The 67,011-nt window shown below is 40.0% G+C and overlaps 1 protein-coding gene across 1 annotated transcript; it reads right to left on the bottom strand.

Moving 5' to 3' along the window:
- Positions 1-10,349: 10,349 nt before the first annotated feature.
- LEKR1 (leucine, glutamate and lysine rich 1) lies at positions 10,350-62,834 on the bottom strand. The gene is made up of 11 exons (XM_010584999.1): positions 62,620-62,834; positions 49,849-49,968; positions 49,019-49,131; positions 45,471-45,656; positions 25,219-25,300; positions 23,299-23,376; positions 22,837-23,040; positions 20,928-21,021; positions 14,779-14,931; positions 13,476-13,775; positions 10,350-10,763 (listed from the first exon to the last, which is right to left on the bottom strand). Exons 1-11 carry the CDS (start codon positions 62,832-62,834, stop codon positions 10,350-10,352), a joined length of 1,959 nt encoding a protein of 652 aa, XP_010583301.1.
- Between the last annotated feature and the right edge of the window lie 4,177 nt (positions 62,835-67,011).

Raw genomic sequence — 67,011 nt, 5'->3', positions numbered from 1 at the left:
CAAAGGAATGGTGAAAAAAAGGAAAAAAAAAAAAAAAAAAAAAAAAAAAAAAAAGGCAACGCCAGCAAAAGACACAAGCTTCCCAGTTTCACTACTCAGCCACAGATAACCTGGAGTCCTTCACCTCACAGATCCTCTTATCTCACTCCGGGTACATGAGATTTTTCACTACTCAGCCACATTTTTTCTCTAAAGGACTTCTTTATTATTTCCTAGATCAACCACGGAAAAGAATGCCAGGACTGCTAAAAGTGGGAGAAGGGGCCAACATAGTTTCATGGCTCTATTTGCTCTTTGTCCCCCCCGAGAGACCCAGAGAGCAGGTGGCCTGGGTCAGCTTATGAAGAAGGACAAATTTAGCCATTTCTGTGTGCAAAAATGCAGAACTGAGACTCTGTAGTTTCAGTGCATGTTGCATGATTGTACAGGCAACAAATGTGGCAGGTAGAGGACAGACACCCAGTTTTTAAAAATCTGGCTCCAAGAAATACTATTTTACACATGAAATCCATTGCTAAAGGTAATAATTAGATAATAATTAACTTTTGCCAATTGCATCAACTTTAGAAATGACTGCTAACTGAGCAGCCTGAAGTCACCAAACTGCCAGCGACAAGGTCAAATACTACAGTGACCCGCCGAAGTAAACTGAAGAACACAGGTATCTCCAGATTACTATTCTGCTTTATTACAGCAAAAAGCACTTCTTCAGATCCTTACACTTACACAGAGGCAGTGAAGGGCCTGGTAAGTGATGAGTTTTCCCCCTCCTGAGACGTGCAGAGAATTAATTTCACTAGCACTCCGTTAACGATTACTCAGGGATGCTTGGCTGAAGTGAGCAGGGATGACGCCCTTTTAGAGAAATGCCTTCAAGGTACCGACTGCTGACCTGGTGGAGCGTGACATAAATCCTGTATGGTTTGAATCTGATGCAGATTCCCACCCGTGCAGGGACAAGCACGTCCCGTCAGCTCAGCACAAGGTCCCCCCACCTGTGGCTCGAGAAAGAAACCTGGAATAAATCAGCTTCCACAGGCATTCCTGCCGAGCAAGGTCGCCCCGAGCCCTTGGCTGGGTCTCCTCTTCAGACTCTTAAAATTGTTGGGCTGCGTTGGCAAAATACTGTCCCGTTATAAAGGAGACATCATTTCTTGTCAGGCCCCCTCACCCCCTGCAGATGTGGCCTCGTGAGCAGTAACACTGCAAAGCAGAGCTTCATGCTGAGGTCTCACTCGAGGAGACCTACCTGTGGCTGGGTCAGGACGTCAGGTTTCACCTTAAATGATAATTAAGACCAGGCCTCTCCAAGCTGGTCACTAACCTCTAAGTTCCCTTTGAAACCCACGACTCCTCCACATCACCAGGGCTTTTCACCACGTCTACATTCAAAGTCGCCAGGGACGTTAGCATGGCACCCTGGCTAAATTCCAGCCTAAGCAAGAAGAATTACAAAGCGCAGCACTAATACCCCATTTATTCCCATTTTTGGTTTGGTTTTGGTTTTATAATGGGTATGAAAAAGCTCTGGACCTCACGGTGGCAGCATGTTTGTGTCTGTGCCTAGACCAAGCTCCTTCCACACCAGACCTGAAGGGACCTCCCACAAACGTACGCCCGCCGTGCCTCCTGGCCTAGCCGCTCAATTATCTTCTTTTGTACTTTGTCCAAAAGTTGTTTGCATCATTAAAGACCTTTTACACACTGCTGACTGCAGCTGGCTTGCTTCGTGTGCACAGCAATCAACTTCTTATTTATACCGAACTGTTCTTTAACTCTTACATCAATGAATTCAGAAGCTTTGAAGCATTTCCAGCGGTAGCCGGCGTACGCCGGAGCATCGGCATGAGGGCACGAGCCTGGGCTTTTAGCACCGAGTTGCACAAGGTATCGTGTTCCTGCCCTGGGAGGGTTTAAGATTTCCACAGATAAGAAAACGAAAAGTTAAACTTTCTGGGTTTGCTGAAGTGAAATCCTGTATGGTTTGACTTTCGGTTTGAACTCCAGCTTCTTTCATTTTTTACCATAATTCAGTCAGTCACTAATTGAATCCTGTATTTTTTTCCAAACAGAATAAAATATAAATTGAAAATAAAAATTTAACATTCAGTAGTGTCAAAGCAGGATATTCTATCAACTTGAAAAACATTAAATGTCTTTTTGGAAATAGGAGGCTCCCAAAACCAAACCATTCCCTGTAAATTTGTGCATTTGAGGAACCGGCAAAAACAGGTTTTATAGGCTAAAACAGCTCTGTGTCATCACTTGTGTGTTCCTGACATTTAGAAACCAATTGATTTTTCAAAGATATAAAAATCGACACAGCTTTCAGAGCAGCCAGCATCACTCCACACCCTATGAAATGAACAATCGCAGGTAACAGGAGAGTATGGGTGCACGCTGGCACCCGCAGCGTGATTCGGGACTGCTCTTTTATTCTCTGGTACATTAGGTTATGACTCACACAAAAAGATAATAGTTCAATCTGATTTTTGAAGAGGCTCAGACTGGAGACAGTGACATTTTTCTGGTGCAATTAGACAGGCTTCATGACTGAGACGGCTTCTGCATTAGCACATCCATTTTGTTCCTAATTTTGTTTAGTGTGTGACAGCGAATAGAGGATAGATTAAAAAAAAAAAAACCCTAAGGAGACTATCTGTTTATTCATGACCTGTGGCAATGGGGATGTGCTGACATTTCACAAGCAGACAAACCGTTGCGCAGGGATGACAACAAACCGCTTTCGTTTCTCCCCGCGTGCCGTATTTCAGAGCTGCCCTGCACGCAGCTCAGCGCCGCATTTCAAAACGTCCCTTGCCGTGGCCTGCAGTACAACGAGCAAGGCATTCGAATACGCAGCAGTTCCGTGGTGTGACGGGCCAACAGTGCAAAAAACTGCAATTTATGGACCGCGCAGAGGGCGGTCACGTCCAAACCCACAGGGAAAAGGCAAAGAATGAAGGCAATGTGCCCAGTGCACTCAATCCACACCCTCGTAACACGCGAGCCTGATATAATGACATAATTTTGCTATCCTGCCGGTCCTTTCTGCTCCACTTTGAGTTCTCGTATGTTTGTGTGGAGCGATGTCCCCACAGCCGCGGGCACAGCCCCACACATGGCTGGGGGGGGAAGGTGTTTCGGGGCTCATCCCACCGCAGCACGATGCTCCCTCCAAGCTCTTCTCCAGCTCAGCCTTGCCTCCCTGCCTTAGCTCCCACCCGCCCCAAATTCTGCTTTAATTCTCCAAAACCCTTGTTGTGCCAAGCCCTGAGAAGTTTGTTGCTCCAGAGCGAACCCTCCCTGCCACGGAGCCCAGCAGCCATGAGTCACTTTTTGGACACAGCAACTTAACATCGAGAAGCTCTTTAAAGCGTTCTTCAGAGATGTGAAACTGCCTTCCTATCAAAGGAATCGCTGAAGCCTACTTCAGCGGAGGACAAGAGCCGTGGAGCACACGAAAAGGGCTTTCCGTCTCACAAAAGGTATGGGGATAAGGTAGAATACGCATTGTAGACGATTTTTATCTTAATACTTTTTAAAAGCAGAATTTTTTTAAAGTTCTAAATGTTCTCTTGTGGACTTTTCCGTGGGAAGCACACTGTGAAGGACTGTCCATTTAAACTGGTGTAAAGCAAATCGTAACAGGCTGGTGTGATTGACGTTACCCAGTTAACCTCAAGGTAACACGGACTTGCTTTTGCCGGTGAAGCGCTGATGGAATTGTGCTTGGTTTTGCCGCACGGTTATAATGCGATGGGATCCACTTGGGTAGAACAGACGGTGTTACTCGGGTAGGCTGCTCGGAGATGGTCCTTTGGCTTACTGGGAAGAAATATAGTCACATCCTGGCACTGACCTTAATTCACCACTCATTCAAGGCTCCAGATGGAAAACTGCAAGGAGGGAATGTTTGTTGCGCGGTTGTTTCAGAAGACAGAGGGTATCTCTGGAGAGACAAGCAAAAATAATCTGCGGGAACTGGCCACGCTTGCTTGGAAGAATTTTTTTCATTATCTGGGAACAGTTCACAGTGCAATGCCAGATGCTCATATTTTCCATCACACAAATTATATTTCCGGTGTTAAAATTGCCTCGACATTAATCTTTTGCAGTACCCTTTTTATTATCCTATCAAAATTAATTTTGTACTATGCTTTGAGGATGAAAAAAACCCCCCACATAAGTGCTAAGCATGTCTGGTTACATTGTTTCACACCATTACAGTTGTATATAGAGTTTATTCTTTCTTCAGTAGACTACACTTAATCCCCTAGAACAATTAAAGATGAAATCGATTTTCATTATGTAAATAAGTCCCTGTTTTAGATAACTAAAAATAAAGACATGTGGGTTTTGTCTTAGAAAGGAAATTTCCCCAGTTTCATTCTTCTGCTCTTTCTTTCGAATTAAAAATGTACAGTGCTTCTGCAGCATACTGCAGGCTTTAAAGGAAACTAGTTATAAAACAGCAGGAGCCAAATCAAGAATTTAAAGCAAAGAATATCTGACAGCACAACTGTTTCTTTAAATGAAAAGAGAGTCTTTTTTTTTTTTTTTTCTTTTTCTGATTAGTACATTTTAATGATATATGGCATTGGGTCTGGCTCCAGTTTCTATTTTCATACACTTTTAATGCTGCTAAAATACTACGATGCTTTTTTCTGAAGTCTAATTTCTTCCTTCGTGGAAAAACTCCATATGCAAGCCACAGGCTGGGATCCCAGATCATACACACCAACTCAGTCAAAGATCTATTTATCATTTTTAATACATGAGGCACATCACTGCTTTATTTTGTAATATCCTATTAGGAATAAAAGTTTGATACATATGGCAAGCACTTATGGCTATGATACATATGGCAAGCAAGAATTTAATCTCCTGTCAGAAGGAGCTCCGTGTCACCAGACCCGAATTTGATTCTTTCTGTACTACTATCTCCGGAGAAGGCAGAAATTTTCGGCAACTTCCAGTGGAAAAGCAACGACCCACAATAAGGCATGGACCGACCGCTTTAAATTTGATTGCCGCTCCAGCGAGTGAACTGGGACAGGGAGTGTGTCTGGAGAAAGCCCAGGCTCTCCTGCCCGAGCTTCCCGCGGGCTGGATCTGAGCCATTTCTTGTCCAACAGCCATCGATTCGCAGTCGTGATGTGCTTGAAATGACATGCCTGGCTCTTGCTGTACCCACCGCGGGCTCTGACGCCTACCAACACTTGAGTTTTAGTTCGGTTTGGCTCTCCCGAGTCAGCCCATGGAGTCTACGTGCTGGGTCCTTCCAGTGCTGCCCAAGATCTCCCCAAGCTGCCGCGGGTCCCAGTCTCCTGAGAGTCCAGGCTACGTGTGGGTACTTTTTGAGTCTTCCCTGTTAGTTCCTGCTCCTCTTTCAGAGCGAACCAGCAAGTTCCTTCTGAGATGCAGCCAAGGCACGGCTCTGGGCACAGCTTGCGCCGAGGACCGTCCCCAGCAGCGCTCCTGTCCTGCAGGACGTTCCCTGATCAAACTTTCCCCCTCTGGACTACGTTGGCCATGTTCATCTGGTTTTACCTCCTGGGATGCAAGCCTTTTGCAACAAACCATTACTGCGGTTCTCTAAAAATTGCTCGCTCCTGCTATGGCAGCCAAGCATCACTGAGGATGCACGCTGCTTGGGTAAGGCCCGTGAGAAGCAGCTCCATCTTCTGCTTCTCTCATTTCCACCTTCTGCAGGGACATGGGCAGAGCAAAGGCCTGGCCTGAGGCTGGGGAGCTCTCCCCGGTGAACACAGACTGGCTATCTGGGACAGCAGCCTCAAAGGAGCGTTCAGAAAGTACATCCAGGAGTTTGAGGCATCCCAGAAGGACTCTGCTGCTGCTTTGTGTGCCAGAAACGCTGCCATGGCTCCACTTGCCCCGTCCCACCTTGGCTTTGGATAGTGTCCTGTACCTCCCCTTCCACCACACGCAGATATATACGCACTTTCCCCATCAATAACGACGGTTTTGCACTCGAAAAGAGACAGCTGGCCAAACCACAAACGATGTTTGATGCTCACACGAAGCCCTCTCTAAAGTATCAGACCTATGTTACTGGCTCTTATTTTCACGCCCAGAGGAATCGGGCTTGGCGGGGTGGGCAGGCTGGAGAGGGCAAGCACCGGCAGCGCCCGCTACGTCCAGCTCAGCATCGCCAGGACCTGGCAGGGGACCGATCCGGCCACTGTCTCCTTTTCCCATCCACAACCCCACGAGCGTGACGGCAGTTCCCTCGCAGCTCAAAGCCAGGCACTTCTGCCTCCTCCCAATAACACCGCGCTCAACCGTCGTACGTAGACTCTCTCCAACTAATAGTAAGACACTAAGTATTTGAAGCTTCTCTGGAAGTGAAGGCTACTGGATAAAAATACGTGGATACATGTGGTAGTAACACAGCAAGTTGGTGCATCGGATATCCTGGTTTGCAAACTGGCAGCGGGATTAATACTCTACGGAAAGATCTAGGACTGTACTAGCTACTATTCGTGAACAGGCAACAATAGCAGCTCTGTCGCGGAAGAAACAGAAGGCTTTGCATTAGGACAGAACAAGACAACCCGTTGCCACGGGATGTTTTCTTGTAACCTTGAGGAGTGAAAGGATGGCTTACTGCCTACAGCCAGCGGGTCAGGATCCCACAGAGGCAGATTTGTTTCAAGCTTGGAGATTTTTTTAGTATTCCCTTGTGCCATGAGTCCTAGAGTGCAAGGTCCAGCACACGAAAAACCCATTTGTAAATGACACTGCTTCTACAAGACGTATTGCCTCCAGGAAGTTTTATTTCCTGAAAATGTGGTGATATAATTAGGTGTCTACATTCTCCACGGTACTTTCTGCTGGTGCTTTTCATCCCATTACGAGAAATACTCTGTACACTTTCCTTGACTATGTAAAATTACTTTTAATTGTTTTTAAAAGCTGGTAAAAAAGGTTTCCTAACATTTATATATTTTGCTTATTGCTTAGCAGCAGGAGTTCTGGGTTTCTGTGAGGGAGGGGAAATAAGGGAAATTTTTGTTCTTGACCTGGTTTGGATCCATGATTTATACACTCCCTCATGCTAGAAATGTTATTTCTGTGACTGCTCTCGTTATTTTACGTGCTATTCCTCTCTTTACGATTTATGAACACGCAGTCTCTCTTTACTACTCCTGCTGCTAGAGGACAAAAACACCGAAGCAGCGGACAAGAGCCCAGATTTTAAATCTGACCTGTTTTCATGGCCCCAGCAGCACAAGGGGAGGAATGGCTGCTACAACACGGAATTAGGGATACTCTCTTACCAAAGGCAAGAATTAGAGGGGGACAGGCTGCTTTCTGCATCCGTGCTCTGGTTTTGCTTTGTGCACAGAGCCCTTACTGCGCAGTGGTGATCTCCAGCCAGCAGAATGGTCCACAGGTAAATGTCCCACCTTTGCTTCAATATAAACATTCCAATATTAAAATTCCAGATTACAACACCACCTACCACAGGGTTCACTGTGACGCCTGTTCCATAGCTATACAAGGGTGTAAAATTATGTAATAGCATTTACTGCATTCACATTATTTAAAAATTCTCATAAGACTGTAAAATACAACTGAAGTTCATCTAAAAATTTTATGAAAAATCTACATAACAGCTCTGGAGCCCATCATTTTAAGAACTGCCTCAGTGAAAATCTATTACTTCAGCACAGGAAGACTGTGGGCGGACAGTGGAATAACAATCTTCAAGCTTGAAGAAGTCAGGACTTTTCCTAAACAAACAAACAAAAAAATAAAATCAGCATCACCACTGACTAGAGAAGGGGACCATCCAGCCATACTCCAAACTACCTTTTGGGAGTGCTCCCCATCCCTTCTTTCTGCACATGCAGAATTGCTGAAAAACAAATTTCCTGAGGCTTGCATTTCAGTAGAATTGCTTTAACATCTTTGACATTTCCAATTTTCAACATCTTTAAGAAAAATACGAGTAACTGAGCAAAGTCAGCACGTCCCGGAAACAGTTCTCACTTTCCCAGGTATCTTGGTTGGGCTTAAGACTCACTGTTGCCATTGGCCAATTAATTAGTCAATCGGTATTGAGCATAATCCCATTTTAGTAAACTGGGCAAGCCTCCACTGAGCATAGGGAGGATAGAGCCTATCAGGACACGCTTGGGTTGGGAGCTACAGCCGGCCTCATTCCCAGCAGGCAGCGAGCCTCCTCTTGAGCCAAAGCTGAGGAAAGCCGAAAGGTGAATTTTCGGGCTCAGACCTCCACCAACCTGAGTCTACACTCTCCTGGGGACCTTATTTGTCTTTGGTTCTAACGCACCCCAACCAGCTGATTTTTGTTAACAGTTTCTCTGAGGTCAGTGCATAGAGGACCGTCAAGTTCAGGTCTGTGCAATCTGCCAGCTGACTGCAGAGTGTGTACGCTATCGCTATACAGCAGCAGCTACCAGAGTAATTGCTGTAATTCTGGTTTATTGTTGCTTTTGGAATTTGTGAATAGAGGATTTTTGAGCTTTTGGATAAACTCTGCTACCACTGAAGTCAGGTAAGGCTTACCGCTGGTTTCAGTAGGAACAGAAGCTGATTAAGACAAAGTGTGTTTTCAAATCTAGCTCCAGAGGCTAAATCTACAATGGTCACTTCTTCCACTGATGTTATTGAGTAAAATGCATTCCCTGCCATGCCATTGGACTCAGCAAAGCTTTTCTAATTTTCTCCAGCATTGAAGACATTGCTCTCATTTTGTCACATACAGGACTACCTCATCACTCAGAAATAATGAGAAGGTTGAGGTTCATGGTGCAATTATAAATGTATTTGCATTTACAAGTAAAGTGGCCTGTGAAGAAGCAACTCCATGACTCTGAGTGAAGAGCAAGCCCAGTCCCAAAACTGAAACAGGAGCAAGCAATTTCAGTCGTGCAGTTCTTCATATGCACGCTCCAAGTCTGCAAAATGCTCCCCTCTAACTTACCTCCCATGAAGTTTCCATCCAAGTCAGAGCTGATGGTCTCAGAAGATGCATGGTGGTCTTCCAAGAGAGTGACTCCTGGGGCACTAGGGGCACCAGCAGGTCTGAGCCCTCCCCGTGCTGGGGGCTCCCATGGGGCCAGGAGCTCAGCTTCAAGCTCCTGCCCTGGCCCCAGCCCTCGCCCGAGCTGGGTCTACATGGTAGATCTACCTTCTACATGGTATGGTAGGTCTACCTTCTACATGGTATGGTAGGTCTACCTCTGCCCAAGGGACTCGCCAGGCTGACCTGGGCCTGCTTCATCACCTCTCCTGGTCTGATGACCCCCAGGCTGTCGCCAGAACCAGTGACTATCACCAGACTGGCCCTCTTTGGGCTTATCTGACCAAAACACTTGAGTATCTGGTGACACAGTAAGTAAAATCTCAGACTGCGTCTGTGTTGCCCATTCCTGTTTCACTTAGCCCAGCCAGTGCTCTGCACTGACAAACTGCCCCAACAGCAGAGCTGCCTTGTTCGAAGAGCAGCTACTTCTGCAGCGTCTGCACGCTAACAATGACAACCAAGACTTGTCTGGGCTTTTCATGCCCCAAAACAAACCACAGCTCCATGCATCAAGCAGCACATAAAAATATTGATCCTCCTCTGTAACAATTTTACAGAGAACACCAGCATGTCTACTTTGAAGCTAAAAACTATGCTTGACAAAAAGACACTTTTCCGATGAAATTCAAGAGGCAACCATCTTTTGGACAAAATATATTAAGTCTTCGACTCCTTGTTAATTAGCACAGCTTGAAGACTTGCACACAGAGGAAGCTATGTCCCTGCCAGTGGCTAGTCTACTGAGCGCACAGATTTGCCACATTTTCATGCTGAGTGATATATACTCCACAACTAGCGAGTCTCACTGACCTAAGCATAAATATTTGCAAATATAACACTAGTTAATTAAATCATTGCAAAAATCTGATTCTAACCGAACAGATCACTTTTTTACACCAGAAACAAGCAATTAAGTTACATGGGAGAACACACAAAATAGGTAAATTCCAATAAAGTGGTTAGGGAAAACAGTATTTGGAACTGGCAGCTATTTTAATTACAGATATTGAACACGTGCTCCTCTTGGAGAGACAATATTTTTTCTTTTTTACTCTTCTAATCTTGAAATGTTGATAGCATTTAATTACATTGATATGCAATGGTCAAAGAAACATTATTGCATCAAAAATATATAAAACTTAAAATTAAGTTACAGTTGTAGAAATGCATGAATTGCATTGGCTAAGATTTGACCCTAGGGGTCCACAAGTAAATGGTCATTTGATGCACTGGAATGGTTTCTCATGTGCCATGCATGCGTACGTAGCTGTCAGAGCTGACTCAGTTGTCGTCTTATAACTGCAGCAATCCTGCTCCTGGGCTCATTCAGCGAAGCCGCCCTTCCTCTTGGAGGATGCGGTGGGGTTAGAGCCGGCAAGCCCACACTGCCGCTGCTGTTACGCTTACTGGAGGTGGGTGCCTTAGCAGCTCTTGAAATACCAAACTGTCTGGAGAGATTGATTTCCTTCCCAGCGCTGGGGCTCGCGCGGCTTTTCTGTCCGTAATCAGCGAGCAGGGCAGCAGAGGAGGTTAGGCTGCCCTGAGTCAGGGAACACGGCGATAACGGGAAGTTTCCACTGAGCTTTTTTAGTTCCAGTACTTGTTCCCTGGCCTGAGTCAAAGCTGCAGTCAGCTCATAGCGTTCCTCACACTCTCTGCGCACTGTTTCCTGGAGAAGAGTGTTCTGCAAACAGAAACAAACACCGGCTTTACAAAATGCCGTTGGTCAAAAAATGCGCCTGTTAAACTCCTCAGGCTTAAGGCAGGGTGGCTGGAGGTTACTGATGCCTACAAACCCTTCAATACTTCCCTGTGCTTTGGTTTCTCTGAAAGTCACTCAAAGGACATACATCACCATTCACACACCCTTCACTCCCTCAGGAGACAGTGGAAACATGAGGTAAGTCATCAGGAGTTACTTCTGATCTCCTGCCCATCCTCTAACTAGGGGGAAACTGGGAATGCTGCTCTTGGAAAGGAAAAAGCAACGGACAGAGGTTGAGTATTACTGCACCACTTCGTTATAAGTGTTCAAGAAGTCATCCTCCTCTGCAGTATAAATAATTGTGCACCGATTTTTTTTTTTGTGATGGAATTCCTTGTTGATTACTATTTCCCAAACAATTGGGATAAATGATTTCCAGCCTAGTGGTTTTCACAACCTTCGCACTGTGATTCCTGATACTTAAATGGTAAGTGACTGGTACTGGGCCTTGAGCAGACAACTGAAACTGTTTCCGTATTACAGAAGTCCCCAAGTCAGTATATTATGTAGAACTTATTTGTGATGCTAATTTTCCTGGCTCCCAGCTGAAACAAAAAGTAAAAAAACCACAACGGACAACATCACTAAATTGATTCATAGAAGTCTGAACTACTGAAAGTACTAAAACAAGCAGCAAATATCCACTTTTTTGTTCTTTTAAGCAAGTAATTGTTGCTGACACCAGGAGGTCCGAGAGAATGGAAGGGAAGCAGCCACCAAGGCAGTCTCCAACACAGAGAGCGATGATTCAGTCAAACAGAGAACACCACCCTCAGTTGTGCACAACCGCATTGCCCAGACACAAACTTTTCTGTGTAAACCTCTCCAGCGCTAAGAGTATGAGCTGTATGCTGGGTCAGGTCACGCATCACCCTGAAGTGAGGATAAACATTTGTATTTGAAATTCCGTATGTGATTATGACAGTGGGTGTATAACAGGGAAGAAAATGTGTAAGAAAGAATCTCAATAGCACTTTTTCGACGTTTTGAAGAGCGAATACCGGTGTCAGTAAATTCAGAGCACAGAAGCGTGTTCCCACTAAAGCGGAAGGTGGTAAGGTCTGTTTAGCCAAGAAGAGCTTACTAAAACTATTACATTTTTGCATGTGTGTTCCTGTCAAAACTTCAAAAATGATGGAGAAATGAAAAGTCCTTTGTTGATCAATTTTTTTAGATTTTAAAATTTTACTTTGGTCAAAGCACCTGTAGCAGATGTAGAGTAGAAACACAGAAGTTCTGCTCAGGCTATCTAACCTCAGTGCCAACTGCAAGTGAAGGAGCTGTTGGAGAAGGAACATAACTACATGCAGAAGTAGAAGCGGGAGAGACATAAATATTCAAAATAACTTACTCTCTGAATACCTAACTCTGCAGACAACTTAATGAAAGAAAGTTAGATGTTACTTTCCCTGCCACTCAGACGGTCACTGTTAGTCCGTGAAGTTATTTGGAAAGTGTTACCGGCAAATCTGAGGAAGTATCCTGATGCGAAGTTTATATTAAAACCAGTTTCAATTTTCAACCACTCTTATCCCTCCTTTTCCTAATATAATTGTATTAGAGGAGGAACTCTGCTTCAGACTGGGGAAAACTAAGCACATAAGCAGAGCTGGCAGAATCTCATGATTGAGGGTAACTGTGTTCCTTACCCTGCTGAAGTTCCTGACAAATACTTGAAGAGTACATGTCTTTCCAAGAGCCTTTTCCATAGGTACAGGACAGAATGACTGCCAACATCATTCTAATTTCACTAACACAGTGTTTCTGAACCTTTTTCAGGGGAGAAATAAATATCAACCCAAGCCCTAATTCATTTTGAAGAGTTTCATTTCCACTGTTTACCAATTTTTTCTGCCACTTAATTACTTTGGACATTCCGGCCTAATCTTATCTACAGTCCCTGACTTCACTGCTTTCACATTTCTCATAGAGCAGTACAGCGCTCTCTCTTCCCTTCCCATTATATTCCAAACATTCAGCAAATGCCTGTGCTAAGAATATCCATCAGTCAAATTTCTCTTCACATTTGATTAATTTTTATGTGTTTCTGTGTTACAGAAAGTGGCTTTACTGGTGGGAAGTGGGCTACATCCCCATTAGCACAGCAGGATGCACACGCGTACTCCCACGTTAAAAGATGCAATCTCTGCCCCAGAAGCCATTCAGAACAGGACTGTGTCCACTCTTTCCTATTGATAGCATGAAGTTTTATTCTTACAAATGATTTCCAAAATAAGTAAGATTACTGGGAGGATCGCTGCTGTCAGGTTCAAAGAATGAGAAATGTCCATGTCTTCTGCTTTAAAAACATGAGGAATGCTTTATTGTTTACTCATATTTATGTAGCATGATGTGACGCTAGAGACTAGGAAACAAAGGTCTTGCAGGACCTGAAAAATTTATATTTTTTAAAAATAAAAGACTAGTTTAAGTGCTTGCTGAATTAAAAATTTCACATATTTTGTGATACATTGTATTTATGAAATTATGATGGACTTGTTTTATAAATATTTTCATTTCAATGGCTTTTACACCAGTACCAGGGTCTGAAATATAGATGCTTTGAATGATTTTAGAAATCACATGTCTCTAAGTAAAAATAGCAAGGCATTTCCTCGGTCATGTTCCTACCTCCTCTTGAACTTGACTCAAATTGTGAATCAGCTGTGTCCTCTCCTGGGTTAATTTTTCCAGTTCATCTGACTTGTGTTTAATTTCTTTCCTCATATTATCCAGAAATGATTCATTATTGTTCTTTTCCATTGTCAGCTGAAATTCAAGTTCAGTAATTAGTCTTTTAAGGCTCTGAATTTCTTTTTCCTTATCTTCATCTTTCTCTGCAAGTTTGACCTGGGCATCTTGTAGCTTCTTTTCAAGAATTTCTGTCTCCTTCCTTAAGCTATTGGTGGCACTGGATATTAATCCTGGTATCTGCATTAGAGGAGACAAAAACTGCATTAGTCTACGTTCAGTGGATATTGTTAGGTAGGTAGAACTCAGTATCAGACAAAAGTTGACTTCAGGAAAAAAAACCAAACAAACATCCTCAGAGACAAAAAAAAAAAAAAGCTCTGACTTTACATAATACCCTCAAAGGATATCAGAGAGCTGTAAATTAATCAAAAGTAACTCAGAACAAAGAGATTAATTAGTATGTCCAAGATCAAACAAAGAAATAGAGGTAAAAATGGAAAAACTTAACTTCTTTACAGCAAGCTAGTATTTCTTCAGGGTTTTAAAATCATAGTCAAATATCTGTAAAGTGAACTAAGCCAAACTGCTATTTTCAGCTCTTTAAAACACTGTGTAATGTAACAAATTTTAAACAACAATGTAATTTCATCAAATTTCTTTGTTTTTTCCAGAATTCTCAATAAATGCGTCAAACCTTTTGAAAACTAAGGTTATAGGTACAGTTTTCAATTTCTATATAAAACTTCAAAAACCGTACATCTGGGTAGCTGGGAAGAGCCAACTGCATGTGATGCAACCACCAATATAGACAAGAAAGCAGTTAACTGGCCACTGGACCTTAGCCCATCCGTGCTGAACTAATTCGGGAAGGGAGAAAACAGTGCAGATGGTTTTGTGACAACCTGTCATAGTCTGAAACGGTCCAAAGCTTTTAAAAAATGATGATGTCAGTTTAAAAATAATTAACAGCTACAGTCAATGGACATAGATGAACTCTGGGCAGAGAAAATGTGAGTAAAGGAAGAACTTCCACACCATTTAACTAAGTGGAATAATTACTTATTAACCCATTCCATAAAAAAAATAGTAATAATTGAAACATATGCTAAGACTGGGGAAAAAAAATATTGTATCATCTAGACACAGGACTACACATAAAGAAGCTTTTAGTCCTTCACATACTGTTTCTCAGAAATTTACATTATCTACTGCCACAAAACTTTTCTCAAGTGTTACACACCTTCTTCTGGAGCTCTTCATGATCTCTCTGATATTTTGTGATTAATTCCTGCTGTTTTTGTCTTTCAATGTCTAGTTCCACCCTCGCTTCTTCCTTGACTTTAAGAATCGCTTCTTTGTGTCGTGCTTCACCTTTAGCCAGATCAATTTCCATCTAGGGAACAAGTGTTTTTTCACAATATGTAGCAACTCACCTTAAAATATTTTTCACATTCCACACTGCCATAAATGAAGTGATGTGAAATTTGGCAGACTGAAATTTTGGGCGCTGAACAAACACATCTGCATGATTGCAACCACTGGAGCCTGGCGAGGGAAAGCTCCCGCTTCCCGCTGGCTCGCGGCTGCACGGATGGCTCCTGCTCCACAGAGCATCAGGGCTGGCTCACAGCCGGCAGCCCCGGGAAGATGTCTTACAAGCCCCATGGTGTCTCAAGTGGTGCTAGATGCCTAAATTTAGGCAGCCGAACTTCACGCTAAATCCCTATGAAAACACTAAATTACAAAATCCTTAGCTGGTCCTTAAAATAGCTGATTACTTTGCTGGAAGCATCTGCCCTGGAGGTAAAACTCAGCCCGTTATTATTTTCAAATGCAGCAAAATGATACATTTCACAGTAAACAACATCTACTGCGCTAAAAATGGGCCATAAGCTCAATATTCAAAGATGTTAACTCTTTCTTATAAAACCATTTTTTATTCATGCTCTGCCGCTCAGCCTTGTCAGGGAATAGCAATTACCATATAAAATGTTTGCCTGTCTGCTCCCAGGGACCACACTCAGATGACACGTACTCCACGCGTGCCATCTTCCACTTTAGAAGCGCAGCGCGCGTTAGGACCGCATACCGATTTTATCACGTGTCCCCCTTCCACTAAATCCGTTGTAAACAGCAGAAATCTAGGGGAAGGAGCATACAGAGGAATCTCCGCAGAACCTCTCGGCGAGGCATCAGCGGGATGCCTGCCTCTCCAAGCATCGTCCGGTGCCAACGGCACGCGGCTCCATCACCAAGCCGAGGTTCGAGGGAGCAGCAAGGAGCAGCTCCAGCTCCTTTTAGGGTCCAGACAACACGGCACCGATGGTATGTATGTGGGACGAGCGCTGGACAAAAAAGCGGAGAAATGAAAAGTGAAAGCGTTGCAAATTCTGGGTAAAATATCCCAGTCCTGAAGGCATCTCATATATTTAATATTGCAAATTCAAATTCGAAAATTCAGCCATAATTTCCTGAAAATAAAAGCCTGGATTCTGGAGGAAATACTGAAGGCTATATTTTGAAAAATATTCTTCCTAAATCAGTATGCTAATATTATATTTCTGCAGGCTGAATTCTAATGGACTTAACTGTAGCACGCTGAAGGAATATGAAAGGCACATTAAACATGCACAACACTAGCCTAATTACTTTAAATTATTAAAAGAAGAAAAGCCCAGAATGAGCTTAATTACAATTATCTAATTTCACACACTAATTACGAGTGAAAGTATAACAAATCCCCCTAACACTTTTTGGGGAAAAGATAAACTGAAAATATTTTCATTATTTTTTAAATCAAAATATACCAAATTCTGGCCATGGAATAGGCACAAATCCCCCACTAAGGTTTAACTTAAAGCTGGTATATTTGTAAGATCCTCAAAATAGACTATTATTATTGTTGTTATTATTATTACAGATATATCTTCTACATTATTAGATATGGGAGTTAGGATTCTAATCGTAGAAAAACAAATTTATTAACTCTAAATATTATTATAGAAACAGATTGTATGTTGGACGCTACTTGATTAGAAAGACTAAAAAATAAAGGCAGTATAAAAAACTGAGCTCATTTTGAAGATTATACAAGCATTTTTCACATTTAACACTTGAAGCTAATAAAGCTGATAAGCAGAACAGGAAATAAAATGGCAGTTGATCTTCAAAGAAAGCACAATGGCTACTAATTGCTTTAAAACCACTTACATGCCCCTCATTAATTAATATTTTAAAAATCCATTTAAACAAGTGTTTACATCAATCTTAAAATCTTTTGTAAAAGAGATTTTTTTGTTGTTCCATTAAAACAATTTTAAGGTTTATCTGTATTTTAAATAGAAAACTGGAACACTTTATACTTATGTAATGGCACACTGACCCAAGAAAAAGATAACTTTGTCACTTTGTCACATTTCTGATTCTTTTGTCTGATGAGAACATTTTTAGAGCACTTGCCGTTCACTGCATTTTAATGGTTGTGATACCAAAACTGTAATTGCTCTCTCTTATTAGTAGCAGTCTTTATCTCGCTTTAATGTCAGGTTGAACAATACATTGTGATTATGTAGACAGTGTGACCTCGTTCTAAAATTATATCCTGTGACAGAGACATTAAGAAGTTTTAAAAGAAATGTAACTGATCTTAATTGCTAGTAGCCCAAAATTTTTCCTGAGACTAAATAAAGCTTTCAGACACTTATCACGTACTGAACCAGAGAAGACAGACAGTCATTTTAGTCAGCAATTATGTAAGGCTTAAATCAGAAAAGTCAGAGTTATTGTTCAACACTATTTTCAATTTTTCCTTCACAGATTTTTGTTGTTGTAATTTCTTATATTCAGTTTGAGGGTTTTTTTGGTGTTCATGTGAAAAAGTTGCAGATTAAAACAAAGTTTACACGCTCACAGCTGTTTATGGTAAACAGCTTTCCAAATCCCACTGGAAGACACTGGCAGCTGGACTCCAATCCCAGTCGGAGTCTCCAGCTCAGAACTTTACAGCGGCTGGAAAACTGCCCGGCGGAAAAGGACCCGGGGGTGCTGGTCGACAGCCTGCTGAACACAAGCCAGCAGTGTGCCCAGGTGGCCACAAAGGCCATTAGCATCCTGGCTTGTGTCAGAAATCCTGTGGCCAGCAGGAGCAGGGAAGGGATCGTTCCCCTGTACTCGGCACTGGCAAGGCTGCACCTCGAGTCCTGTGTTCAGTTTTGGGCCCCTCACGACAAGAAAGACATGGAGGTGCTGGAGCATGTCCAGAGAAGGGCAACCAAGCTGGTGAAGGGTCTAGAGAACAAGAAGTCTTATGAGGAGCGGCTGAGGGAACTGGGGCTGTTTAGTCTGGAGAAAAGGAGGCTGAGGGGAGACCTTATCGCTCTCTACAACTACCTGAAAGGAGGGTGTAGCGAGGTGGGTGCTGGTCTCTTCTATCAAGTAACTAGTGATAGGATGAAAGGAAACAGCCTCAAGTTGCACCAAGGGAGGTTTAGATTGGACGTCAGGAAAAATTTCTTCACCAAAAGGGCTGTCAGGCACTGGAAAAGGCTGCCCAAGGAAGCTGTGGAGTCACCATCCCTGGAGGGATTTAAAAGACATGTAATGTGACTTTTAGGGACATGGTTTAATGGTGTGCTTGGCAGTGTCAGGTTAACGGTTGGACTCAATGATCCTAAAGGTCTTTTCCAACCTAAACAATTTCATGATTCTATGACCCAAAACTCCAAGAAAAAGCGATCTGTCATGCAGAGCAGAACCAAAGGTCCTGATTCCTGAGATCGCTGTTACGCAGTGAGGCTGCTCAAAGCCCATAAACAAGGGGCTGTAGCATTGCCCCATTCCAACCAGCTGCACAATTAGCTAAGAAACCCATCCAATTAGCACATAGAGCGGGCATACACATGTATTTTTTAAATCAGCTGAAAATATTTTTCCACAGAAGACCCCAAACCCAAGTACATACTAACAGACGACTAACAAATTATAACCTAACATTGTAGAATGCAATAATACCAGTTCAAGATATGACTAGCGGCGGGAAACCCTTCTAACAAGAAAACACATGTTGACAGGAGTTTATGCTTGTGGAACAGACCTGTGCAACGCATACAGCACCGGCTCGGCTGTGGCGAGGTGCTTTGAGGGCGGGTGCGCAGCTGGGTGTGCTGCCCTGCATCTGAGCTATTTTCATAAGGGTGCATCCTACATCCATGGTCCAGGACTAGACCTAATCTCTTTCCCACTCTCTGTTCCCCAACCAAGCCAGTTACCCCCTAAATTCAGGGTGTCCTCCTGCTGTACTTTAACCATCCTTCTCATCTGTAGCCTTTATTTAATGGAGTGAAGGAAAAAAGAAATTAAGTAAAGGAAAAATGGGCATTTATAAAGGAGCGTGCATGTATGGAAGGTGTATCATTCTCCCTCCCACCTTCCCCTTCCCCCTCACTGTGAAAGGAACCATCATCCAATTACCAAAAGACCCCAGGTGGCACATGAAAGTGGCTTTAGAGACTTTTATAAGAGTCAATGAATAAAATAACAAAGGAGAAGCCAAGTTGTAGGAGCGTCAAGTCTTTTCAAATGAAATACAGAGGTATTTTCACAGTAAATTTCACTGACGTCTTTATCTCCATACTGCTCTGATTTGAAGGGAGGGCAAGTAAAAAAACCAGCAGAGTCATTAGCAGGAGCCTATTTGGCAGAGATGTGACTGCCTGAAAGGACCTGGTGATGCTAGAGGTCAGCAGAAAGAGCAGAAGCCGTTCGCACCCAAGAGGTCCGTCCTAGCTCCGGGACTTTCACTGCGCAACTCTTTAGCTCTTTTTTATTGTGAGGACCCCCAGCTCAAGTAAATGGACGAGCCACATGCCTTCTTTCTGCTACCATGTCTCCCTTCCCAATTCCCCAGTCTAACCACACTCCTCCACCTACCCACAGTGCTCCTTAGCCCCCTCTCCTAGCCCCCAGCTGCAGCTGACAGCCAGCACTACCTAACTTCTGCTGAGGTTCCCATGCTGTAATTAGCCACACGCTCACCAAGCTAATACCCATCTCACACTGAGCTGTTCGCTCAGTCGGTGGGCACGCACAGCCTGCCACGTCAGGCACAACCAGGTGACTCTCGAGCACTCGGCGGGGAGGCTGCTTGGAGGGGCACACGCACCCCGAACCCCAGGTTGCACAAGCTTCCCTGTGCCCCCAGGTTGAAAGCAACGCTTGCTCCAGGTACTTCAGGTCTTGAGCTAGGTGACACTGCTAATTTGGGAGTGTCGTTTTACTCTCCATACATGTGGGGACTTGTCCTGACACCAGTGGGAACTATGGGCTCATATCAAAATAACAACAAATTTCATGTTCACAGAGGACTTGGAAAGGATAAAACTATCATGTTACTTCTTACTTGCCTATTGCCATGAGTGACAGAATCATCCCAGGGATGGCACGAACATGTATCCTGTGTTCGTAGCTGCCGTAAGTACCAGGCAGGGTATCCACAGGCCTCTCGCCTTCCTTGTCAGCTGTACGGCTAACAGCTCTGCTGCCTTTTGCTATTCGACAACTCCAGAAAGCTCCAGAATCACTATGCTAAAACAGCTTTTTTGTTTAGCTCTGCTTTGGTTTGCAAATACCTGTCTTCTAAGAAAAGGACATTTTTGCTCATCTGTTTATTATTTATTTTATAGATTTGTTTTACAAATAGCAATCTTCAGTTTCAGTTCACCTAACCTACAAGCAGGAAGGCTCTGCGTTCTCTCTCTCGCGTGGCAACAATGCCCAACCTTGTTTTTACTGGGAAACTACTTCAATATTAAATATATGCTTTCCTATGCTTCTCTGCGAGACGCGTAGGGAAACAAATCCAGGCACTGATGCACTTCCCCATGCAGAATTGTGGTTCAGGGTTTATAACCTGGACAGTTGCACACAGAACAAGGTAGGCTCTGTACATTCACCTCCTTGGAGCTCACATAGGACAACAGCTGGTGAGACTGGGCTTTTCCTGCTGCAGAGCACACAGGGAAAGCACGGCGCTTGGAAGAACAGAGGTTCTGAGGAACAGGCTCAGTCTTGCTCCTCATACCCAGGCTTCCAAGGGACTGCACTCCTAACATAGGCGCTTTGCAAATACCCTGAAACCTGGGAAGTCTGGATCAGACCTGAACAGCTGCCAAGTCTGTAAACACTCATGCTAAACACCTTTTGCTTTCAGTTCCAACCTATGTAGAGAGATCACCCATTAAAACCTCTTGTGCAAAGAACACTATTGACATGTTTGCACTTGAGGAGACAGGTATCTGGCTTACTGTACTCACTCGTGACAGCTGACTACAAAAAAAAAAAAAAAAAAAAAAAAAGAAACCGAAAGGGTGCCAACTGCACATCCAGTATTACCTTCTCCCTCCAGTTATCTTCATTCCGCATCTTCTGTCTTAATGTTTCCTGCAGCTGCTCTGTTCTGTTCTGATGAGAAATCAGCATTAACTCCCTAGAAACCACAAAAACTCGTATGTAAATATGTGCTCTGCCCAGATTGGTGGTATGCCATTTTCTTGCAATTAAGTCCTTTGTGGCAAAGGCTCATCTTTTCCTCTTTGTTTAGTATTCTGTGCAATAAGCCCAGGAATCCTGCCTGGAGCCCAGAGGCACAGCAGTAATCACTACTTAGCATTTGCATAATGCCATCACATGCTTTATGAATTTTATGTTTTAAAGAAAATACTGTAGTTGATCTTTCTTCCACACACACATATTTAAACCTCAAATATTTTTAATATTTCTTAAGTTTTTAAGAACACTGAAAAACTGTTATAATATTCAAAACAGAAATTGTTGTATTTAATGAGCTCAGAATATTACTATCATTAATTAAAAAATTGTAATAGGTTTTGAATTAAAACCACCAAGTGCTTTCTATTGTTAGAGTTACTGTTTGTTATATGAAGCTTGTATAGCAAAAGCCCTGGAGAGTTTAAATTCTTGTAACTTAGATTATTAGCAAGGTACCGACTGGAACAACTCATGTATCTGGGGTTTAAGTAGAAGGGAAATATTATTAAATTAACATGTAGTATCTTTTCATGCAGGTACTAAAGTACAGGGAATATTCAAATCCTTTAATATGAAAATAGCTTAATGCCTCTTGGTGTACATCACTCTCAGAAAATGCTTATCTTCTCCAAAAAGCCACTTTTATGAATACATTTTCCATTGTACACAACTCAAAAAAATAACATACTGCCATGTCTTAGGTAGGGGACAGCACTTTCTATTTTGCTAGTAAATGACAAGCTAATTTATCAGTAACTGCAAATTTATTAGCAGGACACTTAAATAATAAAACAAACCTGTGATTCTTAGGAATAATACAGGGTATGTAGATTACACTCCAAGCAATTTTAAAAAGTGTGGATTTAGGGTGATAAGTACTCAAGTCTGAAACAAAGGCACTCAAACTAGATACCATTCCAGGAAAGACAATCCTCAGAAGCTCAGTGTTCTATTTTCCACATCTGAAAAGTAATTACAGGGAAAACGGCAACTTCATTGATATCTGAGAACCTTCAAAATAAGACTACACTGGCAGGAAGTTGTCCATACACTTCAGCAAATACTAGACTGTATCCAATAACCTGGCATATTGTAATATTTACAGCATTATTGGTTTGAAAGTTGCTAATAACATAAGTTACAAGAATTTAAACTCTCCAGGGCTTTTGCTCTACAAACCTCACAATACAAATAGCAGCTATAACAACTGCAGTAAATGGGTGTTTAGATTAAGCTTGAGCTGAAGCGCTGGACTGCAAAACAGGGCTTTCCCCCCTGCTTTTTTTTTTTTTTTAAATAGGATTTTCTTTTCTTTGTCATTCAAGTTTTGTCTATATTGCAATAATTTTAAAAAATCTAATTAATTCCAATATTTCAGGATATGAGCTCAGGGTTGCCAAGGCTTTTAGAGTTTTGCCCTAAAAGCAGGAGATGAGAGAGGGCAGTGGCAGGGCAGGACTGTCCTGAGCACACAGGCAAGGCAGCGACTCCAGAACACGGAGTTGGGACCAGCAGGTCTCTCCCAGTCTGCCCAGTGCCCATAGCCACACTCCTCATTCTGCTGCCTCACCTCCCGACTGGCAGAAGCCATCTCTGGTGCTTTACAGAATCTATCTGTCCTTTTGGTAACAGTGAGAGGGGTTGAGGATCTGGCAGAGGAGGAATGTTTTATTTTTAATAGATTTCCAAAAAGACAATCTAGGCTGAACGTACAGTCACAGGAGGTTACCCGTGGTGACTCAGCTCCAATTACCTTTCTTGTTTCAACATCACCACCTCTTCCTCTGTTTGTCTAAGAAGAGCTTTAAGTGCTTCCAGCTCACTTTCTGATCGACCGGTTCTTCTTTTTAGATCTTCTTCTTTCCTTTCTTTCTCAGCCACTTCTTCCTGTAAATGTTTGCATACTTGTTGGCAAATTAGAAGAGATTCCTCCTTTTCCTTGAGCTCTTTCATAAGTCTACAGGTGAAATAAAAAAGTATCAGCATCGTAGTTACTATATTCTTATTTACAGACAGAAACTAAATAGATGGAAATCATTTGCACCTGAAAGATAAAGTATTATACAAAAACTTGTGTATCCTTTATGAAGTTAAATCTAGCAACTTGAACACAAAAATAGAAAAAAATGATTGTATAAAAACTGCATTAAAATCACAAAATTTTTGCTCTCACTGCTCAGAAATTTGTGTTACGAAACATAACTTCAGCATTTACCTTGATTCAGAAATTCCATTTTCGTATTTCATTTTTTTCAGTTCATTCTGACAGACATCAAGTTCCGCTGATTTCACCCTAAGAAAACAATAAAAAAAGTGTATTGTCCAAAGAAATGATAGCCTTTACTCATGCAGTAACCCAAACGTCATTTATTGATGTATTACCTAACTTTCTTTTTCTATTTCAGTTAAAAGGCGGACAACAAACAAAACGTTCTTTCTGTTCTAGCTAACATTTTTAAATAATTGGAAATTACACTTCCAATGTAATCTCAGACTAACCCAGGATCACAAGTTTAATGTTGCAAACAAGAAAATGAGATCTTGCAACACTGATGAAAGTTTCAAGTAAGATATGAATAAAAATGAACAAAACAATTTAGTAGGTAAGAGGGCTGGAAACTTTGCAGGTTTTTGTCATTATGTCATCATTTCATCAATTAATAACCATGGTTAAGCTTCATATTTACATTTAAACAGATATAGAATATGTTATTTTATTAAATTTTACCCATACTACATTGAAATTTTAATATTACATTTGGAAACCATTTAATGTTTATTTAACTGTGTTCCTAAAATCTTTTTTTCATACTCAATACTTGTATTGTCATTAAAACACTTTGTTGCTAAGCATTCCAAATATTTACAACCTTGTTATGATCAGACCCTCTGAATATAGGAACCGAAACCAGAAAGTACACATCATAGAAGGATGAATCCTTGGTTAAATTTCAGGAAACACAGAAAAAGACCAATGATAGCTGGTCTCGAGATTTTCAGTACTAGTTCATTGCTTTTGAGCTTAATATTTGAAACAGTAATTTTTATTTTCAGTAGTGAATTATAAAGTGTTATAAAGTGAATTATGAAGTGCTGCTGTTCCGGAATGATTTTCTATGCTATATGCAAGCAATGAGGATTTTAAATACAGGAAAGCATTCAGATCCCAGATTTTAGAGGTGACAACACAGGTTCCATTGAGCACCGCTGTGTCTGGATGGGACCCTGGATTTTGGGTGCCCGACACAGCTCCCACAAAAGTCAATGGAGGGCACCCTCGGGGCGCGGGGAACGTGGCAGCTCCGCTGCACGGCCCTGGCTTGGCCATTTAAATAGTAACCCAGGGCAACAGTGTGCAACAGCACAACAACATTTAAGAAGAGGTGCATCTTTTTTCTTATCTCCTCCAGTTTTGATAGAGGACTCCTTTCTGCTGTCCCCTTAGTCTGCAGGGGCAGGCACTGCTCCCTGCGGGTGGGCTGGAGACGGAGCAAGCTGAATTTTTTACTCCATGCGAGTGCTCTCTTTTCAGTCATAGTGCTGCAGTTAGCTCTGACAAGTATATGATGACATTCTGGTTTTTTCTCTATTAATTTAGGTTTTGCATACTCTTACTTGAAACCACAGGCACAACACAGAAAAATTACAAACCGCAAAAGCATACTGGTGCATGGGAAAAGTCACAGCAAATTTACATTGCAGGGGGTGAATAAAAAACGAAATCATAGTCACTGACTAAATACTAAAGTTTCTGATTAGTTTTATTGCACCCTTCCCTCCACTCCAAACCTACAATGTGAAATCTACTTTCCACAAACATTTTTAGTCCAGAAGTTATGTGGATTTCACAAAATGTATCCTACACTTGTGTGTTAAATGAAGCATCCGACTGAGCTGACTTAGCCCCCCTCTTTGCTCTAGCCTTAAACTCAGCTGGGGGAAGAAAGCCCTGCTTCCACACACAGACATGCTCAGTCAGCTGGTTAGAAATACAGACTGTTTAATATGACGATAAAATATTTTCTCTGTTGGTCATAACCTTCTCAAATCATGACAAGCGGCGTGCTCTGAAAAAAAGTGGTCTGTTACAGCTCTATGCGCAGTGGCAAAACAATCAAGCAAATGGAAATCTTACATTAACAGCTTTTTGTAGTGGTCCGTCTCAGCTGTTACTTTCTGCAGCTTCAGTCCAATTGTCTCTACTTGATTTGTTAAATCTGAAAACAAAAACATGGGTTTCATGCCTGTACTTATACTAAAATAATCCACTTTTATACATATAGAGTTTTATTTGCATCTCAGACATTTAGCTCCTCGCTCCCACCTCAAACAGGCAAAACAGTAGATCACAGCACTGCCTCTGAACAATGCAAAATGGCCATCTGTGAAAAGGATGGTTTATGATTTGTAATATTTGAATTGATTTCTCACTGCTTACAAACCATATAAGCCAGTTGTTTATATTTTCTTAAGAATAACAAATTACTTTAAAAAGTTGGAATGCTGTTACATCGCTGTACACTTCAGTTCAGAACAGCCTTCCAATTTCTAGTCATACACTAGCAGAGACTGGCTTTATAGCAAGAATCTGGTTTTTGTTTATTTGGGTTTTTTTATCCTACCAGGAAACATCAAGTTCAACTAAATGTAAATATACAATGCTTTAAACCACATGGTTTGTACATAATGCTAAGAGCAAAAGCATGCAGGAAGGTGGACCTGAAAATAACCTGCTAATGCAACTTCATATAAAACATTGACACTGACTTAATGGTACTATATATTTTGTCTTAGAGTCTCTTAGCTAAATGTTATCATTCAGAACACGTCACCTATCAGTTTCAACTGCCATTGCCTTTTTTCTGACATATATCCCAGTTCTTTTCATCTGTACCACCAGTTTAATTATCTTTTTTTTTTTCCACACTTGGAAAAAAAGCTTCCAAAGAAAATACTGAGCAAAGATAAAAGAACTGTTAAATATCACTCCTTCTGCACAGTCTCATGTAAATGAAAAAGTGACAAATTTACTCCCAGTAGCCAATGTAACACTTCTGATTTATTAGCTTTCACCCCTCTGAGTAAGCCGGGTCTCTCCAAACACGGCCGTGCAGGACAGACGGCCGTCAGTTTGCACTTGCAGCACAGCACCCAAGAATTTTGGTGCACAGAGATCACAAGCATGTGCTGCACAAAAATACAGGCTGGTGAGAACAGAGCAAACGTTCTTGACATTTGTAACTATATCTGTCTGTTTGTTTACAGGTGCAAACTAATTTTAAAAGCTTTCTTAAAATCCCTTAGTGACACATATTAGACCATTTTGTCTCAAAGTGCACAATAACAAATAATTCGAACTCTGCAACCTTCTTAAACAGTTACGTATGAAAGAAATCTCATCTAGTTTTGTGTGGCATAATTTTTTTTTTTTTTTTTTTTTTTTTTAAATCACAACCATAGTCTAACTTCCAAGATTTGAAGCCCTATAAACTGACGTAACGGCACGTGCCTTAATCTGATTCTCATCTTAATGAACATATCTAAATATGCTCATAAACAAGTAGAGCTGGCTTTCAAGAAAACATAAGAACAACCTGAAATCAAAGTTGCCTCTACAAAAAAGGTAGCATCATAAACTACATGGGAAAAAATGTACGATAGAACATTGCAACAAATCTAGAAGTGGAAGAAAACCCAAAATCTTCCCTCAAAATGCAAGAGCAAACTAAATGAGCTGACTTCCTCTCTGAAGGTGAACAGCCACAAAGAGTCCAATCTCTCCATCTTCAAAGCTCCAAGAAGCCAAATCTAACTGTGATTCTCGTTCTTAAATTTATCACTTCCGACATCAGAATTCACTGAATTTTTATAACTTTTCCTATGTGCCCGTTTCAGTTGTTTCCAGAAACTATCATGACGACGGATAACCCCAGAGTGGGATTGCCTGCCAGCGATCCCCCATGTCACACCTTATCTTGCTAAATCCTACTACATGAAAGATTCCCCTATTTTCAATAAAGGGAAAAGGAAAGCTGTTCATTACCTCAAACAACAACAATAAAAATCAGGGAGAGAATTATGTAGGGTAAAGTACACACTACCTGTCAGATACATTCCCAAACTATCAGCATTTATAAAGAGCTTTTTTAAGAGAAAGTTAGAATTTGTTTGGGCTTGACTAAGCCCTTGCAAAAGTCAGTGGAAGTTTATTATAGAAGCACCTTCTATACCACCTGCCACTGACAACAAAACAAATAAAAATATATTTTTGTATAACATACCATTGCCATTGTGTTTATACATTTCAGAAAAAGAAATACTAATTAGTCCTGCATTCATTTTTGCAATTGTTAATAGATATTGCCACGTCGCTAATCTTTTAACATTGAAATAGCTTCTACTCTGATTCACATCAGTCAGAGTCTACCTAATTAAATGAGCAAATAGAAGAGTGTAGGTAGATATTCCAGAAAAAAGCCTTTTAATAAATGGGAATGGATGCACACAGAGCGCTGCTCATTACAAGCCCTGATCGACAGAAGCGAATGGACCTGGACATTATAGATCCTCCTGGAGTTAATCTGTTCATTTTTTTAGCACACAGGGGAAGCTGATAGCACTCTTTGCTGTGCACATAGCGAGCTGCCTCAGACTGATGCCATTCAAGTTTATTTTTTGTCTCCTTGAAACAGTTCAACCTACTCCATGGAACATGAGACATCACAGAAAATGCAATTTTTGAACAGGTTGAAAAGACCAGTATTGCTGGGAAAAAGTAAAAAGTGTGTTTAATCACCATGTATAGTTTATAGCAGTATCATGCTGAAAAACAATGTGTGTGTATACATAGATATACTAAGAAATCAACAGTGTTGCACGAGAACCGACAAATAGAGAGAAAGTCTAAGATTATTTACTTCCAGTCATTATTTTTCTTATTTTTCCAATGCTGTTGCAAGGTATTAACTCATAAAATGTTAACGTTGCCAAATTATACTGAAAAATGGCAAATGGTAATTCACATGGAATTTTTCCTGTCACGGATTTGGAAATCCAAGAGTCCATAATGATATGCTGTTCTTAAAAAAAACCCCAAAACCCAAACCAGTATTCTTGAGGATATGCAAATAATTTATCTCATCTAGAAATAGAGGTGAAAGCTCTGAGAGAAAAACTCAGACTGAAATGCTTTCCAATGGGAAAAGCAGCCCCTTTCAGCACGGCCAGGGCCACAGTGGGAAGCATAGCAAACCCTCTCCAGCCTGGAGAGCAGATTTTTTTCTTTTTTCCCCTCAAAGGCTCTGCTTCATTGTTTGCATTCTGTACTCTATTTTCCATTCTAGGGATGATTATATCTGAAGGAGTCTATTTCCTCATGTTGCTTTCCAGGCCTCCAACAATACCAACGGTTTATCAACCAAATTAGCTGTCTCTTTTACCCCAAAGTACAGCAGGTGATGCTTTATAAGTAAGTCACCAACTATGGCGAAGGAACACAGCAGTGAATGGAGCAGCCAAACGTACACGAATATTCACTTCACTCTGAAACTGTAATGTAAATTTGCTCCAATTGCTTTTCCCCTAAACAGTATGGGAATATTAGTCCCTATTTAAGAGCTTTGCCTATCACCGGGTGACTGATTGCCCTCAAAAAAATAATTAAAAATCAGGAAAGCCCACTATTTAAATAAAAGTACATGCTTAATCACTGGCCAGACAAAAACACAAGCTTACCTTTATTTTTGCCAATTTTATGGATGCGCCCGTACTTCTGCATTAACCAGCAGAAGAGCACAAACCCCCAAACTCTTCTCACTGATGCTACTAAGAGACAAATACACAAATGACACTAAGATCATTTCTCAGAAGACTCTTAAAAAAAGACACTTCGAAAACAAAACTTCCTGTAGTAGCAGCACAGTGGTATCATCTCTAAAATGATTTTACGATTCTGTAACTGCACTTTTTCATAAAGTGCTGCTCATGTGGGTGGAGGAAAACAGGAGCCATGGTACTGACTGGGCACTGTCGGGCTGTCTGCGTGGGAGCTCGGACCAGGGAAGCTGGAGGTTGCCAGGAACCCTTTTGTATCTAGCTCACCCGTGGCTCTTCTCCCGAGCGCTTGTGCCTCTTTCGGAGGATGCAGCATGGGAAGAAAGAAGAGAGTAGTCCTCATACGTCTGTGCTGAAACTATGTAAAAAAATGCAAAGAGTATCTTACGTTTTTCTTTGTATAAAATACATTTTCATGAAAAATATTTTAGTTCAAAGCCGTAGAAAGAATTATGTGAAACTGGGGAATCTGCAAGCAACACTCTCATTTTTTCATAGAGTGTGATCACAAGAGATCCACAAGCATTTCTATACTTGACATTATTTGCATAATATCAAAAAATGTGAATATGCATGTATGTTTTCCATTCCCCAGAGTTTTTCCGCAATAAATGGTCTAGAAAGAAAAGAAAATGATGAAATATAAACAGTTTTAAACTTACTGATAAATTTGTTTAAAGGAATTGATACAACAGTATTGCAACTAAAAAACACCCCCTTATAATAACAAAAAACCTAGAAATCACAGCTTAAGGTTACTTCTATATACATATTCTGTTGCAATGTCTATTTCACCAATGTGAAATAAGTTCCTGAAGTTTGAATGGAGTGAATATTTGCTGTCTTTTAATATGCACATTATTCATCACAGATGAACATTCACACAACACCTTGCACAGTATCCTACAGGAGGTAGAAACTTATCTAGAAATTAGGGCTTCTTAGAAACATCTAAATTATTTATGTTATTGGCTTTCCAATAATTTCTGGCATCTGTTGTTCAACTGAGTTATTTGAGAAGGTTTGGAGGGGTAAATGATGATGACTATTTCCAGGTGAATCACTGCCTGCCCATCTCCTTGGCATTCCTCATAGAACTGTCAAAAGGACCTTCTGGCATCCAACAGACGCATCCTACCCTCAGCAAGGCATGCCCAAGTACACAGCATTTCTATGACTTATTAGCAACTTTCAGACTTCTGTCAAACTACATACAACTCAGAATTTCTTTCTCCCATTTCATAAAATATATAAACGAGGTTATTTGCACTAGAACTTCACCAGGTAACTTTTTTCTCTTTGAAGACAGGAATGAATTAATGCAAAAACTATATAAATGTAGCTAGATCCATATAAACTAATGCTCCAGTATATTCCACAAGTTGTCTTTCACAGAATACCATGATGCTATATTTTAATTTTGAGAGAGAAGTAGTCCACACAGCTTCAAAACAAGATGAACTACAAATACACGCAAACACAACTGACATTCTGGGCATTCTGGAAATTGCATATATTAAAAGGAGAAGGACATCAGCAGTATAAATAATAATTCACTCATAGTTACTGTTACCTACTACTAGTAATTAACTATCTATATTCAGTTAATGGAGAATACTTATATCAGACTTTCAGAAACTTAAAAGAATCAAAAGCAGCAATTAGATACAGCTCTACCTGAGAGCATCGTACGTTGGCATTTAGACAAAAGAAGGCTCAGAAATCCACAGGGACTGACCCTCTTCATCAAATAGGAAGAAGATACTTCTAGGTTTGTGGTGAGGGCCGTTTTTCCCATGACAATATTGGAAAGAATTGGAAAGTGAAAAGGTCTGGCAACAGTGAAATTAACCGTCGCACATAAATCAAGCTACAGTCTGGCAAAAGTTAAGTTAAACTTCCTTCGCACTCTGTTCCAAGTGGCATTTATTATGTCCACAGACCAGTCCCTGCCCCGTTTCCCCAGAGGCAAAGAGTAGGTTCTGTGCAGAGACAGTCAGGAGAACAGCAAGGAGCTGTGCGGTTCCACTTGTACGGGCATGCATTTGGCTGGGGGAGAGCCAAGACCTCTCAGTAAGACCATACCGACGCTGTCAAAAACACTGGTCTTAGCAGCAGCAGACACAGAATATGTTCCCACCATAAAACACACTGCAGCAACAGCTGAGCTAGGAGAGGCTTGAGGTGAAAAAGAAAGGGTCAGCTCTAAAGAGGCATTCCTCCAAACATCACCTCCCTGACCACTGTGCTCAGCAGCAGTAATCATATTTAATAGCACACACGACTTTGCTGCAAACTATTCAGCTAAACTTGGTTCAACATTTTCTCATCTGCTCTCCCCCACCCTCCTTACCCCATTAGGACTGTACATTTTCTCGTGCGATGAGTTAAGCAATCAGCAGCTATGCAGGCATTAGAAAGGAGTTTTCCTGGAAAAATCAAATTGTTTCAGATTCTACAGTTTTTCAATATTCCTCATGGTGCCACTTCTAAGCTGGGTATGACCAAGGACTAACGTTCAGCAGTAAAAAAGGATTAAAGACTGCTGACCTTGACTCCTAGAGAAAAAAAAGAGACAGAGACTGGTACCTTCTCTTTTCCTACTCGAATTAGGGAACATTCCCAGCTCTTCATGGCTGCACTCTTGTTCTAATGTACTGGATGCTAACGAGACCTGGAATGATATTTACTAAATAACTGGTAGCCTGCATTGACCCCTATTTGTCCCTGCCATTCCCATGATACCAAGTCCTTAGGTGCTTTGGTTTGACTGCGCTCCTCAAATTGACGGAAGGTGGTCTGAAGCTCTTCCACAGAGCTATTGTCAACAGAGCCCAAAGTTTGCTGGTAGTGCATAACCACAATAAATGATAAGGGTAGCTTAACTGCTTCTCAAAACCACTGGGAACCAGTGGTTTATAATCTTTCAGTACCCTCTCACTGTTTCAGTTTTGTGCCTGGAAAGCCAACCACGTTTTCCCTCAGTTCCCTGGGAAAGAGCCACTGAGCATTCATGCTTGCTGTTGAACAGAGCCCATAGAGATAAATCACTGACAACCTATGATTATTTAAAAACCATGTTTGTGTGACAGTATTCTTGCCAAAACTTCCTCTCAGCTGTTTTAAAGGCTTCTCTGACAAACTCCCATTGTAATCAAAGCCATGCAGTCACTATGTTATCTAAGTCCTGTTATCTGCGTCAAAAACCTGCACAATAGACACTGGACCAAGCTGCGATGTTTGCTGCTCGATGCTGGCATCTTCGCCTTCTCTACGAAGGGGAACTCGTGGCCAAGTACACGGAGGACAGATTAGACCACCTGCAGATACTTTCGTTCAGTTTCTTCAGCTGGGCATTCTTCAGTAATGTATTGTTCTGTACACTTTTCCAAAGCTAAGTAATTCAACTTTAATTTCCTGTCATTCATCCTGACATTGGCTTATGAAGTAAATGGCTCTGAATGCCTACAGAAAAAGGAGAAACTTTGGCTTCACACACCAGGCAGATGTTAGACAGAACATGTGGGAACAATCTAACACTGACAACAACAAGTTCTACTGCAATGCAACTGCTTTGTTAAAACAGATTAAGAGCAAATTACCGTAGATCAACACCACAGAAAGGAGAGCCCTTTGCCTCTCTTTGCATGGTGATGGCTGCTACAGAGAAGTTTTTCACAAACATCTCTTTCTGACAATTTTTTTTTAAAATTCTTATTACAGAAGATCTCTGGCATTTATTAACAACTGTGGCCTTTCTTCCTCTTCCTAGATGTGGGAGTACAGACACAAGTTCTGGAATAAAGGAAAAGGAGAGGGATAACGCTTATTTTGTTTCTAGTACTTTGGGTGGTCTCTTTCAGCTCTGTTTCTTCTTTTACTCGATTTGTTTTGAGAAGTTTTCATAATGACTGAGCATTTGACAGGAGTTTTTCATGAGAGAGTAGATGGATTCAATTATACGGCTGGTTTCTGCAAGTCTTCTCTAGAGAGAGTTCCCACCAAAGTCAACTGGAGCTGGTTAGCAGAAAGTCTGAGGGATCAGACCCATGCCCACAGAGACAAAATAATACAGATTTCAATCAAGTTTGAAAAACATAGGAAAATCGAGGAAACTAAAAAGGAGAATGGTAACACAATTGGAAACTTAGGCTGAAAGCTTGCCGAATAAAGAAAAATATATTCAAATGCTTATGTAAAAATGTTCTCCAGTAACAAAAATAAAGCTTATTGCAAAATATGCAAAACCAACAAAAAGCATTCACACTTTGTAATGCTGATAGTCATTTTAAAGCTCTTAGTAGTACCACATTTTAAAGAATCTTCAGTCCAAATCCATCTCAATATCATTCATGTTTAATTTTACTTAGCTTTGTGATTCACAATGGATCTTACCATAGTCATAAACAGTCAACAGTAACCCTTCAGGCAGCCCATGCGATCAGCTCTGCCTTCAAACAGGGACAAAAGGTGGATAAGGCAGAGACTGCGTCCCCTACACCTCTGTGTTTTAGCAGTATCATGTTCTCCATAAAGCGAGACTCTGTTGTCATAAGGACAGAGACCAAAGAGACAAAGCACAGAACATGCACAAAGAAAAGACATGGAGAACCAAAGAAAAAGAACCAAAGCTGGTGACCGTTTCCTCTTATTTGGGTGAATTCCCATAAAGGCAGCCCATAGTGTCTGCAAAACACCAAGCACAGAGTCTGCCCAGGAATGGGTTTCAGGAATTTAGCCACCCAGTTTGCATCCTCTTCAGCTGCTCAGCCAACAGCACGGTGCTGAATGAAGGCTCCAGTTCCTGCTTTGTAAATAGCAACAACTGGTAAAGTTTTCAGTGAAGGAAAAAAAAAGCACTGTGAACTATATTCACGTTGGGTAAGCAGCCACTCTGGAAACCATCAACTTTGCAGCTAATTCATAACAGATTCACAATGATACCAGTTCAGACGCATGTGTGCTAGAACTGTGTAATTTTCTACTTTTCCTGCAAAACCTGCAAAAAAATCCAAGATGCTTCCTGAAAATTCTGGTCTCGTCTAAATAAAAGCTCAGTGTTTTATACACATGTAAGAAAAGGAAGACTATTTGCCAGGTGTTAAGACTTTCTAGAGAGGTAAATATGCACAGCTCAAATAGATAGTACCACTGAAGACATGCAGACCCCAGTCATTACTTGAGACCCTTTTGCCTTAGCAGCACTAGCTCAGCTGCTGGCGGACAGAAACTCAACAGCACAGCTCTATTTAGGTCAATGGCAGTCATGGTATGAATCTGCTCTGTATCACTAAGTCTCTGGTCTAAAATGACTGTGCCTACCTAAGAATAAATGCATGTCTACAAAGTTCATCTGCTTCTAATTTCAGAAATAGAGTCCATTTCTCACTACCTGGCTGGGGATTGGAAGCAAGTGGATTTGCTACTGCTAACCACATCGCTACATTACAGCACGTAGAAAACAGCACAGGGAGAAAGTAGTTTCATTTTCCCTTTATTTAAGCACGGCTTGGGAAACAACTGGCAGATAGTTTGGTCTAAACAAGACAAGCTCTGACTCATCATACCGGTCACAGATGAGAAAGAGCTGCTGGGGCAGTCCCGCTCACGCTCTCACTGAGAAGCGGAAAGGCTGTGTGGGCTGCACGTGCTGCCCTCCAGTCCTGCTGACTAGAAATACCCAGTCTCAGGGCATGCGTGCCAGCAGTAGACAATTACTTGCAGAAGAGTTACAGATTAAAATATTTTTTATTTTATCAAGCTTTATGACATTCTCATTGCAATTCAGCCGGGTATAGATTCACAGAAAGGATGGCTGGAAGGGACCTCTGGGGGTTGCAGAGTTCAACCTTCTGCCCAGAGCAGTACTGCTGACAAAACCAGACTAGGTTATCTGGGGGTTTATTCTGCTGAGCCTTGACGACCCCCAAGGCTGGAGTCTCCCCCAGCCCTTCGGGCAGCCTCTTCCCATGCTGCACCACCCTCTGCCAAAAAACCTCTTCCCAAGGTCCATCCCGAAGCTCCCAAGCTGTGGCCGGTGTCCCCTGCCTTATTACCACCTGCCACTTCCCAGGCCAGTTTGGATGTCCCACCTTCCCACCTCCCCTCCAGGCATTTTCCAGGCTGCTGCTGGGTCCCCTCTGGGCCAGCTGGGACCAGCCCAGCTCTTGCCATGATACGGTTTCCTTTGTCCAATTAATCTCATTTTAGGAACAATGTTTTTTAGAGACTTCATATATACACAAACCCCGTGGGACACTCCCTGTATTACCTCAGATCAAGATAGTATTTGTCATGCTGGCAGACTGAAGGAAACCTCCCTGAGGCTGGTGGGTGTGAGAAGCGTCCTTCCTTTGGGAAACGGCGAGCAGCAGTTCAGCTCTTTTGGGCACAGAAGGGACTGGCTGGAACAAACTCAAACACAGGAGCCACGATATTGCCCTAAAGGAACAGGGAGAGGGGCAGCAGGGCAAATGCAGCCCAGTAACATTACAGGGACGGGCAGAAAAAAAACAGAGAATCCAAGGGGTCAGGAAAACACTGGTTGCTCAAACCTGGAAGATGGTCAGGAGATTGAAATGGAGATCCCGGCCAAGACAGACTGGAACCCACCTCCTGTTGCTAAATTTCTCTGGTATTCTGAGAAATAGGAGGTTGTGGGTATTCTTTAAAACCTACTGAATAACTACTCCTTGTAGGGAGCAACCTATGAGGCCCTGAATATTGGCTGATGAGCTGTGTCAAAAGGGGTAAAAATATTTAATTTTTCTTAGAACATTAATGCTAGACCAAATTCGGATGTACACTTAACACAGATACTTTTGTTTATTTAAAAAGAATAGTAAAGAAGCTGTGAGAAATATGAAATACATACGTGAAAAATTACTGTGTCAGAGTAGGAATAATTTGCCTCACTGTGTGTTTCTAAGGAGACCAAAGAAGTGAACTAAATACTCAAAGTCCTTGCACGCACAGAACAGAACTATTTATTTTTATTTATAATATTTCATGTACTATGTTCTCTAAGATAAATTATTTTTTGTATACACAAGAAAGTACTTCTTTTTATTTGTGACTCACAAGTACAAGCCTGTCTGGAAGGAGCCCAGGGATGGACTCCAGCCATATAGATTTACATCCTTTCTGGAGACCTGACCAGTGCCACCAGGAAGTCTCTAAATCACTAAAAGCTGCCAGGAACTGGGAGGATATGCCAGAAAAAGGAGTGCCTGTTTCTTATCTCCCCCAGCATATGTTGCTGACCACTGCCAGAACTGGGCTTTCTGGACCTCTGGTCTGAACTAGTATGGTAGTTCTTCCATGTTCGTATATAAAACAAACACAGAAAAACCAAGAGAACGAACCAAATTCTAAATAGTTTTGAGTGGTACAAATCTAGAATACCCTTAGTGCCCTCAAAAGAATAAGCCAGCAACTGCATACAGCATGCAAACATGACGGCAATCTTTTCCAAGACCTTATGAAGTGCTTAATTAGAGAAACAATGCTATCTCAGCAAACCTCACTCCCCTCTCTCTCCCCCTGCTCCCCGGGTGCGTGAGTGACCCGTTATGAGCGCTTCTGCAGTCAGAGGGATTGCTTACATGGTATTTGCTCAGCCATGGCCAGGGTTCACACTCCGGCATCAAAGGGTTTGGTCCTTAAGCCTGAATTTTCTGCATATGTTCCTGCCTTTTTGAACCCCAGCTAATTGGGATATGTCAGAATTGTTCCTACAGACCTGCTTCTCCTATGTATTAAAATTGATTTGGAGTACTGCCACTTACCTATTGGCTGGGAAAACTGAAGGTGAGAAAATGGAGCTTCTGACCTTAATTTTCCTTGGAGACAGTTTCCCCCCCCCCCCTCCATGTTTAGGCCAAGCAGATGAAACAAAATATAATAAATATATTTCCTTTGACATGGATTCCTGCTTTTCCTCAAGAAGCAAAGTGGGGCCCTTCTGTAACTAAATCATACTCAAACACAGCATTATCCCAACACCTAGCTGAAGAGAACTAGGACGCTGTTCTTTCCATCGTATTCATCTGTTTCCTCTTCCACTTTAAGAGACTGCTGAAAAGCGCTAATGAGCCATTGCTTCGTCTAACCCATTTGTCACATTCTGTTCAAACACCAACACTACATTCCCCAGCTCTCACCCCGCAAATTCTTAGTAGCGCAGCTGGAATTAATAAAAAAAATATTTCAACAGTACTTGTAGTATGAATAGGGGATATTTGAACTGCAGCCTACCTAAAACTACAGGAAACTATTCTCTCTTTGGATTTTCAAAGCTCTTCAAAGCGGTCTTTAAAGTGTCATTAAAGACACTTCATGTAGATGAAAATACTGCTCCTTCTTTCCATGAAGAGTGCTAACATTCCCCACTCAAACTACCCAGCTACTCCTACAGCTGCCTGCATTTTTCAATCATCTCTCATTAGTCTTATTATGTCAGCAGACCACTGCTAAGTTTATATTTAGTAACTTAAGTAGCCTATGAAGCAGTAGCATCAAAAGATTTAAAAGACAGATTTCATGTGCATAGCCAGCAATTTAAACCCATACAGAGGCAAACCTGTAACTATAAATGGGCTAAAGAAAAACTGCAATGACTTTGTGAAGAAAAAATATTCTATATCTGTGATTAAGCGGAGGAAAGGATTTGGCTGGTAATAAAAATGAAAGCACAGATATCAGCTCCTCTCTTTTAGGAGCACATGCTATTGCAGCTCTTCTGCTGCTTCTGACCCTAAGAATACAGACAAAGACACTATCACAAGGCATTATTGATTTTTTTTTTTTTGTGAGTCTATTTGATTAGACAGTTATTCACCAGACCTTACCCTGCGTTAAGCATTTTTCAAGACCTGTCATCTCTAGCTAACTGGATGATGCATTGCGAGTCTGAAAAGCAGTATGGAACCAGCAATCAAATTCACCTCTTTGGCAAAATGTAACTCAAAAAGATAATTTTCAGAAAGTCATGAGAAGCACAAGAAGGAAGAAACAATAGTAGAAACTAATGCTTAGTTTCAGCTGTTGCAAATGACTGCTATCGTATGAAATATTCAGTAATTTACAATTCTATGATAATTACACAAAACAAGAATCTTCAAAATGTTGGTTGCAAAAAGGGAAATCCTTTCAAAACATGTAAATCACAAATCCTGGTAGTGGGTTTTTTTCCTGGATCATCAAACAATTTCAGTACCAAAGAGGGATATTAGCTTCCAAGTAGTTTTGTGGGGAAAAAAAGCAAACTACAACAAAAAAACAACACCCCCCCTCCATAGGCATTCTAGATCTGGCTGATTTCCTACACAATGACTTTATATGGTGTAAATCCACTAACTGGAATTGATTTTCACTAAGATCAAGTGAGGCAATTTTAAAAATAAATTTTAAAAGTGTTGTTTGTTCCCACTATTTTTTTTTTTAATACAATGGCAAACTCATATAATATTTGAAGCTTGTTTCACGAAGAAAATCATGTTTTGTATTTCAAAGAGAACATTTTTATCATCAGTGCATTAGCCAGCTTTATTACTCCAATCCAGAAACAAGTTCCATATAGACAGACCTCTTCAAATGTATATGGATTTGTTTTACTGATCTATTCAGGAAGGGTAGAATAGAGAGGCCTGAGCTAGCAGTCTTTCTGCCTTGAAATCTCCTTCTGGATATCCACCATCAAACATTTTATTGCTTCTTAATAACTGATTTATTATTAAGTAACGGCTACATTTTTTATTAATAAAAATAAATTTTAAAATGCCTCACATAAAACGACCTTAGCTGATATTTTACCTGTTCATGAAGATTTTGCAGAGTCCTAATATTCTGTATGAATCCCATATACGATGTTTTATTTATGTTTTCTCCACAAAACGTGTGCTATTTCAAGTTTTTATCATACGCAGTTTAAAAAAGAAGCCTGACATGTGCAAAATAAGTAAATAGTGAGTCAAACAGCAGAGCATGATGAGCAGCGGTCACAGTGACCCTTCTGCTCAAGTATTACACCGCCGAGACGCCCCAGAATCCACACAGTCACACTAACCACTGAGATAACTTTCAGTGAACCCGTTACATACGCTTTTTTTTCCCCTTAATCCCTCTTCTCTGGAAATATATTTACAAAGGGCGAGTGAGCAGGAGAGATAATGTGGCACTGCATTTCACAGACTTCTCAAGGGAAGGAGTAGCTCTGCAGAGCACTAAGTTTTCAAATCGCTTTATAAACATAAACAAGCAGCTTCAAAAATATTCCTTTGAAGTGAATAGAAATAAGACAAAAACATAGATAGCAGCTCTTGGCTAGGTTTCCTATCAATGCTACCAGTGGGAAAAAAAATAATAAATATGTAAGCACGGATAAAACTTTTTCAGAATATTCTAACAATTTAGGCTTCTTTCAAGAGTCATGCCCTCACTTTCAGTTATGTCACATCAAAGTGAAAAAATGATAATTTAGTTCAATAAATCCCAAGTTTTTTCTCTCATCAAAACCAGAACTCCATACTTGCTCATATTAACACTCAATTCCAACAGCAGCATAGCTGGTGAGAGCTGAATTGCAAACGGCCTCCCCAAATTAACTCGGAGAAGGATTCTGGATGAAAGGAGTAATTTTGGAAAGTTAATGTTAAGTTTACATTCCACCCTTGAGATGTGATACTCACCACCTGGGTTGCTGATTAACATGTCTTTACTTTGCAATTTACTACAGAGGCTAACAAGCTTACTAGATGATATGCAAGTCTTGTTAATACCATTTGGAAGAAAAGTCAGTGAGCGCTCTTCACTCCTGGAGGGGCCCAGAGGCAGGATGGAAGAAATAAAGGCAAGAGGCGGCATACCCACAAACTCCAGTATGACCCAGCCATCAGAGCGGGGATTCGATCCCATCACTACAGAAACTGCAACGTACAGCTTCTTAAACCATAAATATGGAACTGAAAACACAAAAATGTGTACCAGCAGCACTGATACAGATATAAATCCACAGGATTTATGGGGACAGAGTAAAACTTTCATCAGAAGCAGGTAAAGGGGAGACTTTTCATCAACTTTTCTTTTGGTAAAAACATTACGAGCTCCTGGTGATGGCACGGAGGTGAAAGTGAGCTGTGGTGTGTGCAAGACAGATGCCAGGACAGCAGGGGGAGAGGACAGTTTGCAGTCCCATTGCTATTGACACCTTTGATCTACCCCAGTGAAATGCTAGACACCATCAAAAGCACACTCTGTACGCTCCCCTCCCTTGATTCACTGGCAACAGAAGAACAGAAACTAGAACTGCAGTGCCCGAGAACACGGGAGCTGTTGCTGAGCTGAGGACACACAACACAACAAACCATTGTTAGTCTTAAGAGTTGTCTGGAACCAGGCCAGAGGGGAAAGAGGAAAACGCTCTTTTGGTTTTCCTTCTGTACCTGCTGTGCTTAACCATACAGCATTTTGTAGACATCTTCTCCTTGCACAGCAGAAAGCCTGGAGGAAGCTGCAGTTCCCTGGCTGCAGGAGAGAAGAAGGACACTGACTCCAGCCCCCTGCCCGTTAGCTCTTTCTCGACACGTGCTGCTGAGAGCACCCTCTTCCCAGCCACCACACGGCACAGCTATCTTACCCCATTGAGTTCGTTCTTTTAGCACATCGCTCCAGTTTCCTTCTGTGAACACTGTTCCAGAACACCCTGCGATGATCATGGACTTTGGGGATGAATCAAAACGAGAATGGGACAGTAGACTTTGGGTCTCAAACCAAAAAGGAAATGGCTCTAATCATGCTTCTCTCTGAACAACAACAATGTGCAGGCTAGGATGCAGGATAAGATACATACAGTGCAACACTCAGAAACTGCACTAGTGATTATGGCAAGTGCTGCAGTCAAACATACAAAAATACCAGCTGCTTCTTCATGCTTTAACTATGCATTACAAAATATTCGTTCAGGATATAATCACACACTGTTTTTTTTCCCCCACATGATTCCTGAGTCTGTTGCCACACAGGACAAAAGCACTCCAGCTATTCGGGACTGGCATTTCACTGCTCAGTGTGTGCTCCCCAGCTCATTTACAGAGCTGCCAGCGAACCAAATTCCCCAATAGCCCTGTCACGACGTCCTAACCTATGCACTCCCGCACTGGCCTCTGCCCCATCCAGGCTGTTCCCTTCTCCAGCAGCCAGGGTGCTCAGCAGGCACAGCGCCGGGCATGCAGCAGAGACGGTCTCCTTGCTTTCCGTCCTGTTGCCCAGCTCCCTGGAACACACAAGTCTTGGGAAAGTGCTGCCCAGCCCTTGTATTCTGGAGACTTGTAAACCTGAATGACAGAGAGCTTAGCCACCACACCAACAAACAGCTCTATTCAACGCTTTCAAAGGCTTATTAGTCAGTTTAACTTGGTTCTCCATCTCAACAACACTGTCAAACCTCCCGTCTCAAAGTCCTTTTTCAGAGAACAGAAGGTTCATGGGGTTTTCAAGAAAATTTTTGCAGCATAAGATTTAAACGTAAAATCCAATTACTTTTCCAGCCACCCCACGCTTGTGAAAGCTATGACTATTTTTACTGGAATTAATATTGAAAAATCATTGATTGGTTAAGTTTGGTAATATTCTAAGTGACTGAAAACAGTGATCATCTTATAGGAAATGTTGAGCAATCTTGGTTTTCTTATACAGCAATACTTCAAAGAAAACATGATGATCCACCGACTGGAATAGGGCCTTTAGACCAGGCACCACTTTGTAAGCTCAGATTTTTTCAGCACGAAAAGTAGAGATGCTCAATGTGAGCTAGTCGGAACCTGCTCATGATGTGGTACTCATATATATACTACAGTTATTTCCCTAAATTATGCATATCAATTAAAGGCAAGAAATTAGAACCTAAATATAACTAACTGCTTGATGTGATGATCTGATGCAACATGCCAACTTAAGGAAGTAAATTTAGATTTTGAGAAGAGCCAGAAAGCCATGCAAGCACCACAAAAAATATATAACGCACCAAGTAATCTTTAAAAAAAAATATTAATAACAGACTGCAAGCATCTTTCTCTGGTCTTCTAAGAACAAGGCAATTCTCCATGGAGTTAGAGCTGGGCAAAACTGAAAAATAAAATGTATTTTACAATGCACATGAACAAACTATGAACTCACTGTTTACAGGAACCTTGGAAGTAAACAGCTTTACAAAACCGAAAAGGGAACTCTAACTAAGGGTAGTTTCCATATCAGCATAAATGTAACAATACAAATATCTTATGTAATGATACTAAACCACATATTTCAAAGATTAAAAGACTGTGTTATTAAGCTCAAGGCCCTCTTAGATCAAGATGAGACACGTAAGGAAGATAAATTATCCTTCAATTGCTGTTCTAGAGTTCCTGCTCCTTCCTTTGAATCATGCTGTGTTTTTCAGCAGTGAGGACAGGATACCAAATTAAATGGACTTTAGACTTTCTACAACAGCAGCAAGTGCCAACATTCCAGCTCCCAAGAATGCCTGTGAACTACTGCTGAATTCACAGACAGCTTCACATGCCCACATACAGCCACCTCACCAGAAAAATTTAATTCGGTAATGTGCAAAATTATCCGAGTTACACGAACATGGCACCTTATAAAAAGTAAAATCTACAGTGCTGGAAATTGTACAAAGGACTGTTCCTGAGAACTACAACACAGCCTGCACACCAGCACTGACAATTTAACTTGTGTCACCTACAAGTTTTTTATTTCATATAAAAAAAAATTAAAACACTTTTCAACAGAAATGAAATGTCACAGTATACTTGAGAAGGAGCTATTTTTGCACTGAGATTATTTTGACTAATTTTTCCACCTAAAAAAAATGCATGTCAAATTTAATTATATTTTCCTCAGGGCAGGCAGGTGGTAGACCCATTTTGAAATTGCAGAAGCTCAGATTTCTAGAGAAAGGTAAATAATAAGTGATCTAACTGCTTATGACTTATCACTGCTTCTGTCTATTTATACAAAGATAGAAGATAAGATGTTCCTAAAAAGAAAGTAGAAATAGGTTTTCTGGTCATATTGAACACAGAAGAAAGCCAAATATTAGGGCAAAATGAGCATTTTACGTCCACTGCTGCTTCAAAAATACAACAGTGTGACCAAAACATCACACTACATAAGCACATAAGCATGTACAAAAACGGTGCATGGATTCTGAACAGAGTATCTGTGACAATCAAAGTAACATGTAAATCATTGCAATTATCAGCACTTGTAGTAGAATATCCAGGTGATTGTACAAATGAACTTTCAGACAGTTTTCTTCGCATGGCACAAGACCACACTAAAGACCAAACTTTCTTCCTGTAAGTGCTACTCTACTAGCAGAGAAAGGAAAGCTTAATCAACTGCAATAAATCATTGGTGCAGGTTTTATCGCAGGATCTGCGGCGCTCATGCTCTTTTTGAGCCAGTCACCTTGGCTATCTTCTTTTGAGCGATACTATCCGCTTGAGCAATTTCTAGCACAGTAAGCCTCTCAGCTCAATCTCTAAGGTTACTTCAGCATAAGTGAAGACAGAAAGTGAATGTTAAGACACAAAACACACAGAATATTCTAAAGAATATAATTTCCAAATTTTGGACTGTGGCATTGTAATAGTCAAACCTGGCAGTTATACATGTACACAGATTATTTAGATAAAACATGAATCTCTTAATGGAGGAGAAACACACTTGTCTTTTCAAAAGAAATGAATGCATTTTTAGCATCTTTTCCAAACAAGTTTCAAGTAAAACATGAGGAGTCACAGGCAACCTGATGCTTTTGGGACAAGCAACGTGATTTAGTTAACCAGTGCAACTAGTTAATTCCTTAAGTTTTGTCTTTTCTAGTGACGTTATCTTATTTGGGATTTTGCCTTTTTTTTTTTTACCCAGGCACTTGTCTCAGATATATAATACGTATTATATATATGTAATATACATATAATTCTGAGATTGTTTACTTTTCTTGCAAAAAATCAACACAGCAGATACCATTTATGTACTACCAGCATTTTATTTCACATCTCCTAAAATATCTCTCCCAGTGATTTTACATACAAGCCAAACAAAAAGGTAAAAATTTCACTGTCCAACAGTGTGTTCAAGATTGTCTTGAAAAAGGAAATCTAAATAGAATTGATTCACTTCTTTCCATTTACTCAGGTCTTCAGAATGAGATACTGTGGCTAATGACTGACAGCTAAACACTTCGAAGGCAACCATCTCCCCAAATCTTGCCTGTCAGAGTTTACTCTGAACAGATGACTAAGTAACAAGAGGTAACTACAATCAATAAGCCTACCAAAAAATGTCATGGGTAAGTTTTTGAGATACTGGAACACTTAGCAGCTCCCCAAGGAGGGCGGGGAGACAAAAGTGGATGCTGTGACTGCTCCATAGAAGAATCTTGTCAGAGCAAAATCTAACTGATTTTGCATTCGTTTAAAGTTAGTTTTTTGAATAAATACCACAGAAAGACAGACATACTAAGTCTATTTCTTATATGGACACTGTCTGGAAAATGATGTAGAGTTATCTGTTCATTTCTACCATTCAAACACATCACTACAGTATTGTTATACAGTGACAAAAATAAAGACTGATCTCAGAAACACGGGTTGGTAACTCATTGGATGGTATCTGCAGTCTCCTGCTTTGCAGTCTCACATTTGATATTACCACTGGTATTGAAGGATCAGTGAAATTCCTTCATCGTGACTAGCACTGAGACCTACTGCTTTAAATCTGACATTACATACTGTGCATAAGGCAGCATGGTAATTGCTGTGCCAATTTGATGACTCAAAACTGTGCCCGGAACAGCACAACCTCTGTATGTTTTCAAGGTCTTAAAATGTCTCTAAGCCAGCACTATGAATGCAATACTGCTTTAAAAAGAGAAGACATTCAAGAGATACTAATATAAATAATCTTTTTGTAATGAGATATTGTCTCAACAGAGCTCACCAGATATTATAATTTCAAGTGCTATCACTACTCTTACAGTTTTCAAGAGGACACTCTAGATTCTTGAGACATGCTATCAAGGGCAAATCACTAGACAGTCTCAAGTTTAATGAATCTATGAGAGAAGAGACTGGCTTAGCCTGACCTACTTTTCAGTTCTGTTTGCTGAAAGCCAAAAAACCTTCCTGGCCTTCCACTCAAATTGAGAGCATTTCTTTTAAAATTAATCTCAGAGCCTTCTCCCTGATGTTTTACATAAGATTGACAAGTAATAGCATAATTGTATTACCAGCATCTTCGTTGTTTTCCTCCCTTCCTTCATTTCCCCCCACACACACTCAGCTGACTCATGTTCCCAGCAGGCTAACAGACTCCTCAGAATGACATACTGTCTTTCTGACTGCACAACATTCACATTTTATTAGGGCCTGAGTTGGGCTGTTGAGTGCTTTCACAGTAACAGCCACAACTTTGGTGCTCTTAAAAAAAAAATTTTTGCATTTCATTTTACTTGGAAGTTTGCTTCAAATGTCAAAATTCTCTTACCTAATGTTTCCTTTTGTAGTTCACGGCACCTACTTTGTAGCTCATTCCCTTGCTGAAGTGAAGTTTGAAGCTGTTGAGTTTTCAGCTCAACTGTGTCAGCCACCAACGTCAGATGTTTTACCTTTTCTTGGAGGCATTCATTCTCTCTCTGGGATTTTGCTAATCTTTGATTCAATTTGGGTATTTCTGAGGAGGAAAAAAAAAAAAATCATATAGACTGTTGTCAAATTTACCTTCTTCACTAAAATTATTACACCTGATTTACAACCTCGGGACTTCAGCATTCTGTAAGCCCAGTTTAGGTATGGGTCAGTGTAAGCCACATACATTAGCAACACTTCTGCTGAGAATGTAGAGAGCCAAAAGAAGCACTTTGTGCAATATCTTTTTACAGAGATAACTTGTACTTAGCCAAACACATATTATTGACAAATAATACAAATTTTTTTCTAAGCAATAATATGTATTTCCTCTATGATCTGAAAATTAAATTAAAATACACGTATATATTCCAAATGAAATAACAATAGGTGACAGAAATATCTGAATCCAAGCCTTTTATCTTAAGAAGATACACAAACCATTGCTGACACAAAAACAATTGCAGACTCATTTTGAAATTAATCTGAGAAGATATCAAGGGGGTTAGCCTCTGCTAAAGCTCAGTTTGAAACTTTTGGTTCAGAAGATATTTGGGCATCTGTATTACATTTTATTTTCTCACTCCTTAGATGACTACTGCTGTTAAAGTAATCACAAAGTGCATCTTCATTATATAAAAGACAGGCTTTGTCACTCTCTCTCTCATCAGCTCTTCAATGCGGAAGAGCAGCAGTCCCAAGGAAGTTTCCCAGGTAGTTTTTTCTGCAAGGTAAATAAGTAAATCATGGGTGAGGTATAGTGGGTCTCCTACATTTTCATAATTTTTTCTGGAGTTCCGTTATCCTTGATGAGTGCATTTGAACATTTCCAAAAGTAGTTGCAATTCTTTTCTACACCTTCTCCAACTACAGCCCTATATGTTCAGCTGTCCGAAGAAGTTATGTCACTTTTATTTACACTAATAATGACAACGTTCAAGTTAGATGAGCCTAATTCTGTTGTCAACTCAGCTATTACATATGTTTCATATGCTGCCCACACGCAAATTTTATATTCTTTGTGGTACACATTTTCATTATCTACAATCTTTCCCAGCTACTCCACACTTAAATCAATTTACTATTAGACTTAATAATGTAAATACCAAAAGATTTTAAGTTCTTATACTTCTTTCTACTTGCCATTAATTAACCAAGCCTAAATAATGTATATATACGATGGCTTTTAAGCTGTTTTCAAACTAACCAAGCAAACTTGTCTAGGCATAAAGAGTAGCACCTTGTGTAACATTTTTCTTCTCAAAATCTGAATGGAAAACAAGTCCTGAAAATCTTGTTGCAAAAACAGTAAGTTAAAATAAACAAAAAAACCCCTATATATTAACATGTTACCCATATGTTAATAATGAACAACTCATAAAACAGAACATAAAAGCTTTTGAATGGCACTCTCACGCCAAAAAAAAATAATTATGTGTGACTAAATGGTTTTGATTTAGAAAGCTAGATTTAAGGATGTATGTAATATTCACGGTGTGGCACTATTCTCAGTGGGATCTATTGAATGCAGTCAGGGATATACTGCACGTATAATTGTATGTATAATTATTAAAAGAACGTGAAAGGCTGCACTTCTGCTTCCATACAGATATTCTATATATTTGCAGTATTACCACAAATAAAACAAGGGATACTCCAGAAAAGAAGCCTTAAAATATTAGGAATCTCTGAACCTCAAGATGTCTGCAGAAATTCATGCTCATATTCCCTTTATTAGCTAGAAGTAGGCAGAGAATGAGCACAGGAAGAGAGGAATCTTTAGGGACATACAATACTCAGTCTAATTAGGAGATGAAGTCATGATTCAAAATGCTTGATATTGACACTGACATTTAAATTAATTGTTCTTACAAAAACTGAATACTAAAGAGTGATTTTTTCCGGTCACGCTCATCTTCAACAGGCAAGAGCCCTCCCTTCTGGGCTCTCTGCTGCTCGGGCTCAGAGCTCTCTGTTCAGACCCAGGCGCTGTCTCAGGGGGACACGTGCCTACTCGCTCCTGTGGCACAGCTGTCCCGCTTATTTCTTCCCAGTCTGAACAAAGCAATCATTGAAAATGTTAAAAATTACTTCTAATTTCACAGGAAGCATAGGCTACTGGGGAGCTGTTATTTAAAATGAAGCTACATATTTTCTGAGATAATCCGCACATGCAGGTTTCACTTAAGCTGTCAATTTGCACTGGAGTTCACACGGTTTCACGAGCAGAGTGATTTGGGAGATCACATCACCCACCATGCCCTTAGATTCCTCCTCGCAAGGACAGAAAGCATGATATCAGCTCACCTACTTCTTTGCTACCTAATAACCCTGATAAAACTAACCTCCAGAGCAAACAGCAGCTCATCAACTCATACACACAGAACACGCTGGAAAACTATAAGGAAAGGAATACATATATGAAAATTACGTCCAAAGGCCATTAAAGCTGCAACAGCTGCCTGTTTGGATGTTCTGGATGTTACAGTGTGTAATTACACTACTGCACACTTTTTCAGCAAAACTAATCTCTTAACTGAGGCAGAGCAAAAATGGTATTCAAGGATAAATCTGAGTTTTCGAGTCTGACCGCCAGCCTGAGGGCTGGGCATGACCTTCACGAACAAGCCATCGGTTGTGACTTGATCCCAGCTTCTCTTTTCCTGAAGGCTGCCCTTGTTTGAGCCGGAAGCAGGCTGTGGGCCAAGTGAATTATTCTCAGCCCATGGGCTGCTCCACGCCCCTTTCAATCTCAAAGACCCCTCACATAAAGACAGCTGTATTTGGGTATTACTTGTTCTTATTCAGAAACGGAAGGATGGAGTAATTGCTCCATGTTGGGTGCAGGTTTGCTCACATGCAGCGGCTCATGTATTCAAGGCAACCTGACGGGTATACCAGCAGGTTGGCCAAGGAAAGAGGTGCAGCCTGCCCACGCGATGGGGAGGCAGCACTGCAGGACCCTCAAGCAGCTCCACAAAAGCATATTATACCAGTGCCATATAGTATCGTGCGTGTCTGTGAGCATGTGTGAAAAACTGGCGATAGGAGACGCAAGGCAAATTAAAATACCTCCAGGTCTTTATGTTGCAATCATATCCGTATACTCACATTAAGTATATTATTTATGTTTCAAAACATGGTAAGTATTTATATTACTTCCATTTCAGTCTGACTTGGCTAACTGAACAATTGGTCCAGCACACTAATCCAATAGGAACTGGGCCAAGTTCAACTCGGTTCACATGACGCCACAGCAGTAGGTAGGGTCTTCTAATACTTTGGATCTGGACAAGTTAATGTCAGAATTAGAAATTATCTAATTAATTTTACCTTCTAATTCACTGTGCTACACTCAACTACCAAAAAATACTTTACCTTGCCCAAAATCATTGCAAGATGATTTACCTGTCAAAGCTTCTTTGCTAACAGTTTTTATTTGTAGAAAAATTTCTTCTTTCATGGCGGCCCAGTTCTCCAGGTTACTGGCAATGACTTCTTTAATACTGTCTAGTTCACTTCTAATAAAAGGGAACAGTGAGACAGCCTTGTTCAGAGTTGAGCAATGGTGTTCCAATGTATTTCTGCAAGACAGAAAAGTAATACCAGAAGTACATTTTTTAAATGATAACATACTATTAGTAAACTTGGGAACTAAAGTAAACTTGACAACTACTTTTCTGTTATATGATAATTTATACTATATTGGGTTACAATAATTTAGTGTATGAAATAGGCTGCATATTGAATATCGTTACAGTAAGTTTCTCCCTTCTAAATGTTGATTTAGAACTTATGCATATAAATGAAGAAAACTGCACAGACAATTGTACAATCACTTTTTATTGAGAAATCAGAGTAATCATGTTTAAATTACTATGTCCAAGCTTATGTTGACTCTTTATAAACAATATACGTAAGAAATACTGTATTTCCAATGCATTACAAGCAAGTGGTACACACTTGCTTTTAAGTGTTAATTAATGCTTTTACATTTGTGAAGAACTTATCCTGTTGCTAATAACATCAGCAACCAGCAGTGATATTTCTGCTTACATTTGCTAACACTACAGCATCTCGCTATATTCTGGAAAATTGAGACACACTGGGATGGTTATAAACACTCTTCTCACTCACAGTATTCTCCCTGCCTGTGCCTGCATCTCCACTGAATCCTCTTGACTCATTGTACACGTTCGCAGGAGGCACAACGTTGGCATTTCTTTTTGGGTTCTTACCTGAGCACTTGTGATTGCTTATAGGCAGCTTCCTTTTCCTCTTGGAAATACCGCAAATCTTCTTTCACTTTTTTAAATTCATCTTGCTTGGTTTTAAGTTCCACCGTTAGGGTTTTTATTCTATAGATGTAAATAAAATAATCAGAAAGTATTATTTGCACTACTACCCAACCTCTAACTGTTGTTTCAGCTTTAAATCAAAAACGTGCTGAAAGTCTTTTCAAAGATGATAACCACACATTTCAGACTGAGGTGTCAGATCTCCAAATGGAGAGAGTTTATCTTCTGGCCACTGCATGAGCCACTTGAGCAACTCTTTCAAAATAATAATCATAATACATTTGTAAAACAATGTGGAAATGTATATGTCCAATATCAGCTCATAGGCAATGCTATATAAATATCTTAAGAATCCAGTGTTCATTCACAGATGCAACACAGAACTCATTCATCCTCCAAAAAAACATGTGCCATTATGAAAATCTCAGTTTAAAGTTCAACTTGGGTACGCAGCTTAGGGGCTGCTGCAATACCCAAAAGGTAGGTACGTTGTCCCAGCAGGGTAATGCAAGGTACCACAATGAGCAGCGTAGGTTCTACGCACAACTGCAAGGATGTGCAGGGAAGGGTAATAGAAAGCTCATCTAAGCTGAAGGGGAAATTCTCTTAAGTCAACCAACAGCAAATACTAAATATTTGGTTACTGTTACCATAATTTTTTTTCTATTCAGATTGTTTACCTATTTGTTAATTTCAGATGTTTGCAAAAGATGAACCCCAATTAGTCACTCTTGTTTCCCTTTGCCCTCGGTTGCACACTCATGATCATGGAACCATACTTCTGCATTGCTGAATTAATTAATGGTGCTCAGCAAATGATAATAAAAAAAAATACACAAGTAAAATATATTCCTGTCTGTTATTTTTACACCAGCTGGAATTTAGGTCTCCATTGCTTGACAATGGCATTTTAAAGACCTAAAGAGAAACTTTTCACAAAAAATGTTTCCACCAGATGTTACTTCTATGTACTCAGGCAATGACATTAGCATCAAAACAATCAAAAATGTCAAGTTAGTAAGATTATTTTCCTACATTTTTCTTAAGGAAGACTTAAGGAGAGGGCAGGAAGTTCTGGACTAGAGCTAGGTTTCCATGTTCCCAGCCTGACCCACAACATGCCAGAGAAAACACACATTTATTTTCTGTACTTCCCCCGCTTCCTTTCAGAAAAAAACCCCACCCAACATATTTTGGGCGCAGAACCCTGTTGACCACAAGACGGGGTGGGAAGGATGTGATTTGGTGGCTCTACCTGACAAATCCTCGCTGGGTGCTGGGCTCCTGCCAGAGTCTCAGCTCTTCTCAGGTTCCCCTCCCTCTCCTAACGCCCCTTGGGACGCCTGCAAGCAATCACCTTACAGAAGGGGATTGAAGGAGACACTGTCACAACACCCTCTGTAAGTATTTGCCTTGAATAGATTGAAAAGTTTTTTCGGGCTTCCTCCTCCTTGGTCTTCCAGGGTGCTCATCACAACAGCACACACTAGATTTTTAAATTACAGTGCAGGTGACAGCATTCAGCATTTTACTTCAGATCTGACACCAAAAAAGATCCTAAATCTGGGATTGGGAAAGAAAAGCTTACTGTTATCAGGACTCACAAATACATTGTTTACCCTCCCTCCTATTAAAAATGCAAATTAACGTTTGTCACATCTGTGCTTCAACTATGCTTATTTAAATGAGATTATGACACTGCAGAAGTAGAATATCTGTGCTGGGGGAAAAGTGATCAGAAACAGATGATACGTTCTCATGGTTATGTAAAAGAATATTCAAACTCAAGATGTATAATAAGGATAAAGTGGGAAAAAAACCCATTCTTTCACCACTGCGAACTAACAGCTTGTTTTACAGCCAGCAGTCAGTACTGCTTAAGCAGCCCCTGCCTCGACCACAGAGCAGCATCCCACAGCCGGGGAGAAGGGGCACCGCCGCTCGCAGGGGCATCTGTCTCCACACCGCTTCCCACCCAGAAAAAGGGGGAACGAAACCAGACGCCTCATCAGATGAGGCTGATCCACCTGGGGCTTCCCTCATTTATGGGATTTCCCACTCTTGCAGTCAGCAGGCAGGCTGCCTGCTCCGCAGCCGGCTCGGCCCATTCCCACCCCAGGTGTAGCGGAGGCCGAGGTCGGGCAGGATTCCTGCAGGCACCTGGAAGCACGCGGAGATGACGCCTGCTCAGGGTGGCCGTTCAGTGCATTTGCTAACATCTGAACAATCTCCTCATTTTAATTGCTTCAAGTTTTGTACATGTATTTTGGAAAAAAAACCCAAAACAAACCAGCCCCATGATAAGACACAGGAGAACTGACCAGTATTTCTTTTTACCACCATCGCCTGCTCACAGGAGAGGAGGAGGAGGGTGGCCCTGGGAAGCACAGGGAGTTCTCCATCACTGTACAGCTGTGCCCAGTTGCACGCACTGGTCTCCCACCCGCTCAGGATACGACGCACCTTCGTGCTGGACTCTAACCCACAGCAAGCACAGCCACCCAGTTCAAAGGAACAGACAGCTGACCTGCAAGTTCTCCTTTGCCTCTAAAATTCACCTTTTGAACTCTTTCATTATAGCAGCGGTTCTGAACCTGTTTATTTTTCAAGCACAGCTATCATAGTGTAAATAAATACGTTTTAAACGCTGTTCTTTCAACAACTCGGGACTTATTCCCACAATTGTAATGAAAAGAATGGAACCATATGGGAATAACAGACAGTTGAATCCAATTCCCTTCCTGTGTTACATGTGCAGAAAGAATACCACACAGCAGCACATCACTACCAGTTTACAGTACAACTTTTTTCTTTTCTGTTAGCTGTAGGTAACCATTCTAATATAGTCTTCTGTCCCCAAAAGTACAACTACAATGATATGCAACTGTTAAAAACCAGTCCCTTTTTAAGCTTTCAACACTTACTACTGCAAGCAGACTATATGATCTATTTGCCTACTGGCGACTCATTGTCGCAAGTAAGTAAATAATATTTGAAATCAACAAATATTTTACAAAACCAAAAGAATGCCAGAAACATTATATCAGCCTTTGCTTCAACTTTAAAAAGCAAAAGAAAATGAGAATGATTTACAGTAAAAATATTATAAAAAATAAGCCATAATATTCATGTACATTAATTCTGTTATCAGATAGATCATCTATAACACATTTGCACCAAAAAGCAAATTTTAAAAAAACTATGAGTCCTGATAAAGAAACTTGTGCCTGTAGAGCTCTGCCAAAACCAAAACTGAACATCCGGTAGTTAAAAAGCCACTTGATAGGGCTCAACTGTGATCACTAAAAAAAAAAACCAAAACAAAACAAAAAAAACCCCAACCCAAACAAACAAACAAACAAACAAAAACAAACAAACAAACAAAAAACCCTTAAAAAAATTGAAGAAATTTCTGGTATTACCTTGCTAGGAAAATTTACCCATACCTACCTGTAAATTTCTTGGAGGCAGAGGGCAGGAGGGGAGCAAATAAAATCTGTTTGATTGCATTTGGGAGCAGAATCAGATTGGTGTCACTGACTAATGAGGAAATGTCCATCCCCATAACAGTTACATTTAAATCTATTTTTGCAGATGATATATTCTGTTAACTACACCTTGAGGAAAAAAAACAGTGATTTATCATGGAACAATACCAAATCAAAACTTTGGGATCCATGGAAAACTAGATGCTCATTTTCTATTCTTACTCATTCCAGAATGGGCAGTATTTGAAGATCTTTTGGTTTAAAAAAGAAACTTGCAAATAACTTGCAAATTTTCTTCCTCTTTCCATTCCAGAGATCCGATATAATGAGGTTAGCACAGAACTGCAGCCTCAGAGTGCAAAGGGACATTATCAGTATGTTCTGGTCATTCACACACAAAGAAGAGGTAGAGAAGGCAAGACAGCTGCACTCTGTCTACTACCATCACCATAAGAAGGAAGAAAAATAAACATGTTATTTTAGTGATATTTAGCACAAAAGAAAAAGTTCAATGGATCACTAAATGCTGGCATTACAAGAGAATCGTGAGAACATACTGATCTCGCCCTCTGTCCTATAGTTCACACGAACTGTGAAAATTATCATCTTATCTTTGCAGCCAGCATACTTTCTTAGTGAATACAGGAGAAAGCCTGCCCAGAGTGGGAGCTCAATTATAACATGTTAACTACTAGTGCTGACAACGAAAAGAATAGCATGAGAAAATAAAGAAGTAGTTGCAAGGGATTCTTGCCAACAAATATACTCATTGTCTTAAAAGTAACGACAAGAGCAATTGCCATGTTTGTTCGAATTTAAGACATTGTGTTTCGCAGAAGTTAAGATCAGAAGAAATAACCTTTGCAGATTACATGATACATAGCCCCCTTACAAGTCCCAGTAGGGCCCATTTAAGCCTGAATGAGCAACTGCATCCCTACTTGCCGGGAGTCAGCAGAGACAGTATGCACAGAGGAGGCTGGAACACACTGTCAATGAAAAAAGTTTCACTACAGTGTTTTCAGCTCCATGAAACTCTAGGACCTGCTCAGAGCCAGTAGTTGCTCATTTTCATTTCAGCATGTTGCATTCCTTCCAATAGACAAGTAAGTGTGCAACGCTATGAAGAAGCTGAGTATTCATTCATAAATTTGGTATCATCCACAAACTTCTTCATAATTGGGGTTTTTTTATATTCTGTTCAGCACAGACTATTCAAGTTAAGACTATTTAATAGTTTTCATGTGCCACTGCAGAATCATTCACCTCTTGATTGCAGGTTAGCATACAGTCCAATTTGACAGCAAATTAAAACTATCTCTGACAACCAGTCAAGAGGCTCTTTGTGAAGGTCTCTATCAAGTCTCATGTAGGCTGACAGTCTTTTCAAATCTTGCATTAATTTTTATCTATCTTTATTATCTCAGCAGAAATATAAGATCTATTATGAAGTCAGCCTGGATAATTTTTGCTTCAGCAAAGGTAAATCTCTGGAACAGGTCTGAAAAACAATGATAGAAAGATGACTGCCTTGTCACAAGCACTTCAAAATTTATCTTTGAAGAAACTCAAGATTTAATTTCCCAGAGCTACCAATCCAGCTCCCAACTTCATCTGCAGTAATTAAAGTTCACATAATTTCAGTCATAGCAGTCATACTCAGTACTGTCAGAGCAGTGCAACTCAGGAATAACTTCTTAGAACTCAGTGGAGTTACACTGATTCAGTTAAAATGAGATTGCAGTCATGAGTAATTTGATGAATGCATAAAAAAGAAATGGTGCCAAAGCAAATTTATAGGTGACTTTTTACTTATACTACACATTTGCACCAGCAAATTCAAATAGAAGTTTCCCAAAGTGTATGTTTGAGTATAATTCCCAAGCAGAATTTTTCCTAGTTTCTAGACTTTGCAGGTACAGTAGAGACCATATAATTATACACAATAAGACAATACATTGCGTTTCCCTAACATAATACAAATATATTTTGTGTGTTTATATTTTTTTCAACTGGACAAGTATCTTGCTGATGAAGCCAACTCTGTCACATACATTATTACATCCTTGAATGCAAACGGAAACTAAAATTTTTCCTCTGAATTCTACAACAGTCATAATCCACGTAAACCCATCTTTTCACTACTTCTTTCTTACGAAACATGAAATCTCTTTTTCTGTATCTTCCCTCTGATGAGGGGCTCCCTGACCGCCAAATCCACAGAGCCCAGTGATCTAGAGCAGCAAGTGACCTTCATCCATCCCACACTCACCTCTTCCCTTTACTAGAGAATCCCTCAGAATGCAGCCATGGTCAAAAGAGCTTACCCCAGATTTTTCTCTGCGTAGCCACCTTCCCATTTTGCAGTCTTAAAAGCAGAGTCAAGTGCAAGAGGCAGTCAAAAACAGAAGCGAAAATAGGTGTCTCAGTATTCAAGGATTAGCCTGTGTTCACCTTCTGGTCCCATCCAAGTTTCATTGCTATGTGGCCATAGAGAACTCCAGAACATAACACCTTGTCCTGTATGCACATGCACACAATATACTAACCTTCTTCAGTAGATAATCACAAAGCTTTCAAATTTCACTTCGAAAGATAATAAAGCAGAACTCCTATGGATTTCAGCAAGACATTCTGCCTGAGTATGGACTGAATCAAACTGTTTAAGGCTTTCCAGTTATGCCCAGAATCATTTTACAACTACAGAGCAAGCTTACAAATCTCACGTTAAGTTATAAAGTGGAGATAAATGGAGACACAGAAAATTATTTTATTAAAAACTTCTTGATGGGTCATTCTTGCTTTTTTGCTTTCAACCAGTGGTCACAAAATGGATAGCGGTCACTATACCCAAGCAATTGAAAGTTTTAACTTGAGCTTATAGTGTGAACAAATAAATGATCACCCATTAGAGGAAAGGGAAAAAAACTAAACAAATGTGCATCACACCATTTTCTTATATCTACCATGCAATATGGGATATTAAACACAAATTCAATTATCTGACAATTTATGAATACCATAACCATACAATAAAATAATATCTAAGCATTACTTTAATCTCTCATATGCAATTACACTGTCCACAATGAGTTAAGTTATATAATGACCTGTTGATCTCCTTCCCTAGTAAGCAGGTAAATATGGCCTTTACCATTGTACGTGATGCTGTGCAAGGACTCACTGCTGGAACCATGCAAGGGTGTAACAGAGGAACTAGTCCCTGTAATTGCAGATGGTTGTGAGCACTGAAACTGGAAAACCTCAAGAACCGTAGCATATAAACTGTTCAAACAATAAGCAGAGAAGGAACTGAAAATACATGCCTAACGCAAAAACCTTCACTGAGGGAGACGAACTGCTTTACTTTCCTGAGGAAAGTTAGCCATTCATGGAGGCACGCATAGACTTACGCGGAATCTTTGCTGGAGCTTTCTTGTTGGTAAACGCCTCTCAAGGCCATTTTTGCAGTATGTGGTACTGTTCTCAGATGCCAAAAAACTGTGATAACTTTTTAAATGTGACTTCAACTTTTAATTTTACCTATTAAATATGAAAATATTTTTAATGAAACATACAAGAAAAGTATGCATGGAAGCAAAAATGCAGATTTCATGTAGCCTTTTGCATTTTCCACTAACTGCTGTTTTAGCCTCTTCTGGATAAGGAATTCTGTTTTGCCAGAAGAAAGTTCATTTTGTCAGGAATTTGGGCAAAGATTAAGCATTACTTCAGGGTTTTGCACCTCATGAATCACTCTTCTGAACTATCTCTGTGAACAAATTTGTCTCGCTTATTAATAATCAATCTTGGCACTTAATCATGTTAATAGAAAAAAACCTTGTCAAAACTAGAGCAACTCCAATTTTAACACATCAAGAGTGAGACTAAGCTATTGCTTGTCAGTAGAAAAAAGCACGTATCCTATTGGGAACACTGGCTTCAACATACTTTACATAAGAATCTAACAGCGAGAGATTATTTCCCCAAGGCACTGTGCTGATTGGCTTTCTGAGACCGTGACAAGATTTGTCAGTGATTTTTTTTAAGTGTAAAAGTGAAGTTCACTGCTGTACAGAGGGTGAACACAGGACCTGGGTCCCACAAACCCTGTTAGGCCTTTTGCTGGCGCTCTGCACAAGCCTGAACCATACCCAAGTCACCATGATGCCACTATCGGGGCAAAATACACAGATCAGTTTGCAACTATTAAAAAGAACACACGAAACCACTTTGGCATAATACAAAACTCTGCTTTTTCCTGGTTAATAAGTACCCCCTAAAATTATCAATTAGCTAATTAGAGAAGTACATACTATTATGTTATTTACAAAACAGATTGAATAAAAAAAGTTGAAGGCACCATTTCTTAGTAAACTTCATATCCTCTCTTCAGAACCCACACACACGGCACTTCCAAGTACAAACCAGCTCTTGTGCACTTCTAAACACTGCAACTTGAACTACCTAAAAGTAAAATTAAATGCATAAGGAGCCAGAAAAATTCCAGCACTTGTGCTCTATATTCTGCCTACAATAAAAAACCACTACATTATTTCCCTTTGCTGGGAAACAATGAGTGCAAAACCCAGGGACTCACTGAATCCCGTGCCCAGCTGATACCTCTTGGCTGCTTGTTTTATTTACTTTTCTCTTCCAAGCAGCCGCCGAAGGAGCACACAACTGAGACTTGCACAGAATAGCTGTAGCATGAAGAACACTAACTTACTACTTTAGGAACTGATTTCTTCTTATGTATTAGATGATACACCAATATCATTCTGAAAATACATTACAGTGCTGCAGTGGTTATAATGTTTTGTTTGTTAGTCATGCTTTCTGAAACAGTCAAAAGATGTGCAATCTCCCAGGTTACCCACATATGATGGTATATAATAAGAATAACCAACTGTATGCCCTAAACCACATTCAGAAAAGGAGAGATTAGCTCTTTACCTCTTTTTTTTCATCCAGATTTGGCTCTCAGTGATTTTTTACACCAACTCAACTCCATTTTATCACTAAATATTCAACAGAAACAGACATTAAAAAAAACAAACAAACAACGATTAAAGTGACCTTTTTCCCTTCAAAACCTATTTTTAAAATGGTGACACAGTTCTTAAAGCATGTACCACCCCCCATTCCCAGTATTTTCAGTCTCCCAGGATAAGAAACCAGACGTCATTTCCACCAAACTGTTGTGTAGGTTGCTAGCTAAGGGTAGAGCAGCATGCTGTTATCCCTGCCCAGTCACTTTAGTGTTTTATTACAAGTCTAGACTTTACCAAGCCAGGTAGCTACTGTTGCATTCCTAAGCAATCATGTCGCAAAAAGGAAGATTTATTTTAGGCAAATTCAACAACAAAGCATTTTTCACGGTATTAAGGTTTTGCCATTGTGGTAGGAACTAACAAACTCAAGAAAACACACACAAAAAAGCACAAATATGGAAAAATAGTTTCCACAAATTTAAATGTTAGGTTTACATTATCTCTCATATTTTACTATTTATAAATTTTCAACATCTATATGCATGGGTCAGGAACATAAGTCTCATGGTAGCAACCAACAAGTAACTCCTCCTGCTAGATTTGTAAAAAAGTTTTCAGGAATCTATTTACAAGAGATCTTTGACATAGGACTTGCTAAGTGATATCTATACACCTCTTCACATCTCTAAACATCATAACAATTTTTTTGCTCTTTGTCAGGCTCATGATATCCAGCGCTACTATACCTTAAATCTTCAGTATTTAAATCTATTTTCTATTTCTTATATTGGGTGTTGTGAGAATTATCAAAAGTCAAACCACAAATACAGTGTGCCCCTCATGCAGTGTCACAAATGTCAAAAGACCCTGCCAGAGAAAACCCATTAATAAAGTCAGCTCTAGGGACTCCAGGAATCTAAGGGGGGGTCCCACACAGAGACATGGCTAAATCCAGCCATACCTCTATCTCCAATGAATTAGAGAAGTAAGGCCCCAATGAAAGTGCCTGTTACTAATATATTTAAATAGGTAACAGACCAAAAATAGTCAAAAGACACATCAGCGTTTCAGCTTAACTAAGCATGAATCATTGCTCTTGCAGATGGTAGCCAGAAGCACAGAGCAAAATGCAGTACCAGCTGCACAGCCCACCTCAAGGCAGTATGAGTATTGACTGGCATTGCTATTTCAAGCTAGCCCCAGCCCTTCAGGAATAGCTCTCATGCAAGTAGTCTGGAATTAAAGTGATTTTAATACTGAATAAGAGTAAGACTTGAATAGCTAAATCAAATCAGCGTAGTTAACTGCACGCCAGTTAGTTCCCGTTTTTCTGACAAAATCCCAAAGGGCAGGTAACTAATTTCTGCAAAAGCTCCAGTACCTAGGTGGCTTTCAAGGTTAACCACTGGTACAAACGATAGCAATACTTCAACCTAAAAGGAATATAACACCGAAACAATCTGCAACTAACAAGAAAGATTAAATCTCCTGGTCTACCAGAGGAAAAAAAAGGCCTATTTGGCTCCTGATAAACATTTGCAGTTTGGGAGGAATGATTTGTCAGCCTTGCAAGAACCAGAAGATAGTATGTTGAATAGTTAGTTTATGCCAACAGCACAAGGTAACGAGAGGCCCAGGATAGTAAAGAGGAGATAAGGAATATTTAGACAAGTTACTTAACAAGGCACAATAGCTGATTTATGGTCTGAATGAAAGCCTACTGAAAGTACTTCACTTGATTTCAGCAGGTTTTAAATCAAGTCGAGCCTTAGGGGAAAAAAAATGCAGAGATAAAATTTTTATTAACTCTTCCAGCTTTACGACAAAAAGTCAGCTAAATGAAAATTTTAAAGTTTACCTCTGGCAAATGATCCTCAACAAGAAGAATGTGCTGTCACTGCATTTGCTAACAAACTGAATACTACCACCATAACTGCCACCCAGAGCCACTAAAGGAAAAAGGAGCAAATGCACTCTTCAAAAATACAATGTTAAACCAAAGAAAACATTGAATATTAGGGGGGTAGAGGATGTTCAGTTCAAGTAAAAAAATATTGCAAGAAACGATATAAACAGAGTGATCTAGAAGATAAATGCATTTTATTCAACTTTGTGTGAACTTGTGTTTTAAAATGAATCTTTTAAATAATATTACCAAACACAAGCCTAACTAAATCCATTAATAGTAATGTTAAATTCTTAGTAGTATTTGAGTGATTCACAAAAAAAAAGTTAATGGATTTGAGCACTTCACCCATAGACAAGCTGTAGTTGTTTCTTCTGTAGTGTTTCCAAAGCATTCCAGACCAATCTTTTGAAAGCACCTTAACACTCAAAATGCCCCGCATTATCAGTTCTAGATCACTTCCTACTAGGTGTGAGTCAGTCATGCAAGAAACACCCTTACTGGGAGGTCTTCAGAATCAAAATGACTGAGCTGATAATTAAAATTATAATCTCATTCTTACAAAAGGCTTCTGACAAACAGTTTGATTCAGATGAGCAAGAAATTACCAAGAAGTTCATGATGCCCTTGTTTGTACCACATTATTCTATCAGTAGTCAACTTTAGCAACGCATTTTTATACAGTATCCTTTATTAGCCAACTATAAGTATCAATGTTTATAGTTAACAAATCAGTGGAATATAACAATAGATTCCACAACATGAGGATAGAAAATTAGGATACAGAAAACCAGCACATAGCATCCATGTTAAATCTGACTATGAAGATTAGAAGACAAGAGGAAAAAAAAGGAAGGGCAGTTCTTCAGAGCTTCAAGTCTGGAAGAGGCCAAAACACTCGTATTTCTTTCACAGAACAGTGCAGAAAAGATGCAATTTGATATTATGAAATTGGTCATATTGTCATGGTGTCATAAAACAGCATAAAGCAACAGAAGGTTAATTAGGAACCAGAAATGTCAGTCCAGAAATCCTACAGCAAAAATAATAAGACTAAAAAAACCCACCCATAATGCTACTTTTATCATAAATGCTCATATTGACTACAACAATTTCCCTCTCTGTCCAAGTTCTTGATACATCATAAATAACCGCTGAGGATGGACAAATCAAAGCTAACAAGCTAGCTTGAGGTTCATGGTTGAGAACCTGATGGCACTCTAATTACGGGGCACAAAAACTAACACAGGTAGACACCAGGTTCTGCAGCCACTGCTGCTGTCTGGACTGCCTCAGGAACACCACTTCTAGTACATGAATCAGCCACATATTTTAAAGCTAGTTTCGGTATAACTGCCTTTGCACCCTTTACTGCAAACCCAAAGAACAGGAAAAATACTAGAAAATATGAGCGAAGGAAGGGCAGAGGGGAAAAAAGTCTTTGAAACTTTCCTTTTAAGCTTTGTTTTCTCATGTCTACCCCAAAATGAACATTTATATTTTTTGTACCAATCTGAAGGTTTAGGAAGCAAAGCTGTGCTGTAGGCCCATCAAAAGGACAAATATTTTCGAAGTATGACTTCCTTTTCTAAGTTTAAAGTTATCATGATGTGACAAAGAAGTAGAACACAACAAAAGCCTGGAAGTATGAGCTGAAAGCGAACACACTTAAAGGTTCTAATCGTTATGCCCTAAAAACATAAAGGTGGCTCTGGGGCCTACTGTTAACTACCGGAGCTCTTAAGAGGACAAAACTCCCCCTTTAATTTGGGCCTTCACATACCTGCCAGTAAGCATTTGCAAACTCCTGTTTCTGAGGAACAATGCCACAAGCAGTACCCAAGATTTTCACAATTGCTTTACTATTCTGTATCACCCCTTCAGAGAGTGAACTGTAAGCTTCTCAGGGTAAGAACGCTGGTAATTCTTTACCATGTTACTATGAGACAGTAAGTAAAAATTTCAGAACTATGATACTCCCAATACTGTGGAATTTCATTTAAAATATTACAATTTTATTACAAAATGATAAGATGAAATACATGATCATTTCTCTTTGGGAGTGTGTGCAGGGGAAATACCTCTGAAATGCCTTCTGGCCTTTCTTTCACTTTAAATATATTGACTGTTTCTAAACTATTAAGGAATTTAAAACTTACTGCCAAAGAATACTATGAAAGATGATTTAAATTAAGTATTACAGTATATATGTTACATCTGATAAAACACAGACAAATCTTATTTGTATTTTAAACTTGTTTGGAAGGAAACTACCTAATACACATACATGAGAATAACATCAGACTAGATAATATGGTCTCACCTTTCTGTTTTTGATTCACTGTCAGCTCGGTAGTGTTCAAGGTCTTGGTAAAGAGACTGCAATTCTGCTTGAAGTCCTTTCTCCCGTTCTATACTTCCTTCATAAAATTTAATTTCCTTTTCCATTGCTTTTACTTTTTCTTCCATCACCTTAAATTCATGAAGTATCAAATAGCTGACTCCACAGTATTTACACACTGTCTCATCCCGGGACATCTAGAAAAGGACAAAATTGTAAGATTGTTTGTAAGAAACAAGTTGAACAAAAAAACCTGAATAACACTAAATAATAATAATAAAAAATAATAATAATAAATCTGAATAGTTTAAACCATTTACTGCTCTGGAGCATTTATGATCAGATTATGTTATTGCTTTAACAAATAATAAAGACAAAATTCTACATTAGCAAAATGAAATCAAACTATAGCAGTACTTTCACTTACTGGAAACTTCATAAGATACATCAACTATGCAATTTACTATGTGGGAACTCCCACTGGAATTCTAAAATGAAGTACCTCTGAATTATGTTTGGTGTATTTATTTAAAATAAAATGCTGTGTTTTACAAAGTTATCTCCTTAATGAATTTGTGATCACCGAAGCCAGAAAAATGTTATTTACTGTGGTTTTTTGACAATATATCCAACTGAAGTATACAAGATCAAAAGTGGAAAGTGAATAGAGTAATGTAATCCAGCAATCTTTACAAAAGTAATTCAAATGAGTACAGGCCTAATTATTATGATGTAGTGTCCATGACACTTGAGTGTTGTGGAAAATGTAACCCATTTACTAGGTATGAAGTATTCATCACTGATTTAAAAAATACAGAGTACATAATACATATCTAATTGAAATACCATTTCTTAAGTTGAGAAACATAGTTTTGTAAGTAATCAAATTAAGCTTTGCAGTAAGCAAGGCTTCATAAATATGAACAGATAGATGTGCGTCGACTTTGATACATACTTATTACTCAGTATATCAGTTGTCCCTGCGTACCTTAATAATTTTCACTTCCAGGAAAAAAAAAAATGCTCAGTTTACAACTGATGCGGAAGTGAACCTGCACAAGAAATGGATATCGAGTAAATAAATCAGCCAGACCAATCCAGGGACTGACACTTCAGTAGGGGACATGTAAGCATCTGCGTACCAGCACAGATCCCCGAACATGACAGGTTTTACACTGTTCTCAGGTCACAGCATAAATATATTTGAGAGGAGATGGTTAGAATTAAGACTAGATCAGAGGACACTCATAATACAGCTAAAGACACGACCTCAAAGCAACAAATATAAACAGGTATGGGTAAGCTTGGAGACATGAAAGATGGAAAATGGGTAGCAGCTGGAAGAGCAGTTATTTGTTTGTGTACCAAGGGCTTAAAACACGCTTTAACCTTTCTTGCAATTATCAACTGTTACAATGATTTTAACACAATGACTTAGAAAAGTCAGAAAGCTGGGAAACTGCAAGCGGTTTAAGTCAAAGAATGTAAGAATCCCTCGTGTTACAGAAAAAGGAACAAAAAAAGATATTTTGAGACATTGGGATAAATTCAAAGAAATCATACTTAGATGAAAGAGAACAGCTTTCAAAAATTATAAACTAAAGACTCATTATCCCATGATTCAATAACCTTTAGCAGTTTAAATACAGCTTGATAAAAACGGTATTTCAGGATGCCCTGGAATTACCAGGCCAAGCTTTATTTTCCAGTTTCTTAGTCTTGCCCCAGTTTAAAATACCCCTAGTTACAGTTGCTCTGAATGAGCTGAAAATGCAAGTTTGTTTTTCCTGGCAGCTGCAAACCGTGCTTGGAAATATGAAACTGTTATTCAGGATAACTACCATAAAGTTCCAAAGCACTAAAATTACTATATTGAAAGAGGACAAAATGAGCTGTTATAAGGAGCACAGGAGGGGGGCTCTTATCCCCAAAAGAACATTGTGCTCTCTTGCAGCACCACCACTGCTGTCTTTCAAATAAACAGTTACAGAAATTTCACTGGGTACTAGGATTAAAAACAAAATAAAACAATTAGGGTCCTGAACTGAAAATGTTTTATGCAAGTACTATAACTTTTTAGTTTTGAAATTCAATTTTGTTATTGAACTTAAAAATAAATTAAGTCATAGAACAGTAAATATTATCCATCTGGACTTAGTGGGAAATGGGTCCTGTTCTTCTTCACATCCATTCCTCAGGTGAAGTAAAAACTTGAAAGGACTTCAGATCAGGTTGGATTTTTGAAGTATTTGCTACATAGTCAAAAATCACAGGAAAGCTCACAGGCTTTATACTACTGCAATAAGGAAAGAAAGTTCAGGCTTTTAATCAGAACTTTGCTTCTGTACATGCACAATTATCCTGCAACCACTGCAATATGCTGTATATAGACATGAACTAGTTTTAAAGTACCTATCTGCAGTGTAAGTAGCAGTTTCTTAATACCAATAATGAATCTGGCACAGATTGAGCGATGCTCAACAGGCAAGCTAGCCCAAACTAAATTCCATGCTGCAGTAGATTAATACCAATAAGCAAGCTAATTAATGTAAACCCAGCTCATGTATGCCCAATATGCCTAGAAAATTAACAGGACCCAGTTGAAAGTGAATTGCTCCAAAGAGCAAGGTCTGAACTGGGCAGAGCAAGGGGTGTACTAATCTGAATTCTCATCCTAAATCCAAGATTCCTCTGTCATGCCCACAGTGGTAAAATCACAGGCAGAACTTTCCAGAACTTTCTCCCCCCCGACCCCACCCTCCCACTGCAAACATCACAACACGAGATCTCCTTGCTGATACTTAAAATACCTCCTAGAATTCCTGAGCTGTTTGGACACTTTTCAGAAGCTACTGAAGCTTCACACAGACAGTTATAGAGAAATACTGTCAAGCTGTAGATGCTGATTTCATTCAGCCAAAATAATGACAAAGCCATCTAAGGGCTACACCAATTTAAAGGTCAGAGCCAGAAAGCATTTTATAGCTTTGAAGACTACTTGCAAATGAAATGTTTTGGGGTTTTGCACAGTTTCCAAGAGAAATAACATTACTTCGTCTAAATGTGTATTTCTCTATTGTCACCCTTAATAATTTGCAAACCAGAATGTTTGGTCATTTATAACCAATTCTGACACTGAGGGCAGATATATTTAAGTGTCTAAAAGTTTTAGACAACTAGGTAGGTGATAAAGACTTCTTAAGTTCCCTGCTGAAGAACACTCTGGAGTGTGAGTGCAGTCCTTATCAGATATCAGATAGTCCATAAAGAAGAGAGCCTTATAAATGGTCTGTCCAGGACAAAGATTCCATTAGACCTTGTATCTTAGACACCAAAGATGATCAACCATTACACAAAGGTCTATAGGAAACAAATTTTCATTAGTTGTTATGCTTACAAAGCTACCTTTTCTGGAATAATATTACCCCTGAGTAACCACTAAGAATGTGTATTACATACAAAATTATTTATGTTTTCAGATTCCATATTTCACTATTTACATTTGATCAAAAGACCGTTGTCATCTTCTCAAACACAAAGCAAAAAAAAAAATTCAGGGGCAAAGCAGAGTTTGGAAAGAATAGGAAAAAAAGGAAGCTATCAGAGCTCTATCTAGAAAGGGGACTGTGTATGTCCTTAGCAGTGAGAATAAGCAGTCAATACAAAAAAATCAATTAGTAATAAAAAAAAACCCAACACCACCAAACAGAAGGTCATTTTAGTAATTTTAGTATTGTTGTTTTGGTCAGCTTGGACAGGGAAACTCAGGGCAAACAGGACTTGAAAAGGTAACAGAGGGATACTAAAAAACCCCTGCTATTTGAGTTAGCACGACAGTACTGCATGCACAATAACAACATAAAAAGTAAAACAAACTCACTGAGGACAAAGTGCTTGAGCTAGGAAGATATTTGATCTACAAGATTTTGAGCTACAGTTCTGATACACATTACACCAGACGCTACAAAGAAAGGAAGAGGGCAATGTCCAGAACTAACTGTATCACAAGGTAACATTTCTAGCTGTGATATTCCAGCAACTGTTCCACTACAGCATCTGTGGGAATAGTTTCAACTCAGAGATGCGTTTGGTTTTGGAAGAACTAATATTATTCCATGGTTACATAGACTTCTTTAGCTACCAAGGGCAAGTGGAGAACTGAGCCAAGACAGATAGTCACTTAAATTACATCTGTCTGACTCAGTACCATAAGCATCTGTAGAGCACAAGTTATAAGGAAAAAAAGAAAAAAAGAAAAAGATTACTTTGGTGGTCTGGACCATTATTAGCCTTTTGAATGACGAGACAGGAATTTATACCATTTCAACTTGACCAAATAACTACAGGGAGTGTCAGCTTGTGCACTGCTATTCT

The sequence above is a fragment of the Haliaeetus leucocephalus genome, unplaced genomic scaffold (genome assembly GCF_000737465.1).
Source record: "Haliaeetus leucocephalus isolate CR32 unplaced genomic scaffold, Haliaeetus_leucocephalus-4.0 Scaffold1014, whole genome shotgun sequence".
Taxonomy (NCBI): Eukaryota; Metazoa; Chordata; class Aves; order Accipitriformes; family Accipitridae; genus Haliaeetus; species Haliaeetus leucocephalus.
The sequence above is the reverse complement of the archived record's forward strand: the minus strand, read 5'-3'. Positions and strand labels throughout refer to the sequence as shown.

What these genes read in the sequence shown, in the direction of transcription:
- LEKR1 (XM_010584999.1), bottom strand. Translation starts at nt 62,834, where the DNA reads ATGTCCCGGGATGAGACAGTGTGTAAATACTGTGGAGTCAGCTATTTG. An exon ending in TAGCAAAGAAGCTTTGACAG is followed by an intron (nt 45,657 to 49,018) that starts GTAAATCATCTT and finishes TTTCCTCCTCAG; the next exon opens with AAATACCCAAATTGAATCAA. An exon ending in TGAGTCAAGTTCAAGAGGAG is followed by an intron (nt 10,764 to 13,475) that starts GTAGGAACATGA and finishes TTCTGTTTGCAG; the next exon opens with AACACTCTTCTCCAGGAAAC.